The sequence below is a fragment of the Diceros bicornis genome, chromosome 16, assembly GCF_020826845.1.
Source record: "Diceros bicornis minor isolate mBicDic1 chromosome 16, mDicBic1.mat.cur, whole genome shotgun sequence".
In the NCBI taxonomy this organism is placed as follows: domain Eukaryota; kingdom Metazoa; phylum Chordata; class Mammalia; order Perissodactyla; family Rhinocerotidae; genus Diceros; species Diceros bicornis.
The window spans coordinates 107,954-180,042 of NC_080755.1; positions in this window are offsets into that span (position 1 = coordinate 107,954).

Sequence of the window (72,089 nt, forward strand, 5' to 3'; positions counted from 1 at the left end):
GTGCATATTGTAATCTGGACCACCCAGTAAGAATACAAAGGTGGGTCACTTAAATGTTAATAAAGGAATTAAACAGCATGCCAAAAAACGTTTTTACGAGACTGTTTGCAGGAGATGACCTGCACGACCCCAGGAGGAAGATGAGTGCACTTTGGGACCTCCACAGAGCAGAACGCCCTCAGCCGTGCCGAGGAGCAAATGCTGACACACACATGCTGAGAGAGACTCATCAACCTCGTGCTGAGGGAGGCAAGCTGGACAGAAAACAACACACATGGGATGATTTCAGCCAAGATGAACCTATGCTGAATAAACCAGAACAGGGGTTGCATCGGGGCAAGGAAAAAATAGCCTGGGAAGGAACAGGAAGGAGTTTTCTGGGGGTGATGGAAATATCCTATTCTTAAAGGGATGAAAGTTATATGGGCATGTTTATTTGCCAAAACTGTACGGTTGAGATTTGTGCCTTTCAGTGTGCATACATCTTACTCACCACACATGCACAAAGGCTTAAAAGAATAATAAAGTGAGGTGGGAATGGGATGGAGTGTGGATGAAACAAAAATGGCAGATGATTAGTAGTTGTTGAAACTGCGTGACGGGCCTACTGTGCTATTTTGTTTATTTTGTATATTGTTTAAATTGTTCTGTAATAAAACACTTGTATAAGAAGACAAACTTGACATACAGTGTTCGCTGGTAAGATATCAGTTACCTTTGGGGAGGAAATAGGGAGAAAGGGATTGTCGGGGCCTGAGTAAAGCTGGTGCTAGTTCTTGGTCACACAAGTGTGTTCACTTTTTAATAATTCTTTGTGATTTACGTGGATGACTTCTGCATATATTTCTGTACGCATATGTCAATAGTCATTTTAAATCCTGCATATTTGCACAAAGATACTAACTCAATATCTCAGAATAACAGCAGTGTTTTGTTTTAAAGTGGAACACATTCACTCATGACACCATTAGATGGATTTTAATACTCCCAAGTATCTATTAATGCCCTCATCCTTGCATGGTCCCCTGGGTATTTCCATTTTTGCCTCAGTTTTGTAAGTGGCATGGATTTGAGATTTCATGATGTCATCTTTCTACAGCAAGGTCCACCCCCACCACGATGCTCACCAAGGCCTCGAGACCTAGCACAGTGCCGTGTTCACAGCATGCACTCAAGACCTGTGGGACTGGGTTGGAAGGAACAAAATGAGGAGCACACGATGTTCGTAACTTAAGTCTAGGTGTCATATTGTGACTTAGGAAATTGGTATAGTTTTTCGATAGATTTGCTATGCCTTCTAGATTTTCCTATTTAAAACAATGGGAAATAGGGTCTCAGAGTTCTTTCTCAGAGAAAGTCTGACATTTCAGGCACAGATTACTGACAATTATTAATGGCATATGACTTTCCCACCTCATCTTAGTGTTAAGTTTTTAATTCCTTACCTTGGAAATGACCTAACTTTGCTTCTTCCAAATCTTGTAGTAATATTGATGCCCCAGAAAGTCAGGCCACGGATATTCTGCTGTTGTGCATTCTCCCTGGAAAGAAGTGGAGCTGTGCATCCACCAGTCTAAGAAGCGTGTGGTGCTGTAGTATTTGGAGTCAATCAGAAAAGCTAAATGGAAAAACGACTTCAGAGAATTATCACCATAACCCTCCACAGCAACAAATTATTTTGCTTAAGTATTTTGTGATTCTGCGGGTATATTTAAACAGGGATATTAAAACTAGTTCCCAAGGAGCCAGCCCTATAGTAGAGCAGAAATTGCATATTACCTTCCTGCACAAACTTGCCTAACACTGTGGGAAGGACCAATGGGAAGTTTCGGTGTTGTTGCCTATGTTAACGAGGCCAAGAGGTCCACACTCGGATAAGAAAGTCCAGTGAACCAGCCTGTGTGCAGCGTGGAAATAGGGGCATGCATGTGTTCCCCTGAAGTGGCTTAGGGGTCACTTACCAGTGCACCTGAGTTTCCTGTCTGTATAATGCAGGAATTGGGGCTGTCCAATGTGATGTTTTCTCCTTTTTATGACATGGCTCAGGGCAGTCCTTCTAAGACTCCTGACCAAGGTATGGGCCCTTCAGGCAGATTGGGTCCAAAGGGAGGATCTCTGCAGCGACCCTGACCACGGGTTCCAGAGGGAGGATCATGGCAGCGTGGAGAGATAGGGGGGATGGTAGGACAGGTGGCATTGAAAAGGCAAATTCCAGGATCCCAGGCAACCGATATTTCCATTTTAGATATTGAATTTACATTTCAAATACTGGCCAGGGGGCTTCCACCAGGGCTGCAGGCAACCTCAGCAATAGCCAGGCTGGTGAGCCCCACCCCTACCTGAGTACCGGCCTCAAGGGTTGCAGCCCAACCACACTGCGGATACTCTGGGGGGTGGGCAGGGCATGGAGATTGGGCGTGGTATACAGAACAGGTGGGGAAGAGGGTGGGATGGAGAAGCAGAGGGGTGGGGCCCAGGGGCCGAAGGACAAGGCAAGAGTTGGGGCCACGAGCTGTGCATGCTGGGAGCTTTTCTCTCTTAACCGCTCCCAGCTGGCAACCTGTAGGGCTGCAGGACTAGAACGCCCAGGATGCTCTGGGCACAGGGCGGTGCCTGGCCCTGGGGGGAGGAGCAGGGCGGTGTGAGCTTGGCCGAGGGCCAAACCATTGACTCAGGACTCAGGTCCTGCACCTGCTCCATGTGGACTGATTCCCAGAGGGATGTGACGAGACGAAAGGGACCAGGGAGTTAGGAGGGTGTGGCAGCTGCATGGGCAGCCGCGGGCCTGCAGCGTGCAACTGCTTTTGTCCAAAATTGAAGCCCAGACTGGCGCCTCTTCCCCACCGCCTCCCTCCTTTGCTTGATTCCTCCTCCCCCCTGTGTACCTGTGGGTCCTTCCACAGCCTCCTACCTAATCCAGGGCCAGGTGTTTCTCTAAACTGCTTATGGGAACCGGTTAGACATTCCAGAAACTTTCCACTTTGCCTGCTGCCCTCTGCCTTCTCCAGCCAAAGTGCCATCATTTCATCAGCTTTTGGGAGAAATTCACCCTTGTGGTCCCTCTTGGATGCACAACTTTGGAGTTTTGCAAAGTGGTAACATTGGCTGTTGCTTGCCTTTTTCACAGATGTGGAAGTTAAAGCTTCCGTGAGGTTAATCATTGGTTTCCCCAGGATCTGCTAAGGGCAGAGGAGAACAACACAATTCCCAGGCAAGTATCTAGTAGGCCGTTTTCACTAACCTATTCCAGTGCAGAGGCCTCCAAAACAGCATCGTTAGGATGAGAATAGCTTAAGCATTTTGCCCTTCAGATTGATCACCTAATCTCAGCTCAGGCCTGAGTGGCCAGTCTCTCAGGGACATAAGTGATGACTGATCCCTCAGGAAGAGACCGGTGGTCCGGCTTTGGGAGAGGCATGTTCATGGTAGACAACACCTGGGCAGCATTTGAAACCCGTCAGCTTTAACATCTCTGCTTTAGATTCCGGCAAGATTCCAGGATAAACATGCCCAGGGATAGTCAGATGTAATGTATTCTTTAAAAATTGATTACAGCAGTGAAAGGAACAGAGCATAAAATATCCTGATTATTTGCAAAAGATGAAATGCAAGCAAGACATACTTGTTAATTTTTTTCTCCTCATTCTCTTGGCTGTACTATACGCTTGAATGCAGAAACAAAAAACTTGAATTGCCAAGTTATCTTTTCCTGAGATTGGTAAATTAACTTAAAAGTCTTATTAAAACCTGTGGAGGAATGGTTAGCAGCTTTCACGATTTATGTGCTCCCTAAAACTTTGGGTGTTGATCTCCATGAAAAAAAGTCCTTGTTTATATTACACATCCCAATAGGTTACATTTCCAATTCCTGAATGTGGGATATTATCAAAACTACTGAATAAGCTGGTCATGGAAACTGGACCCTGTCACTATGTGAAGCATTTGCCTCGCTGTGAATTAATGACACGAATTCTTTAACATTTTTTTAAAGAATGGATGAGAAACTCTGCAGTATCTCTGAATGTGGCAAGACAGGGAATTCTCGTTGGACCACATCCTCGGGTTCTTCTCTCATGTTCAATAGACCCGGGTGATAGTCTGTGTTGTCAGGTGCAACGCCGCTCCCCAGCCCCCAGTGTTCCATCCTACTCTGGCCTGTGACCTCTTCAGGGGGTTCTGATGACACTCCTCCACAAGGGTTGGAAGGAGACATTGTAACATGAGGATATTCATCATCTTGAAACAAGGATTAATGGAGAGGAAAGTCTCGGGGTCTGTGTGCTCCGATGCAACTGCTGTTGGGGTGTGGCTGCAGTGACCATTATGCTCCCAGCAGTCCCCACAATGGCTGTCTCAGACGTTTGATCTCCTGGTGCAACCACAGAAGCTGTTGACAGAGCTGAACGCTCGTGGTTCAGTGTCTTCCGTCAGATTTTGTGGCTCTGACCCTCCTCTGCTCACCCCCTTCCCATTCCAAACTGCTGCATTGATTGCTTTGTAGTTGTTTCCTAGGAGCCACTGTGTGTAACTGGATTTCACAGTGTCTTTAGGGACCCACCCTCACTACACGAGTCACTGTACAACAACGACTTATCCTGGTGTAGCCCGTGTTCATCGTCTCCAGTGGAGCTGTGAAGAACCCTGCTTTCTCGGAGCTCCTCTCATTCTCATGCTGCTGGGGCTGCTTACGAAGTTGAGCATCCCGTCTTTGGTCTCATTAACATTATTCTTTTCATCGATTATTTTGAAGTTGGATATGACTTTGTTAATAATGTGGACACTGGCTGTCACAGGCACTTTTATGTATCTTCCCCAACAGCTCTGTGAAGTAGACCTGTGATCCACACATTACAGGGGGGACAATGAAGCTCAGAGAGATGGAGTAGCTTCCTTCACTTCACAGTTTCTTGGTACATTTTGTGTCTCCACCTGGAGCTCCGCCTCTCAGGTGTGTGCACTTAGCTGGTGTTCCACTTTATGCCTCTCTGCCAGCCTCCCCAAAGGCACACGCTCCATCCTGAGTCCATTGTCTGCTTGATGGCAGTCACCCTGCACAAACAGGCTCCGGGCAGGGAGTGGACTAGCGGGCATGGTCCTCCGGCTTACCCTGGGCAGGTTCTAGGTTCATGGCGAGAGCTGGAGCAGTGGAAGATACTGACAGTCACTCACCTGGAAGGTTTCTTATGGAGAAATACTCCACTGACTTTTTGCAGGTGTCATGTCTTCTTTGTCTTCATTACTCCTCTGGGCTTTCTGCTACAGTCCATGCTGTGCAGTAACATAGAGAACAGAGACTGGTGAACATCATACTGTTGCCCTGCACCAAATGGTCACATCACTCATTTTTCTAATTATGAAACAAGTACACACTGTAAAAAAAGTCAAATTGCACTGATCTATGTAGAGTAAAGTGAAACATTCCCCTTTCATCCCCTTCCCTGAAAACTCACTCTCCTACTCAGAAGGAACTATTGTTAAGAGGTTGTGACTTATTCTTCTGGAAATTTCCTATGAATTTGTAAATACACAAAGTTTTTTTTTAAACATAAATTACATAACTACATCGTTTTTCAATTTGTTGTTTCCCAAACTTTATATCATAGACCTCTCTCCTTATCAGTGCACATCATTCTAACTTACCTTTTTAAAAGTTTTAGAGGTATTCCAAAGAATAGGCATACCATGATCTGTTTATATCTTCTTTGATAGCAAAGGGATTACATCCAGTTTCACTATTATACATAATGCTGCTATAAGATCCTTGTGTGGAATTTATTACACTACTTTCAACTGCTCAATTTGCTTTGTTTCCTTTTAGTCAGAGACTATGATATATTTGTAACAATTTTATGGTAATTATTTTATAGGGAAATTAATTTTATCACTGAATAACGACATGTATGGGGAAGCTGCACTTCAAGGTCATCCATCTCAGTATTCTGGAGAAAAATCATGAAACTTAGAAGGTATTATGGTTGCTCCATCACATTCTAACAAGTCATGTTAACAATTTAAAGTTGAATCTTTGAATAGCCTCTACTCTTTCTGTTCAAATGAAGGATGACTTTTTCTTGTCTTGAAAACTTCTGACTCCAGGGGCTCTCAGTTGTGCTTCAGAGAGTGTAAGATATTGTTGTTGTATTTATTTCTCTTCAGCTATAGGCTGCGTCTTCTAAAGATCATAGAATTGAACATGGTCCAATCGATATATATGATTTGGTTCAAAAATTCAAAGTAATGAACCCAAGACAGGAATCTATAACTTTGGTTCTTAATAAAGAATTTCCTTTGATATTCTTAAGTCCCTGTCATTACTTGTAAAAACTCACCTATGGGTGAAGAGATGTGGTTCTGCTGGCAATGTCTGGCTTGAACATCCATAGTTGATCCTGCCACATCTGTAGGTAGATTAGACTTGACTTCTTGATGACCTCTGACTTTGGTCTTTGAGCTGGGAAAAATAAGAATTTAAAAAAGTTGCAGTTATTAGCACTCAATGCCAGAAACGACCATTAAAGAGTGAGTTTGGTTTGGTAAACCAAAGGGAGTATAAGCAGAACAAAGTCTTTAATATCTATAAAATTTCAAAAAATTCTAATTTTTAAAAATATAACTCTAGTTTTGCCACACTGCAAACTGTGTATATATGAATGAAGTATCCCTCTGTCCATTTCTTAAGTTGTTTCCATTGATTTGATGGATTTATCCTCGAACCCGGATTCCAAGTGTGAAAGAACATCTTGGTCCTTCAAAGAAAAGAAACCATTGAAATTTAATTTTCTTTTAGCTCGGCATCCCACAGGTTTGAGGAATAAATGATCATGTAATGATACAATGATTTTGAAATCTAATTCTTAATTAGGGGGTGTAAGGGATGATTGAATGGTGGTTCATCCCCATGGTCAGGGGTATTGTACACATGGACGTGTAAACACGATTCAGGAAGCTGCTTCAGCTCCATGAGATCCCTAAGAACCACAGTGCAGGAGGATCTAGGTACACAGCCATCTGCCTCGATCTCCTGGGTTACATGTAGATCCAGGGGTCTTGACAGTGGCTTCAGAGCAGCTAACTTTTATCTATTTCTCCCTTTCCTTAGCTCCAGTTTATCTCAAACAGTCCTGACTACCATATTTTAAAGTAAGACCAATTGTAGTTATCTACATGAGTTTCTTGTTCATTATTGCAGAGTAATAATCAAGGATACCATTATATATCATTTAATTGAACTTATTAAATTTGTTGTACCTTATAATTGATTAGAACACTGCGTTTAGTTCGGCGTTTGATATTCACCAATCGTGTTAATCTGCTTACAACTGCTATGTGCCTCATTCCTCTTAGAAGTGTATCTTTGGCCCATCACAAGATTTTAATGGCTCAAATCAACATAAATTAAGATAATGTACTGTCTTTTGGATGATAGGGAGGCATATGGGTCCATTTTGGAAATATGCCGATCTGTCTTTGCTCCCCATGGGAAGTTTCTGGTCACTAGGTCTCCAGGTGGCTTGCACAAGCCCTAGGTCTGTAATAGCTTGGTGCCTCTCCTTCTACTTGGGGTAGAAATAAAAGAGATCAGAGAGACTTATTAAAGTTTTGGTTGTATGAAGTCTTCTATGAAGACCATCCATGCATATTGTTCTGGATAGCTCTCTGTTCCTAAGACTACTAGTTATTTTAAGGGCTTGTCAGGAACTGTGAAAGGTCTGATATTTTACCTTACCTGCAAGCTAATAAGTTAGCCTACAATGGTTTTACAAATGCTGAAAAAAGACACGAGACCCATGGGTCAGAGACAAAGGACTCAATGACACAACAATAGCAGTGGCCAGAGTATCATCATCTGCACCGGCTCACTAAATCTCACATCCTACAGGGTGATACACAGTGGGCCAGGTGACATGCAGAGGGTTGCAAGATCTCAGAGCCTAAGGAATTCAAATCTTTGATAACGGGCAGGATGTCTGCTAACCTTTGCCCTGGGTGGTTGTTATTTTTATTATACTGGGCAGTAAGCAAGCCTGCCCTTTGCTCCAGAGGAGGCCACTATTTCTATCTTCCAAGGCTGACAGCTCTACACACATCCTTGAAAAGATAACCTGGTCTTACTGACTTTCAAAGATAAGCTTGAATGAGACTTGATCATCATTCAGTTCTTCTGTTTCCTTTATTGAGATTGTGCAAATATGATCTTTTCTCTGTAAAGTTCATTAACTTTATTCATACATAAGGGATGCTGTTGGTTTTATTTATTAAGTTGAAATTGTCTTATTAGAGCAAATGATGAAACTGTTATGGATTGGATCTGAAAGTATGATTTCCAGGAAAAATGTGAAAGAAGATTAGTGCGCACAGAACTTTGCCACAAGGAGCTGATAGCAACTTAAATGATTTTAATTTGAATACTGTTTTATACAACTTTCTTCCATTTACTTCATCCTCTCTGCTTCCTTTAACTCTCATATGGGAATGGGGCACTTTCAGGGATTCACTGAACTCATTTACAATATTCAAATGGTTTTGTCTGTTGTGGTTTTTTTTATTGAGGTAAAGTTGACATACAACATTATATCACTTTCATGGGTACAACGTAATGATTCAATGTTTGAGTATATATTGAAATGATCACCACAATAAGTCCAGTTAACATCCATCTATACATAGTTACAAATATTTTTCTCTTGTGATGAGGACATGGCATATTTCAAGGTGCAGAAAAATCAACGATGGTGTCATACTTTTCTATATACATCTTGATGAATTTGGACATAAGTATACACCCTTGAGACTGTCATCACCATCAAGACCACAAACATATTCATCACTTTCCAAAGTTTTCTCTCACCTCCTTTATTACTATCATTCTGTGGTAAGAACTCTTAGTATCTACTCAAGTAGCAAATGTGACGTATGCAATAGAGTTTTGTTAGCTGAAGGCACTACGCCATATCCTAAATGTCCAGAACTCATTTATCTTGATAACTGAAACTTTGTATCCTTTGATAATCAGCTCCCCATTTCCCCATCCCTCCAGCCCCTGGCAACCACCATTCTAACCTCTGCTTGTATGAGTTTGACAATTTTACATTCCACATATAAGTATTTGCTTTTCTCTGTCTGCCTTATTTCACTTAGCATAATATCTTCTAGGTCCCTCATGTTGTCAAAAATGGCAGGAATTCCTTCTTTTTTCAAGGTTGACAAATATTCCATTTCTTTATCCATTCATCCATCAATGACGTTTAGGTTACTTCCATATCTTCGCTATTGTGAATTAGCTGCAATGAACATTAGAGTACAGGTATCTCTTTGAGACCTTGATTTTAATTCCTGTGGGTATACACCAGAAGTGGGATTGCTGGATCATATGCTAGTTTTCTTTTTTGGAGGAACCTCCATACTGTTTTCCATAATGGCTGTACTAGTTTACATTCCCACAAGGGTTCCTTTTCTCCACATCTTCACCAATATTTGTCATCTTTAGTTTTTTTGATAATCGCCATCTTAACAAGTGTGAAGTGATACATCATTGTGGTTTTGATTTGCATTCCCTGATGATTAACGATGCCAAACACCTTTTCATACACCTATTGGCCACTTGTATGTCTTCATTGGAAAAAGTCTATTGTGGTCTCTTGCCCATATTTTAAATTGATTTGTCTTTTTGTTATTGAGCCAACAGTAAAAAAGGAGAACAAAATTTCCAGGCGTTATGGGTGCTTCCCAGTTGATGCAGACGGTTTTGTGTTTACAGTGGTACCAAAAGGTCATGTTTCATGCTTTTTCTTCAGCTTGTTATAAGACCAGCAGTAGCTGCGGCATGGCAGATAATCGGGATCTTCTGGGTTTGGAGGTTTACAAAATAAATGAGTGGTAAGGAATTTTTTATATTTCCAAGGAAATTATTGTGATCGTAGTCCATGGAATCCAAGATTAGATAGGTGTAGGAGGAAATTAAGGTGAGGATTGGTGATCTGGCATTACTTCTGATCTTGAGGGACAGGTATCTACTGTATGAGTGTTTGAATAAAAATATTAGAGATCAGGAATTTGTGGTGGGTGAATATGTTTTCTGAATTATTTACTTTTGAACATAACTACTAGGATTATGTGAACATCTGGGAGATTGGAGGAAATCGTTAACAGGGGGTGGTTGATAATATCACTATTGATTTAACCTCTATGAACACCATATGGTCAATGGATTAAGCAAATGAGTAGACAGAAAACACAGAAATGGTGAGATTTGGGTTTTAGTAAGGACTGGGGACTGACTGTCTTGAGTGGGAGTGCCAGGACTTGTGCATTAGAGAGTGACAAGGACAAGAAGAGAATAGAATCACACTCAAACAAGGAGAGGATGTTAACAGGATGGAGGGGGAGAAATGATCTGGAGTAGCCTTGAATTTTGACCTTGAGCTTTCTGTTCTTGATGCAAATCTGCCTGATGACATCCCAGGACACAGGTCAGATCTATCCCCAGAGGATAGAGGGGGGGTGGAAGTACAAAACAGCCAGGATAATTGTCCTAAAAAGGCAGGCTTCTTTTATCATTTGACCCACTTTCATGATTGGTTTTTGTAGGGTAAGAGGAAAAGAAGGATAAGAAGGATGACAGTCACGTGTTCGCAGAGGAAGCAGCATAACTGTGAAAACCAGTCCAAACCAAAGCCTGGTTTAAACATCTCCATCCCTTTGAGGATGTCCAGTGACATATTCAAGAGGACGGTGACTAGAATCCCATCACATCCTGGCAATGACGGGTCTCTGGGAGGATTCCTTGGACCAGCCGCACCAAGTCTGCTGGGCCGAGAGACTGCAAGGACTCCAGGCCTGCAACAGTGCAGGACAACTTGTAAGTCCTTTCAATCTGGCCAAAGCATTGCAAAAACTTGCACCTAGTCACACAGGTGAATCCCTGCCAGGTGTGCTCGCAGGTGGTCTGCATTCCAGGTCCCTTGAGCACTCCTGCTGGCCTTTAGATTTGGCAGAGATGATTCAAGGAGCTGATATGGGCATTCCACAGCTCGACTGCCAACAATTTCTGACGACTGAGGAAGGTATCAGGAAGGAGGAAAGGGCAGTGAAGAGCACAGGAGCGATACTGGTGATAGCACTGATGGCGGACAGACTTGCTAGTGAGGCAGAGAAAATGAGGGGCCAAGAAGGCCGTCCTGACAGCAGATGAAATGGAGCAGGCACCTCAGTGAGGTCTCATGGCTGCGTCCCTAATGTTCCTTGCTTTGAGCTCTTGAACTTTTAAAATATACCAATACTTTTCTTTTATTAAACTCTGTTGCGTGACATAGAAAATATAGATAGCGGTTTCTTTCTGAGGTGAGAGGTTGTGTTTCAGGTGAAGAGAGAAAGATCTTCCTTTTTCATGCTGTTTTCTCATTTTCCTTTACTATGTACAATATTTATTTGTACTTTAAAGTCAGCAGCCAGTTATCAACGTCACGGGATGATTCAGCTTTTCCCATCACAGTCACAGTAAAACCTACATAAAGTGGATTATTCTTTTTGTGTAATATTCCAATAGACTCCAAAATATTATTTCAAATCACTTTTGTGTCTATGTTCTCAAATTAGATATTTACTTCTAGGTCTCCATTTTTCTGTTCTCTGTTGCATGCCAATTCAGAGTTGCATCTAAGGAAATACCAGATATCCCACAGTTTTTTAGATCCATATGTGTTGGAAATGTGATTCATGGAAATGGACATGGCAGTTGGGGGATCGTGCTATTATCGAAAGAGAACTTTTCAGCATCAGTAATGCTGAAAGAAACCACTGCTTGTTGGAATTTAATTGTCTATTTGAGGGATCAAGCTTTCACTGTTGGCACTTCTCTTTCTCTTTGGAGGGAAAGTACGGCCTTCCCAGTATTTCCATTACCAAATCACTTTCCTGGGTGGCTGTGCCATGTCAGGAAGGTCTTGAGATGACGGGAACCAGGGTTCATCCTCAACTTCTTGCTGTTCTGACAAGGCTTCCCTGGCAGAGTGCAGCCTGTGTGTCTGGGTGACACTTGCAGCCATCAGAAAGGAGGGGATACCTCACAAGTGCCAAGCGATTCATCTGTCCCTTGTCTTACAGGGTGTTCCCAAGTGATGAGGTTCAAAATGCCACTTGGTAACCATTTGAAATCTCCTAGTCATGGGGTGGGTTCTCTGTGTGAGCTCAGAGCAGTGTCTGTTCACCACCAGATGGGAAGCATTTCAGTATTTTAATTGGTAAGGCTGTGTTCATGCACGTTCATGGACCACCAGTTCAGTGGCATTCCCTGCTGGAGCCCCCACACCCCTGTCATACCTCATCTTTCAAAGCTCCAAACAGTCTTCACACCCAGGAGGTTGTGGTAATGTAACCACAGCACAGGATTGGGGAAAAAAACACAGCCACCCATGGGTGACATAGTTTAAGGGCTCGGGCCCAATTGCCCCATTTGGACGAGTTGGTAACACCAACACTTAGTGTGTAAACTGGAGGATTGTCCAAGATCATGGACTTAAGAATGACACGGGCTCAGATGTCACCTTGGACAGCAAGGGACAGTGTGGGGTCACTCACTGGCCAGGATTATGGTCCCTTATACTGTCAAAGTAGAGATCACCGGGAACCCTCTGGCCAAGCCAGAGAGGAGGCTTGGGACCTTCTAGGGAATTTCTGCCCTAAACGGAATTGCTTAAGGAAGGCAGGGGTGCTGAAAATCCTAGTTCACAGGGAGCAGTCATGCTTATGGAATGAGGCCCAGCAGTAGCCGTAAAAGCTGCATCACAAATATTTCCGCCTGGATACAAAACAAGCAGGAAAAGGAATTCAGAGTCTTGGTCAAGGATCACAGCAGGATTCAAATCCAGGTCAGGGGTGAACAGGGAGCCCCTAGAGGGGCCTCAGGAGCGAGGTCCTTCCTGCCTTTAGTCCATTTGCAAATGAGCTTCCTTGGGCCTTGTCCTCTCCAAGTGCACGTTTTGATCTTTTTACATTGTTTTCCCCACTTAGAGCTGATGCAATTCCAGAGATTGAACTAGAAAACTACAAGTTCCTAAAATTTAGTCAAAAGAAATCTCAACAAGAGAAGCAGAAAATGTTCCCTGTTCCTCAAGAATGTAGAAAGGCAGCCCCTGCCTGTGGCACGACATGGTCCTGGGTAGTGCTGTTTTAAAGACACCCACATTTCAGTGGTTGTTGCTCTGCCTGTGAAAGTACCTTCAACATTTAAATCCCAAGAGAAAGGGCGGGGGGACACGTCTGCTCCTGGAGGAGTTGAATGGTACTGAAATGAACTGGTCTTCGGAATTAGGGGAATTTGGGGGTGTCCCCACTAGCCAGGGTAGGGGCTGGCCCTTCTCCCTTCTCCCACCAACAATAAGCTGATGACCCGGAAGAGTTCGTGATTCAAGGAGAAATGTGAGATTCAGTGTCTCACTTACATGCCTACAGAAAGCTACAGAACCACATCACAACTCCCAGACTGTAAAGGGAACAGAACTTTAATATAATATTCAAATATGGCATTTATTGTTTACAACAAATAACTTCTGTGCCTCCCCAGTGGGTGAATAGTTGCTGGGGTAGAGATGTCAGGGAGCTGAGGTGGGTGTGTCCCCTCTATCTTGGGCATCAGGGGTCGCAGGAATCAGCTTACAATGCTCCCCTTCCCCTCAGGAGGGAGGAGCTGGCCCAGTGCATCCCAGCTGTGTCCCCGCTGCTGAGGATGGGGCTGTGATCGGCCACTGGTATGGGGGTTGGTGTTGGGGCCTGGGGACTGAGTAGAAGAGTCGGGTTATCTTGGTGGCCTGGAAGAATCATGGCCCCCACCCTGTCCCCACTGCACTGGGTGCTCCTGACCCTGTGCTCAGTGCTGTCAGCCACCAGTACCCCATTTGTCCCTGCCACGCGAGCGATCATTTAGTATCACCTATTTCACAGAGGGGGAAATGGAGTCTCAGGAAGCTGAAGAGAGTCACCCCAATCACAGGACTGCTCAGTAGTGGAGTTGGGATCCCATTGCCAGCTGTTCGACTACCCAAGGCCATGCTTAGCTCGAAGCCTAACTGAACCCATAGGAGTCAGTCACCCCGGCCCAGACACTCACTCACCCCTGACCTTGATGATGGCGGGTTCTTCTTGGCCTTGAGTATTCTGCTGGCCAACTAGGTCTGGGGGTTCAGCTGGCAGGACAGGCTGTAGCTCCAGGACAGAGAGGCTCCTGTGAACCTAAGAGAAACCACACCTCAGGTGTCCCCTCACTGCCTGCCCAGCAGCTGGAGTCTGAGTGTCCCAGAGGTCGCCATGCAACAAGGCTTGGGGCTGAGTGGGGGGCCACGGAGACAGGATCTCTGGACTAGCCAACAGGGAGAGTCCACCCCTGCCCTCACCCAACTCCTGCCCAGCCTCACCTATCACTCTCGTTGAGCAGCTCCATGTCCTGGAACCAGGCCCCAAATCGCTCCTTGGGCTCTAGGTTGTAATTCTTTGTGGCCACTTGGAGCAGCAGGATCTCCCTCATGACTGGCTATTCCTGGGACCAGAGGGAAAGAGAGGCTGCAGTTAGGGCCTGGGAGAGGGATGCTGCATGGGCCTTGTCGGGTGTCAGGGGTGGGGCAGGGACCAGTCCTGGGAACTGTCCTTCCCTCCAGTTCCTACCAGGTTTTACCTGTTCTCAGAATGGGAATAAGCAGCCCCTCCTCCAGGATTTTTTCCTTGATGCCATCCTCCCCTCAACCCACCTGCCAACTGGATGGGTCTCCCACTTCTCTGTTATCAAACTCGTCCACTCAATGTAAGATACAGGGGGTGGAGCCAGGGACTGTTCTGCCCAGAGGGTCTCTGAATTCCTCCTCCTTCCCCTCTCCTGAAGGGGGTGCGGCAGCTGTTCACTTCAGTCCTCTTCTCAGGTTGATCTCATTCTCCTGGAAGGCAGACAGCCAGAGTCCATCAGACAGAGCCCCCTAGCCTGACTAGCCCCCTATGCCCACACCTTCTCATGTTGCACTACTGCCAGGTCCCCAGAGGGGGCCGGGCATGCAGAGAAAACTGGACTTGGACCTAGGCCTGGCTCTGGGCTACAGAGGAGGACATGGGGGAGAGGCTGAGGGACCTGGCAGCATAACCCTCTCTGATGACAGACTTGGAGGCTGAGGCCTCAGGCAGAGGGGACTGCTCAGCCACTTATGTGCTGCCTTGACTTGGAGGGGCCCGAATCCTCTCTCCCTCCACGGGCAGCATGGGAGGGAGAGGCTGAGTCCAGCTCAGATAAAATCTCACGCAGCTGTGCCGTCAGGCAGCTCTGAGCTTCCCCAGCCTGGGGAACCGGAATGGGTGTCTCAGGTGGAACCTCTGTTCACTCATCCCTAAGATGTGCCTGATGCCCCAGCTCCCGGACGCGGCTGTGAGGCTCTCAGGAGAGATGTGCCAAGTGCTGAGAGCTCAGAGCACAGTTCAGGGGCTCCCACATCCCAATGCTCAGGATCCTGGGCCTCAATGCCTGGTCCTCAGGTGCACCCACCTCGAGATTATCACCCATCAGCAGGTGCAGCATCAGCAGGTGACCAAGGAAAGTGCCAATATAGGGGATGACACTCTGTGACATCAGAGTGTGGGTGGGATGAAGCTTTGCTCTCAAGCCAGCCCCCTGCAAACCCTCCCCTGAAAAGTCCTCACTCTCAGCCTCCTGGCCCACACCAGAGTTCGCACTGGGAGCAGCCTAGGACCCTTAGCAGCCTCCCCTCATTTCCTCCTCCCTTCACACCCCAAGAACACCACACTCCTCCTCCTCACCTCCCAGGGCAGGCTTCTGGAAAATCACAGGGTATGCGGTCCCTGGTCCTCCCCACAACAACCATCCTGCACCAGATCTCCCAGGCCCTCCTCCTGGTCACTTCTACTGGGGGATTCAGGCACTGTGGCAGCAAGGGGAAGGGCCATCCTCTCTTGATTTGAGGCCTCCAGCTGGGAGGGCAGAGCCCCTCCCCCACAGGCACACTCACCTGCTGCTGCTGCTGTTTCTCCTGCACTCTATGGGGGCTGATCTGCCGGGGGGGGGGCAAACGTGGAGGGTCCCTCCTGCCAGGATCGAGGAGAGTGTCAACGGGCCATACTACCCTCACCCCATTTCTCTCTAGCACCACTGGCCTCCAAACCTGGACATCTGACTCGAGTCAACTGGTACCAATGCCAATACATCATCCAAGGTGTTGTGATTCTAGAACAAGCCCAGCTCCAACACTCACTCTGTGTGTGAGCCTGGGCTTTCTGTCTGGCCTCCCTGAGCCTGTTTTCTCATATGGAAGGTGTGAGAACTCCAGCTACCTCACAAGTACTCCTGAGGATTCAGTGTCACATGACTGTCATCATTGTGCTCGCCCTCACCCCTCCAGGTGGAGCAGGCAGAAAGCTCCCACAGTCCTTTCCACCCTCTTAACTCATCACCACCCTGTGAGGCCTGCACCACACAATCACCATCCCTCCCTTCCCCGATGAGGAGACAGAGGCCCAAACAGGGACAGTGAGTTGCTCAGGGGCCCAAAGAGGAGAGGCCGCTTGCCCCTCCCAGCCAGATGCCCTGTTCCCACATCCTCACCTAACCCGCAGCCCCACCACTGACAACAGTCCTGTCCTTTGAGCTCTCAAAGCTTGGTCCTGGGCCGAGCAGTGGAGAGGACGGTGTGTCTTGGGAGTCTGGTTGCATGGCTCCTGCCTGCCCCAGTCTCGTGGAGTGTCTGGCCTCCTGGCTGGGCCAGAGGCCATGCCAAAGCCTTCTCCTCCCCAAGGAACCCCTCAGGACATTCCCCTGCCCTGAACTCTTTCTTTATCCACTCAGGAACTGAACTCTCAATGTGCCACCTCTGATCCACAGGGAAGGTGGTGACAGGACGCTTTGCTTCCTCATTTACATGAAGCTCCTAACGTCCTTTCAGCAGGATCCACTAAGAATCCATGAGCTGCCTAGACGCTTCTCATAAGCCCCTGGGGGCATATGTCATTGCCAACCAGGCACTCAGATGAGACTCTTGTGGTTGACTCGAGTGACTGCTCTAGGGGTCGGGGGGGGGGTCCCTGAAAGCACACACATCTGTCTCTGGTCCAGCCGTTCAGGCCCAAGGATGAGCAGCCTGTTTGTCCACCTGGACCATGGGAATCCTCTGCCATGCATGTCCCTGGGACAGGCAGGGTGTCCTCCCCTTGGAGACATGGTGAAGACAGAAGGAGCAGCAGGGGCCTGGCTTCCTCAGGACAGGTTTAGGCTGAGGGCTAAACCCACCGCAACAGCTTGGAAGAAACTACATCCAGCAGGATGGACGTGCATGGAAGCCAGAGACCTGCTGATGGCACCAGCTCAGCAACTCTTCCTGGAACAGCCCAACCAACACCACTGTGTCCCATGGCCAGGGCCTCCTGCCCAAAAATGGCACCCTGCTGCCCATTAGCTGAACAGATCCTTCTGCTTGTTAACCTGGACAAGATAGACTGGAATGTTTCAGAGAAAGTTCAAGTGAGAAACTATCAAAACCACAGCCTGCCCAGTACCCCTGCCCCTCTCCCCCCTCCTCTCTTTCCAGACCCGCAGCCTCCACTCTATCTTGGTCATCAGTTCTCTGCTCAAGGACTCATCTTGGCTATAGAGCTCCTTAAGTTTTTCAGAGCTTTACCCGAGGGGAGGGGAAAGAGGGAAGGATAAATTTAGGGATAATGTGAGGAGTCTGAGTGCAAATCCCTTTTCTTTGACAACCCAAGAGATTCAACCTGCCTGGAGGAGTGTTCTCACTGGGCTCCTCTGAGCGCTAAGGTCTCATGGGACTGGGAGGGGACTCTCCTGTTGGTCACTGGGGTCTCCACTCCCCAGCTCTACAGAGCAGCTCTGTTTTGACCACTATGAGTTTCAACTGACCATAGAGTTCTGTTGCTATAAACACTTGAAAATCTCCAATGTGGCTCAACCCAATAGCTGACATTTAGGGAAACCGAGTCCTGAAGCAGAACTGGTTCACAGGGACACCAGGAGACTTAGAGACCAACTACCCACTCCCAGGCCCTGTCCCCAGCATTTGCTGCCTCCCAGGAGTTCCTGGCTGACTGAGGCGCCAATGGCAGACATACAGGAGATCCCCCATCCATCCTGGTCCTCCTATGCAGAGAGGCCTATCCACAGGGAAATTTACCCCCGTGTGTTCTTCAGGTGGCTTGTGGAGGTTTTCTGCAGAGCAGAGATGAAAGTGCGGGGTGAGGAGAAGTTCTTTCAGATCTCGCACTCCTGGGGAAGGGAAGAGAATGAGGTGTGAGGTTGGGCACTGGAGCCCCGCTTGCTCTAGCTTCAGTCTCCTTCTATTTACATCTCCCCTCCTGGATGAGACAGATGCTCAGGGAGCCCCAGAAAGACATTTAGGACCCAGAAAGTAACACTCACAAGGAGGAGGAGTTTAGCTCAACCCAGGGAAGGAGCCAGGTAGGAAGTGAGCATCCTCCCACTGGGACCTGGAGTCAAGGTCAGCGGGGCCCCTGGCAGGAAAGGCCTAGGGACTTGCAGGAGCTTAGACCACACACTTCAATCCTGGGAGCTGATAAAGGTAGAGAGACAGTTCCCAAGTCTCCAGAGAGGGGCTCTACTGGGCCTCCCACGGCACGCCTGGGCCACCTGGACCCAGTGGTCTACCACCCTCGCCCTGTCCTGGGCTGTCATGCTCGCATCCCCGAGGCAGGTGGTGATGACGAGGCTGGCCACCCTTCTGAACTGGTCGATGGTGACCTGGATGGTGGGTGTCTAGTGCTCACTGCCAGGCTTATTCTTTTTGTGCCAGGTGGATCCCAGGCACTGAGAGGGCACCACCTTCCAGAAGAGCTCCTGGGGGACAGGGGGAGTGTCATCCAGCCCTGCCACAGGCCACCTCTGTATCCACAGCCACTAAAGTCCCACACAGTTGTCACAGTTTAGAGCTAGAGCTCAGGAAGCTCAGGATGTGGCCTGAGCCTTGTGAGAGTCCCTAGGTTTTCTTCTCTGTCCACCGAGGGTACCCAACACCGGATGACCCAGGACCCAATCCCGGCAGGGAAGGGAGAGGGGCATTTGCACCCAGCCCGTCCTGGATAACTCCAAGCTCCAGACGGTGGCTCAACTCTGCTCATGCCAAGGGGGCATCTGCCACCACCCTGATCTCCGCTCTGGTCCCACTCTCCATTCTGATGCACATTCCTCCGTGGCAGCTACAACCACTGGCCTTGTCTGTCTCCCTTGTAGTGAAGCACACTTCAGGTGTCAAGTCCTGAGGCTGTTGAGCCTCCTGAGGAGATGGCTGGGCCACCGTAGACCTGGCTGCACACAGTGAATTCCCCTCCACCACTGATGGGCCAAGCCCTGCCAAGCTTTCCATCTCTTCTACCTCATGGAGCCGGCATAGCCACTCTGTGCAGCAGGTCCTGTTAGTGTCCACCTCTACGGTCTGCAGGTGGACAGCAAAGGCTTGGGGGTTCCAGAAGTTGCCCAGGTCATATGGTTAGTAAGGGGTGGAGCTGGGATTTGGGCCCAGATCATGGGAGTTTGGATCAGGTCTGGGGCAACAATGGCAGAGGGACGGCCTGCTCCACCCCGCCCTGAGATCCCAGCTGTTCACCACATCTATCACGGTCAACTGCTCCACCACCAGCTTAGGAGAGAAGGCCGTGAGGTTGGGCTTCTTCTCACGCTCCTTAACAGCCACAGGTGGAGATGGACTTCCCACTAAAAATGATGGTGCAGGTGACTCCAGCTCAGCAGCTCTCACTCCTCCTGGAGCCGATGTCGGCCCTTGCTCCAGCTCCAACACTGCTGATGGAGGGGACACTGGCCTCAGCACTAGTGGCGGTGTTGTGAACGGAGCTGGAGCCAGCTCTACCTCCACCACTGCCCACTGCTCTGCTTCTGCCACTGGCTGGAGCTCTGCAGCTGGCGCTACAGTGGGATAAAGAGAAAGATTCACCCACATAGCTGACTTTCCATGTGTCCTTCTAAACACAGGAAAGATCCCACTTCCCTTCCAGGAATATCCAGCCTGCAGTCCCCCTTACCCTCTGCCTCTGCCTCAGTGGCCTCCAGAAGCTCACACTGGGCAAGGGTAAGAGGGTCATGGCAGCTCAGCTCCGAAACAGGCAAGGTTACCTGCGTGTACATCTCCTTTAGCTTGAAAAAGGGACAGCCCCAGTCTGGTCACTCCCTAGTTCTGGTCCAACCTGATCATTTCAAGGTCCTGAGTGTGGAGACCCTCTGTTCCTGTTCTCATCTCAGAGCAGCACTGGATGGTGTTTGTGGCCTCAGGCACCTTCCCCTTGCCTAGTGAGTTGGTGAAATTGAAACCATTGGGCAGCTCCTCGATGCCCTTCTTACTGGAGTTCTGCAAAGACTGCTCTGGAGCTGGGCCTGAAGGAATCAGGGGCTGCCTGCACACTGCCACTGGGGTCATCCCCCAAGAGAAAGTCTGCTCCTCAGTTCAGGCACAGAGGGACATCCCTGCAAAGAACTGTGGTCAGGCAGGAAAAGAGATGAAACCTCTATGGCTCAGTAACATAAGAGTAGAGGAGATCACATTCTCATGCTGCCAGCCATGACCTGGGCTATGAACATGACAGGCCCACCATGCTTCCGACACCTAACAAGCAGCTCCTGCCCAGGAATGGCCTGCCCCTCATACCCTGCCTTCTCCCCTCCACAGAAACACATACAGACACACACACACACAAGATGAGGGACCAGGGGTGTGGGGCTGATCAGGTGGGATCACAGTTGTGTCCTGGCCTGCACTAGCCTATCCTGGGCTGCCCCGTGTTACCCTTCACTGCCTTCTGCCAGACGCCCAGAGGCGTCGGGGATGAGGGCTGAGCCAACGTCGGCAACGACCAAAAAGTTTCTCTTTCTGGGTTTTTTTGTGCCTAGATCCTCCAAAAGTTGGGATACAACAACAAAATATTTTTTCCTGTTGACTGTCTCCAGTCAAGTGAGCTGGATGGGGGGCTGTGGGTGCCTGGTTACCAGAGTTCTAAGATCTTTTGAGGTCTATGACCAAGGAAGTGAGGTCTTTTTTCAAGACTCCTTTACCTAGGCCCCTTCCCTCAATCAGACTTGTCCAGAGCTGCCCCCTGTGCCCTGGCTGCTAACCCTCCTCCCCCATGTCATCTCCTGAGCTGTACACAAGGAGCCTACACAGCCCTAGCCACAGCTCCCTGGAAACCTAAGTCGGGTCCTAGCTTTGAGGAGACAGAGATGAATGCAGACCTCCTTTTTCTTACCAGTTCTTCATCCCGAGAAAGTCCCTGTACCTCTCAGGTCCTCCCCAGTCTCTAAACCTGCACCATGGGGATCAGGCTAGAATCTACTTCCTAGGGATGTCAGGCTGTGTATATGACATAATATCTATTACCTCTGTGAGCTGGTGTCACATGTACCTAAGGCACAAACTTAAAGATGGAAGAATAACAAGAAGGGGTGACAGGTAGCACAGAACACCACTCAAAACAGGCCTGGGTTCTAGCAATGTGATATTGGAACAGTCGCTTCCAACTTGGCCTCATTTTCAGGTCAGCATCATGAGGGGGTTGAACCTAATGGAAATTTACATACTGCCATCCTGCGGCATAAAACCATTCAATTGTTTCCTGTTTAATGGAGAATGAGACCCAAGTGTCTCGTCTTGGCCTATGAGGTGAGCAGCCTTCACAGTGGTACCCAGTAAGCCCCACCCATGGTACAGCCATCCCCGTGGAACCACTAAGTAGTTAGTAACTGGCTTCTTAACATAATAACAGCCAAAGTGATGGGATGTCTTGTCTAAGTTTTAACTAAAAAAGTCTCTCACTTCCTCTTACTCCCTCTTTCATGTTCCATCTCTCTCTCTCACTCTGCCGAATCCCTGTAACTGAGGAATCAAATACCAGTGTTTTCGGGCTGCCCAACATGGACGCCTAGATAGGAGAGAAGCACGAGATTGCCCAGGCCAACAGACAGAAAGAAACTCAGGCTCTCAGTCCAAACTGAACCCTAAAAGCTGAGAGTGAACTTGGGGGCCAGTCCTCCCCCAGTTGAGCCTCAGTTGCAGGCCACACAGGGTGGTGATGAGGTAAGAGGGAGGAAAGGAATGTGGGAGCTTTCTGCCTGCTCCACCTGGAAGGATGAGGGCGAGAACAATGTCATGTGACACTGAGTCCTCAGGAGAACCTGTGAGGTAGCTGGAGTTCTCACACCTTCCAGATGAGGAAACAGGCTCGAGGAGGCCTGGCCCAAAGCCCAAGCTCACACCCAGAGTGAGAGTTGGAGCTGGGCTTGTTCTAGAATTACAACATCTTGGAGGATGGAGTGCTATTGGTACCAGTTGCCTGGAGTCAGATGTCCAAGGTCAGAGGATAGTGGTGCTGGAGAGAAATGTGGTGAGGGGACTATGGCCTTACTGACACTCTCCTCGACCCTGACAGGAGGGGCCCGCCACGTTTACCCCCCCGCAGATCAGCCCCCATAGAGTGCAGGAGAAACAGCAGCAGCAGCAGGTGAGTGTGCCTGTGGGGGAGGGGCTCTGCCCTCCTAGCTGGAGGCCTCAAATCAAGAGAGGATGGCCCTTCCTCTTGCTGCCACAGTGCCTGAATCCCCCAGTAGAAGTGACTAGGAGGAGGGCCTGGGAGATCTGGTGCAGGATGAGTTGTTGTGGGGAGGGCTAGGGACCGCATACCCTGTGATTTTCCAGAATCCTGCCCTGGGAGGTGAGGAGGAGGAGTGTGGTGTTCTTGGGGTGTGAAGGGAGGAGGAATTGAGGGGAGGCTGCTAAGGGTCCTAGGCTGCTCCCCGTGGGAACCCTGGGGTGGGCCAGGAGGCTGAGGGTGAGGACTTTTCAGGGGAGGGTCTGCAGGGGCCTGACTTGAGAGCAAGGGCTCATCCCATCCACACTCTGATGTCACAGAGTGTCATCCCCTATATTGGCACTTTCCTTGGTCACCTGCTGATGCTGCACCTGCTGATGGGTGATAATCTCGAGGTGGGTGCACCTGAGGACCAGGCAGGGAGGATCCTGAGCCTTGGACTGCGGGAGCCCCCGAACTGAGCTCTGAGATCTCAGCACTTGGCACATCTCTCCTGAGAGCCTCACAGCCGCCTCTGGGAGCTAGGGCATCAGGCACATCTTAGGGATGAGTGAACAGAGGTTCCACCTGAGACACCCATTCCGGTTCCCCAGGCTGGGGAAGCTCAGAGCTGCCTGACGGCACAGCTGCGTGAGATTTTATCTGAGCTGGACTCAGCCTCTCCCTCCCATGCTGCCCGTGGAGGGAGAGAGGATTCGGGCCCCTCCAAGTTAAGGCAGCACATAAGTGGCTGAGCAGTCCCCTCTGCCTGAGGCCTCAGCCTCCAAGTCTGTCATCAGAGAGGGTTATGCTGCCAGGTCCCTTAGCCTCTCCCCCATGTCCTCCTTCTCTGGAGCTCAGAGCCAGGCCTAGTTCCAAGTCCAGTTTTCTCTGCATGCCCAGCCCCCTCTGGGAACCTAGCAGTAGTGCAACTTGAGAAGGGGTGGGCCTAGGGGGTCTAGTCAGACTAGAGGGCTCTGTCTGATGGACTCTGGCTGTCTGCCTTCCAGGAGAACGAGATCAACCTGAGAAGAGGACTGAAGTGAACAGCTGCCGCACCCCCTTCAGGAGAGGGGAAGGAGGAGGAATTCAGAGACCCTCTTGGAGAACAGTCCCTGGCTCCAACACCTGTGTCTTACATTGAGTAGAAGAGTTTGATAACAGAGAAGTGGGAGACCCATCCTATTGGCGGTGGGTTGAGGGGAGGATGGCATCAAGGAAAATTTCCTGGAGAAGGGGCTGATTATTCCCATTCTGAGAACAGGTAGAGCCTGGATGGAACTGGAGGGAAGGACAGTTCCCAGGACTGGTTCCCTGCCCCACTCCTCACCCCCAATAAGGTCCATGCAGCATCCCCCACTCAGGCCCTATCTGCAGCCTCTCTTTCCCTCTGGTCTCAGGAATAGCCAGTCATGAGGGAGATCCTGCTCCTCCAGGTGGCCACAAAGAATTACAACCAAGAGCCTGAGGAGCGATTTGGGGCCTGGTTCCAGGACATGGAGCTGCTCAACGAGAGTGATAGGTGAGGCCGGGCAGGAGTTGGGTGAGGGCAGGGGTGGACTCTCCCTGTTGACCAGTCCACAGTGCCTGTCTCCGTGGCCCCCCACTCAGCCCCAAGCCTTATTGCATGGCGACCTCTGGGACTCCTAGACTCCAGCTGCTGGGCAGGCAGTGGGGGGACACCTGAGGTGCGGCTCCTCTTAGACTCACAGGTGCCTCTCTGTCCTGGAGCTACAGCCTGTCCTGCCAGCTGGACACCCAGACCTAGTTGGCCAGCAGAATACTCAAGGACAAGAAGAACCCGCCATCATCAAGGTCAGGGGTGAGTGATTGTCTGGCCTGTGGTGACTGACTCCTATTGGTTCAGTAAAACTTCGGGCTAAACGTGCCCTTAGGGAGTGGGACAACTGGCACTGGGATCCCAGCTCCACTACTGAGCAGTCCTGTGACTGGGGTGACTCTCTTCAGCTTCCTGAGACTCCATTTCCTCCTCTGTGAAATAGGTGATACTAAATGATCTCTTGCGTGTCAGGGACAAATGGGGTACTGGTGGCTGACAGCACTGAGCACAGAGCCTGGAGCACTCAGTGCAGTGGGGACAGGGTGGGGGCCACGATTCTGAGGGAGACCCCCCAGGATAACCCGACTCTTCTACTCAGTCCCTAGGCCCCAACACCAACCCCCGTACCAGTGGCCGATCACAGCCCCATCCTCAGCAACGGGGACACAGCTGGGAGGCTCGGGATGCACTGGGCCAGTTCCTCCCTCCTGACGGGAAGGGGAGCATTGTAAGCTGATCTCTGAGGTCCCCTGAAACCCAAGAGAGAGGGGACGACCCCACCCCAGCTCCCCGATGTCTCTACCCCAGGACAAATTCACACATTGTGGAGGGGCAGTAGTTATTTGTTGTAAACAATAAATGCCATATTTGAATATTATATTAAAGTCCTGTTCCCTTTACAGTCTGGGAGTTGTGGTGTGGTTCTGTCGCTTTCTGTAGGCATGTAAGTGAGACACTGAATCTCACATTTCTCCTTGAATCACGAACTCTTCCGGGTCATCAGCTTATTGTATGTGGGAGAAGGGAGAAGGGCCAGCCCTTCGCTGGCTAGTGGGAAAACCCCCAAGTCCCCCTAATTCCGAAGACCAGTTCATTTCAGTATCATTCAGCTCCTCCAGGAGCAGACATGGCCCCCCGCCCGTTCTCTTGGGATTTTAAGGTTGAAGGTACTTTCACAGGCAGAGCAACAACCACTGAAATGTGGGTGTCTTTAAAACAGCACTATCAGGACCATGTCGTGCCACAGGCAGGGGCTGCCTTTCTACATTCTTGAGGAACAGGGAACGTTTTCTGCTTCTCTTGTTGAGATTTCTTTTGACTAAGTTTTAGGAACTTGTAGTTTTCTAGTTCAATCTCTGGAATTGCATCAGCTCTAAGTGGGGAAAACAATGTAAAAAGATCAAAACGTGCACTTGGAGAGGACAAGGCCCAAGGAAGCTCATTAGCAAATGGACTAAAAGCAGGCAAGATCTAGCTCCTGAGGCCCCTCTAGGGGCTCCCTGTTCACTCCTGACCTGGATTTGAATCCTGCTGTGATCCTTGTCCAAGACTCTGAATTCCTTTTCCTGCTTGTTTTGTATCCAGGTGGAAAGATTTGTGATGCAGCTTTTAAGGCTACTGCTGGGCCTCGTTCCATAAACATGACTGCTCCCTGTCAACTAGGATTCTCAGCACCCCTGCCTTCCTTATGCAATTCCCTTTAGGGCAGACATTCCCCAGAAGGCCCCAAGCCTCCTGCCTCGTTTGTCCTGATGGATCCCCGGTGAGCTCCACTTTGCCAGTATAAGCGACTATAATCCTAGCCAGTGAGTGATCTCACACTGTCCCTTGCTGTCCAAGGTGACTTCTGAGCCCGTGTCATTCTGAGGTCCATGAACTTGGACAATCCTCCAGTTTACACACTAAGTGTTGGTGTTACCAACTCGTCCAAATGGGGCAATTGGGCCCAAGCCCTTAAACTGTGTCGCCCTTCGGTGGTTGTGTTCTTGTCCCCAGTCCTGTGCTGTGGTTACATTACCACCACCTGCTGGCGTGTGAACACTGTTTGAAGCTTTGAAAGATGAAGCATGATAGGGGTGTGGGGGGCTCCAGCAGGGAATGCCACTGAACTGATGGTCTATGGACATGCATCAACACAGACTTACCAATTAAAATACTAAAATGCTTCCTATCTGGTGGTGAACAGACACTGCTCTGAGCTCGCACAGAGAGCCCACCCCATGACTAGGAGCTTTCAAAGGGATACCAAGTGGCATTTTGAACCTCATCACTTGGGAACACCCTGTAAGACAAGGACCAGATGAATCGCTTCGCACTTGTGAATTGTCCCCTTCTTTCTGATGGCTGCAAGTTTCACCCAGACACACAGGCTGCACTCTGCCAGGGAAGCCTTCTCAGGACAACCAGAAGCTGAAGATGAATCTTAGTTCCCGGCATCCCAAGCCCTTCCTGACACGGTACAGCCACCCGGGAATGTGATTTGGTAATGGAAAGACTGGGAAGGCTGTATTTTCCCTCCAAAGAGAAGGAGAAGTACCAACAGTGAAAGCTTGATCCCTCAAATAGACAATTAAATTCCAACAAGCAGTGGTTTCTTTCAGCATTACTGATGCTGAAAAGATTTCTTTTGTTAATAGCACGATCCCCCAACTGCCATGTCCATTTCCATGAATCACATTTCCAACACATATGGATCTAAAAAACTGAGGGAAATCTGGTATTTCCTTAGATGCAACTCTGAATTGGCATGCAACAGAGAACAGAAAAATGGAGACCTAGAAGTGAATATCTAATTTGAGAACATAGACATAAAAGTGCGTTTGAAATAATATTTTGGAATCTATTGGAATATTATACAAAAAGAAGAATCCACTTTTAGTAGGTTTTACTGTGACTGTGAGGGGTAAAACTGAATCACCCCGTGACGTTGATAATTCTCTGCTGACATTAAAGTACAAATAAATAACATACATAGTAAAGGAAAATGAGAGAACAGCATGAAAAAGGAAGATCTTTCTCTCCTCACCTGAAACTCAACCTCTCACCTCAGAAAGAAACTGTTGTCTATATTTTCTATGTCTCGAAGCAGAGTTTAATAAAAGAAAAGTATCGATATATTTTAAAGTTTCAAGAGCTCAAAGCAAGGAAACATTAGGGATGCTGCCAAGAGACCTCACTGAGGTGCCTGCTCCATTTCATCTGCTGTCAGGACGGCCTTCTTAGACCCTCACTTTCTCTGCCTCGCTAGCAAGTCTGTCCGCCATCAGTGCTATCACCAGTCTCGCTCCTGTGCTCTTCACTGCCCTTTCCTCCTTCCTGATACCTCCACAGTGGAGCTGTGGAATGCACAGATCAGTTCCTGGAATCATCTCTGCCAAATCTGAATTCCAGCAGGAGTGGGCATGGGACCTGGAATGCAGACAATCTGCGAGCACACCTGGCAGGGATTCACCTGTGTGACTAGGTACAAGTTTTTGCAACGTTTTGGCAAGATTGAAAGGACTTACCAGTTGTCCTGCGCTGCTCCAGGCCTGGAGTCCTTGCGGTCTCTCGGGCCAGCAGATCTGGTGGGGCTGGTCCAAGTTGTCCCCTCAGAGACCAGTCATTGCCAGGATGGGATGGGATTCTAGTAACAGGCCTCTTGAATATGTCACTGGACATCCTCAAAAGAATGGAAATGCTTAAATCTGGCTTTGGTTTGGACTGGTTCCCACAGTTACGCTGCTTCTTCTGTGAAGACGTGACTTATCAGTCCTCTTTTCCTCTTACCCTATAAAAACAAATCATGAAACTGGGTCAAATGATAAAGGAGGCCTGCCTTTTTAGGACAATTATCCTGGCTGTTTTGTACTTCCACCCTCCCTCTATCCTCTGGGGATAGATCTGACCTGTTTCCTGGGATGTCATCAGGCAGATTTGCATCAAGAACAGAAAGCTCAAGGTCAAACTCAAGGCTCCTTCAGATCATTTCCCTCCTCCATCCGGTTAACACGCCCTTCTTTTTTGAGTGTAATTCTATTCTCTTCTTTTCCTTGTCACTATCAACCGCACAAGTCCTGGCACTCCCTCTCAGGACAGTCGGTCCCCAGTCCTTTACTAAATCCCAAATCTTACCATTTCTGTGTTTTCTGTCTACTCATTTGCTTAATCCATTGACCACTTGGTGTTCATAGAGATTAAATCAATAGTGACGTTATCAACCACCCCCTGTTAGCAACTTACTCCCATATCCCAGATGTTCACATAATCCAAATGGTTATGTTCAAAAGTAAATAATTCAGAAAACATATTCACTCACCACAAATTCCTGATCTTTAATATTTTTATTCAAACAGTCATACAGTAGATAGCTGTCCCTCAAGATGAGTAGTAATGCCAGATCAACGATTCTCACCTTAATTTTCTCCTACACCTATCAATCCTAGATTCCATGGACTATGATCACAATAATTTCCTTGGAAAAATAAACAATTCCTTACCACTCATTTATTTTGCAAACCTTCAAACCCAGAAGATCCCGATTATCTGCCATGCCACAGCTACTGCTGGTCTTATGACAAGCTGAAGAAAAAGCACGAAACATGATCTTTTTGTACCACTGTAAACACAAAGCCATCTGCATCAACAGGAAAGCACCCATAATGCCTGGAAATTTTGTTCTCTTTTTTTGTTTGGCTCAAAAACAAAAAGACAAATCAATTTAAAAAATGGTCAAGGCACCAGAGTAAAATTTTTCCAGTGAAGACATACAGGTGACCAACAGGTGTATGAAACGGTGTTCAGCATCACAAATCAGGGAATGCAAATCAAAACCACAATGAGCTATCATTTCACACCTGTTATGATGGCGATTATCAAAATAACTAAAGATGACAAATGTTGGTGAGGATGTGGAGAAAAGGAAACCTCGTCGGAATGTAAACTAATACAGCCATTATGGAAAACAGTATGGAATTTCCTCCAAAAATGAAAACTAGCCTATGATCCAGCAATCCCACTTCTGGTATACAGCCACAGGAATTGAAATCAGGGTCTCAAAGAGATACCTGCCCTCTAATGTTCATTGCAGCAAATTCGCAATAGCCAAGATGTGGAAGTAACCTAAACGTCACTGATGGATGAATGGATAAAGAAATAGAATATTCGTCAACATTGAAAAAAGAAGAAATTGCTGCTATTTTTGACAACATGAATGCACCTAGAAGACATTGTGCTAAGTGAAATAAGGCAGACAGAGAAAGGCAAATATTTCCTTATTTGTGGAATCTAGAATAGTCAAACTCACACAAGCAGAGGTTAGAATGGTGGTTGCCAGGGGCTGGGGAGATGGAGAAATGAGGAGCTAATGTTCAAAGATACAAGGATTCAGTTATCAAGATAAATAAGTTCTGGAAATCTAGGATAAGGCATAGTGCCTACAGCTAACAAGACTGTATTGCATGCGCTACATGCATACATATTAGCTACATTTGCTAATAGAGTAGATATTAAGAGTTCTTACCAGAGAATAATAGTAATAAAGGAGGTGAGAGAAAACTTTGGGAGATGATGGATATGTTTGTGGCCTTGATGGTGGTGACAGTCTCAAGGGTGTATGCTTATGTCCAAATTCATCAAGCTGTATATGGAAAAGTATGACAAAATCGTTGATTCTTCTGCACCTTGAAATATGCCATGTCCTCATCACAAGAGAAAAAATTTGTAACTCTATATGGGGACAGATGTTAACTGGACTTATTGTGGTCATCATTTCAACATATATACAAACATTGAATCATTATGTCATACCGCTGAAACTAATTTAATGTTGTATGTCAACTTTATCTCAATTAAAAAAACACAACAGACAAAACCATTTGAATACTGTATATGAATTCAGTGAATCCCTGAAACTGCCCCATTCCCATATGGGAATTACAGGAAGCAGAGAGGATGAAGTAAATGGAAGAAAGTTGTATAAAACAGTATTCAAATTAAAATCATTTAAGTTGCTATCAGCTCCTTGTGGCAAAGTTCTGCGAGCACCGATCTACTCTCACATTTTTCCTGGAAAAACATACTTTCACATCCAACCCATAATAGTTTCATCATTTTCTCTAATAAGAAAATTTCAACTTAATAAATAAAAAGAAAAGCATCTCTTATGTATGAATAAAGTTAGTGAACTTTATAGAGAAAAGAGCATATTTGCACAATCCCAATGAAGTAAACAGAAGAACTGAATGATGATCAAGTCTCATTCAAGCTTATCTTTGAAAGCCAGTAAAACCAGGCTATCTTTTCAAGGATGTGTGTAGAGCTGTCAGCCTTGGAAGATAGAAATAGTGGCCTTCTCTGGAGCAAAGGGCAGGCTTTCTTACTGTCCAGTATAATAAAAATAACACCCCCCAGGGCAAAGGTTAGCAGACATCCTGCCCGTTATCAAAGATTTGAATTCCTTAGGCTCTGAGATCTTGCAAGCCTCTGCATGTCACCTGGCCCACTGTGTATCACCCTGTAGGAAGTGAGATTTAGTGAACTGGTGCAAATGCTGATACTCTGGCCACTGCTATTGTTGTGTCATTAAGTCCTTTGTCTCTGAGGCATGGGACTCCTGACTTTTGCCAGCATCTGTAAGACCATTGTAGGCTAACTAATTGGTTTGCAGGTAAGGTAAAACATCAAACCTTTCACAGTTCCCGAGAAGCCCTTAAAATAACTAGTAGTCTTAGGAACAGAGAGCTATCCAGAACAATATGCATGGATGGTCTTCATAGAAGACTTCATACAACCAAAACTTTAATAAGTCTCTCTAATCTCTTTTATTTCTACCCCAAGTAGAAGGAGAGGCACCAAGCTATTACAGACCTAGGGCTTGTGCAAGCCACCTGGAGACCTAGTGACCAGAAACTTCCCATGGGGAGCAAAGACAGATGGGCATATTTCCAAAATGGACCCATGTGCCTCCCGGTCATCAAAAAGACAGTGCATTATCTTAATTTATGATGATTTGAGTCATTAAAATCTTGTGATGGGCCAAAGATACACTTCTAAGAGGAGTGAGGCACATGGCAGTTGTAAGCAGATTAACACACTTGGTGAATATCAAACTCTGAACTAACTTTAGTGTTCTAATCAATTAAAAGGTACAACAAATTTAATTAGGTAGATTAAATGATATTTAATGGTATCCCTGATTATTACTCTGCAATAATGAACAAGAAGCTCATGTAAATAACTATAATTGGTCTTACTTTAAAACATGATAGTCAGGACTGTTTGAGATAAGCTGGAGAGAAGGAAGGGGAGAAATAGACAAAAGTTAGCTGCTCTGAAGCCACTGTCAAGACCTCTGGATCTACATGTAACCCAGGAGATCGAGGCAGACGGCTATGCCCCTATATCCTCCTGCACTGTGTTTCTCTGGGATGTCACAGGGCTGAAGCAGCCTCCTAAATCTTGTTTACATATCCATGTGTACAATACCCCTGACCGTGGGGATGAACCACCATTCAATCATCCCTTACACCCCTCTAATTAACAATTAGCTTTCAGAATCATTGTATCATTACATGATAATTTATTCCTCAAACCTGTAGGATGCCGAGCTAAAAGAAAATCAAATATCAATGGCTTCTTTTCTTTGCAAGACCAAGATGTTCTTTCACACTTGGAATCTTGATTAGAGGATAAATCCATCAAATCAATGGAAACAACTTAAGAAATGGACAGAGGGATATTTCATTCGTATATATACATTTTGCATTGTTGCAAAAATAAAGTTACATTTAAAAAAATTAGAACTTTTTGAAATTTCATAGATATTAAAGACTTTGTTCTGCATGTACTCCCTTTGGTTTACCAAATCAAACTCACTCTTTAATGTGCATTTCTAGCATTCAGTGCTAGTAACAACAGTTTTTTTTAATTCTTATTTTTCCCAGGTCAAGGAAGAAGGGCAGAGGTCGTAGAGAGGTCAAGTCTAATCTACCTAGGGATGTGGCAGGCTTAACTATGGATGTTCAAGCCAGACATTGCCAGCAGAACCACATCTCTTCATCCATAGGTGAGTTTTTACTAGTAATCACAGAGACTAGAGGATATCAAAGGAAATTCTTCATTAAGATCCAAAGTTATAGATTCTTATCTTGGGTTCATTACTTTGAATTTTTGACCCAAATCGTATATATCGATTGGACCATGTTCAATTCTATGATCTTTAGATGATGCAGCCTACAGCTGAAGAGAAACAGATACAACACCAACATCTTATCCTCTCTGAAGCCCAACTGAGAGCCCCTGGAGTCAGAAGTTTTCAAGACAAGAAAAAGTCATCCTTCTTCTGAACAAAGACTGTAGAGGCTATACAAACATTCAATTTTATTTATTTTGTTTTATTTTTGTTTTGTGAGGAAGATCTGCCCTGAGCTAACATATGACAATCCTCTTTTTGCTGAGGAAGACTAGCCGTGGGCTAACATCCATGCCCATCTTCCTCCACTTTATATGGGATGCCGCCACAGCATGGCTTGACAAGCAGTGCGTCGGTGAGTGCCCGGGATCCGAACCTGCGAACCTCGGGCCGCCGCGAACCCCGGGCCGCCGCAGCGGAGCCCGCGCAATTAACCGCTTGCGCCACCGGGCCAGCCCAAACATTCAACGTTAAATTGTTAATCTGACTTGTTAGAATGTGATGCAGCAAGCATAATACCTTCTAAGTTTCATGATTTTTCTCCAGAATACTGAGATGGTTGACCTTGAAGTCAAGTTTCCCCATAAATGTCTTTATTCAGAGATAAAATTAATTTCCCTATAAAATAATTCCCATAAAATTGTTACAAATATATCATAGTCTCTGATTAAAAGGGAACAAAGCAAATTGAGCAGTTGAGTAGCAGTGTAATAAATTCCATACAAGGATCTTACTGCAGCATTATGTATAATAGTGAAACTGGAAATAACCCCATCTCTATCAAAGAAGAAATAAACAGATCGTGGTATTCCTGTTCTTTGGAGTAGCTCCAAAACTTCTAAACAGCTAAGTTAGAGTGACGTACACTGATAAGGAGAGACATCTATGATATATGGTTTGGGAAACAGCAAGTTGAAAAACGATGTAGTTATGTAATTTATGTTAAAAAAACTTTATGTGTATTTATAAATTCATAGGAAATGTCCAGAAGAATAAGCTGCAACCTCTTAACAATAGTTCCTTCTGAGTAGGGGAGTGAGTTTGCAGGGAAGGTGATGCAAGGGGAAGGTTTCACTTTACTCTACATAGATCTGTATAATTTGACTTTTTTTACAAAGTATGTAATTCTTTCATAATTAGAAAAATGAGTGATGTGACCGTTTGGTGCAGGGCAACAGCATGATGTTCACCAGTCTCTGTTCTCTATGTTACTGCACAGCATGGGCTGTAGGAGAAAGCCCAGAGGAGCAAGGAAGACAAAGAAGACACGACACCTGCAGAAAGTCAGTGGAGTATTTCTCCATAAGAAACCTTCCAGGCGAGTGACGGTCAGTATCTTCCACTGCTCCAGCTGTCGCAATAAACATAGAATCTGCCCAGGGTAGTCCGGACAACCACGCCCTGCTAGTCCACTCCCCACCCAGGGCCTGTTTGTGCAGGGTGACTGCCAACAATCAGACAATGGACTCAGGATGGGCCGTGTGCCTTTGGGGCGGCTGGCAGAGAGGGACAAAGTGGAACACCTGCTAAGTGCACACACCTGAGAGGCGGAGCTCCAGATGGAGACTCAAAATGCACCAAGACACTGTGTGAAGGAAGCTACTCGACCTCTCTGAGTCTCAGTGTCCCCCCTGTAAAATGGGGATCACAGGTCTACTTCACAGAGCTGTTGGGGAAGATACATAGAAGTGCCTGTGACAGCCAGTGTCACATTATTAACAAAGTCGTATCCTACTTCAGAATAATCGATGAAAAGAATAATGTGATGAGACCAAAGACGAGATGCCCAGCTTCGTAAGCAGCCCCAGCAGCATGAGAATGAAAGGAGCTCCGAGTAAGCAGGGTTCTTCACAGCTCCACTTTAGAGGACGAACATGGGCTACACCAGGATATGTGGCTGTTGTACAGTGACTCGTGTAGTGAGGGTGGGTCCCTAAAGACACTGTGAAATCCAGTTACACACAGTGGCTCCTAGGAAACAACTACAAAGCAATCAATGCAGCAGTTAGGAATGGGAAGGGGGTGAGCAGAGGAGGGTCAGGGCCACAAAATCTGATGGAAGACACTTCACCACGACGAGCGCCCAGCTCTGTCAACAGCTTCTGTGGTTGCACCAGGAGATCAAATGTCTGAGGCAGCCATTGTGGGGACTGCTGGGAGCACAGTGGGGACTGAAGCCACACCCCAACAGCAGTGCTTCAGAGCACACAGACCCAGAGACTTTCCTCTCCATTAATCCTTGTTTCAAGATGAGGAATATCCTCATGTTACAATGTCTCCTTCCAACACTTGTGGACGAGTGTCATCAGAACCCCCTGAAGAGGTCACAGGCCAGAGTAGGATGGAACACTGGGGGCTGGGGGAGCGGCGTTGCACCTGACAACACGGACTATCACCCGGGCCTGTTGAACAGGAGAGAAGAACCCGAGGATGTGGTCTAATGATAATTCCCCATCTTGCCACATTCAGAGACACTGCAGAGTTTCTCATCCTTTCTTTACAAAAACGTTAAAGAATTCATGTGTCATTAATTCATAAAGAGGCAAATTCTTGACAAAGTGACAGGGTCTAGTTTCCATGATCAGGTGTTCCAGTTGTTTTGATAATATTCCACATTCAGTAATCAGAAATGTAACCTATTGGGATGTGTAATATAAACAAGGACTTGTTTTCATTTAGCTCAATGCCCAGACTTTTAAGGATGACATAAATCAGGAAAACTGCTAATCATTCCTCCATAGGTTTCAATAAGACTTTTAAGTTAATTTACCAATCTCAGGAAAAGAGAATACGGCAATTCAAGTTTTTTGTTTCTGCATTCAAGCGTACAGTACAGCCAAGAGAATGAGCAGAAAAAAATTAACAAGAAAGTCTTGCTTGCATTTTATCTTTTGCAAATGAGCAGGATATCTAATGTTCTGTTCTTTTCACTGCAGTAATCAATTTTTAAAGAATACGGTACATCTGACTGTCCCAAGGCATGTTTATCCGGGAACCTTAACTGAATCCAAAGCAGAGATGTTAAAGCTGACGGGTTTCAAATGTTGCCCAGGTGCTGTCTACCATGAACATCCCTCACCCAAAGCTGGACCACCAATCTCTTCCTGAGGGATCAGAGTCGCCAGCCCTGTCCCTGAGAGACTGGCCACTCAGGACTGAGCTGAGATTAGGTGATCAATCTAAAGAGCAAAATACTTAAGCTATTCTCATCTTAACGGTGCTGTTTAGGAGGCCTCTGCACTGGAATGGGTTGGTGAAAATGGCCTACTAGATTCTTGCCTGGGAATTGATTTGTTCTCCTCTGCTCTTAGCGGATCCTGGGGAAAACAGTGATTAACCTCACAGATGCCTCAACTTCCACATCTGCAAAAAAGGCAAGCAACAGCCAATGTTACCACCCTACAAAGCTCTTAAGTTGTGCTTTCAAGAGGGGCCACAAGGACGAATGTCTCCCAAAAGCTGATGAAATGATGGCACTTTGGCTGGAGAAGGCAGAGGGCAGCAGGCAAACTGGAAAGTTTCTGGGATGTCAAACCAGCTCCCATAAGCAGTTTAGAGAAGCACCTGGCCCTGGACTAGGTAGGAGGCTGTGGAAAGACCCACAGGCACACAGGGGGGAGGAGGAATCAAGCAAAGGAGGGAGGCGGTGGGGAAGAGGCACGAGTCCAGCTTCAATTTTGGACAAAAGCAGTTGCACGCTGCAGGCCCGCGGCTGCCCATGCAGCTGCCACACCCTAACTCCCTGGTCCCTCTCGTCCCGTCACATCCCTCTGGTACTCAGTCCAGTTGGAGCCGGTGCAGGACCAGAGTCCTGAGTCAATGGCTGTTTGGCCCTCAGGCAAGCCTTCACCGCCCTGCTCCTCCTCCCAGGGCTAGGCACAGCCCCGTGCCCAGAGCATCTTGGGAGTTGTAGTTCTGCAGTCCTTCAAGCTCCCAGCCAGGAATGGTTAAGAGACAAAAGCACTCAGCATGCACAGCTAGGGGACCCAACTCCCACCTGTCCCTCCACCCCTGGCCCACGCCCCTATGCTTCTACACCCCACCTTCTACCCCGCCTCTTCTCTATACAATGCCAACTGTACATGCCTTGCCCACCCCCCAGAGTATTTGCTGTGTGGTTGGGCTGCATCCTTTGAGGCCAGTACTCAGGTAGGAGTGGGGATCACCAGCCTGGCTATTGCTGAGAATGCTTGCAGCCCTGGTGGAAGCTTCCTGGCCAGTATTTGAAATGTAAATTCAATATCTAAAATGGAAATACCGGGTGCATGGGATCCTGGAATTTGCCTTTTCAAGGCCATCTGTCCTACCATCCCCTGCATCCATCCAGCCTGCCATGATCCTCCCTCTGGACCCCGTGATCAGGGTCGCTGCAGAGATCCTCCCCTTGGAACCCACCCACCTTAAGGGTCCATACCCATCATAAAAACTCAAAGCCATACCACTTGCCAAATTGAAGCAAAAATGGAACGACCCGGGGGGCCACTCAAGGGTGAGGGCATTACTAGATACTTGGGAGTATTAAAATCCATCTGATGATGTCATGAGTGAACGTGTTCCACTTTAAAACAAAACACTGCTGTTATCCTGAGATATTGAGTTAGGATCTTTTTGCAAATATGCCGGATTTAAAATGTTTATTGATGTATAACATGCGTGTAGAAATATATGCAGAAGTCATCCATGTAAACCTCAAAGAATTATTACAAAGTGAACACACTTGTGTGACCAAGAACTAACACCAGCTTCACTCAGGTCCCAACAATCCCTTTCTCCCTCCTTCCTCCCCAAAGGTAGCTGACATCTTACCAGCGAACACTATATATTGAGTTTGTCTTCTTATACAAGGGTTTTATTACAGAACAATTTAAACAATATACAAAATAAACAAAACAGCATAGTAGGCTTGTCACCCAGCTTCAACAACTACTAATCATCTGCCATTTTTGTTTCTTCCACACTCCATCCCATTCCCACATCACTTTATTATTCTTTTAGTCCTTTGTGTGTGGGGGGGTGTAAGAAATACGCACACTGAAAGGCACAAATCTCAACCTTACATTTTTGGCAAATAAACATGCCCATATAACCTTCACCCCTTTAAGACTAGGATATTTCCATCACCCCCAGAAAACCCCTTCCTGTTCCTTCCTAGGCAATTTTTTCCTTCCCCCGAGGCAACCACTGTTCTGGTTTTTTCAGCATAGGTTCATCTTGGCTGAAAGCATCCCACGTGTATTGTTTTCTGTCCAGCTTGCTTCCCTCAGCATGAGGTTGATGAGTCTCTCCCAACATGTGTGTGTCAGCGTTTGCTCCTCGGCACAGCTGAGGGCGTTCTGCTCTGAGGATGCCCCGCAGTGGGCTCTTCTTCCTCCTGGGGACGTGCAGGTCATCTCCTGCAAACATTTTTGTACAAACCATTTTTGTATGCTGTTTAATTCCTTTATTAGCATTTAAGTGACACACCTTTGCATTTTTGGTGGTTGGTCCAGATTACAATATGCATCTTTAACGTATCACAGCCTACCTAGACTTAATAGTGCACCAGTTTAATCAATGTAAAATATGGAAGACTTGCTATAGAACAGTTCCATTTACCTCTGTCTGTCCTTTGTGCTATTGTTGTCATAAATTTTACATCATCCCATGTTATAAATCCCACAATACAGTGTTATAATTTTTGCTTTCAATAGTCATAGGTCTTTTAAAGTAATTAACAGAAAAACGTTATGTAGTTTGAGGCAGATGATTTGAGGCTCTGCAAATTTTTTTTTTTTTTAAGTTTCACCCACAGTTTTTGCATTCATCAGTCAGCCTAACCCACAATAATTATTACTGTGGTGTTCTAGTGGCGATTTTCTATTTCATGCTATCCAGCCACATGTATTATTTGGAATTCTGTGAGGAAGATTCCCTCCCTCCTTCTCCCGTCCTTCTTCCTTTCTTTCTCTTATTCTTTTTTATTCCTGTTTCTTTCTTCCTTTCTTATTTAATCTATTTTATGTCAGTATACACTCATGGATATTTATTTTATTCTCTGTGTAATAATCCAATGCTACCATTATTTATTATGTTGCTCACAGTTTTCCAGCTTGAGCCATTGAGAAGTCTTTCAGATTGATTCCTTTTGACACATCTCATCATTTGCTGTGTTTTATTTAAAGCACTTTTCTACTTTCTGGCACTACAAGATGGTCCAGGCTCATATTGTATTTCCCATCTCCAGCCCTAGAATTAGCCATTTCTCCAAGGAAACCTGGTTCTTTTTATTGGAGAATGATATTTAGAAACCAAGATCTGGGAGCTAAGTGTGCTCATTGATACTAGGGTGTCACTGCTTCTGGACCCTCTCAACAGAGCCTGGAAATGTATGTATGAATATAAACTCAGGTATACACATCTATCTATCAATCTACCAACATATCAATCTATCCATCTATCTGGATAGATATATTAGAAGAGACACGGTTTCATACTGATACTTCCAACTCCTATCCAACACCACAGAGTTTATTCTAGCATTCTCCTTTTGTTTATTTTTAACTTCTTTCACCAACAGTGAGAAACTTAACTCCAGTTAGCTACAATATATTTACTAATGTGTCAACCAGTTTCAGAATTGCTAATCCATACCCTTATGAAAAACAAATTTACCACCTAGAGTACAGTGTTTGTGTACTTTAGTTTTACAGTATCCCATCAAAACACTGTCTTCCAAAGTAACTTAGGTCAGGACCTTTCATCCCCACCCATTATGTGTGGCTATGTCACATGCTTGTAATACAGTGAGATTCATTTGTCACTGCATTTCATCTGAGTTCCCCAGCATCCTGATTTTTAAAATTTGCAGAGTAAAATTCACTCTTTGTAGTGTACAGTTCTGTGGGTTTTGACAACTTTATGGTCATGTATCCACCTCCACAGTAGCATACAGAGCTGTTTTTCTCACCCCCCAAAATTCTCTCATACAGTCCTTGTGTAGTCAACCCCTTCCCCCATTCCATCCCTTGGCAACCACTGATCATTTTTCATGTCTGTAATGCTGACTATTCTAGAAAGTCATACAAATGAAATCATATACTGTACAGCCTTTTGAATTGCGCTTCCTTCACTTAGAGAAATGCAGCCAAGATTCATCCACGTTGTTGTGTGAATCAAGAGTTTATCCTTTTTATTGCCAAGTAGTATTCTAATGTCCCAATTCACCACAGTTTCTTTCTCTATTCACCTGATGAAGGACATTTAATTTATTTCCAGCTTGTGGCAATTACGAATAACATGGTTATGAAGATTCATCTAAAGATTTTTGTTTAAACATTAGTTTCAATTTGCTTGAGTAAATCCCTAGGAGTGGGATATCTGAGTCATATAATAAGTGTATGTTTAACTTTATAAGAACCTGCTAAACCGTTATCCGAATGCAACTATCATGTTGCATTCCCAGTTCTAGTTGCTCCTTGTCCTTACCAGCACTTGATATTTGCAATTTTATTTTTTATTTCAGCCACCTAATAGGTGTGCAGAATACTATTGTGGCTTCTGCCTCCTTTTTGAAAGTGAGATCTGCTAAATATAGAATCCTGTGTTGACTTTTGGGTTTTCTTTCTACACTTGAAAGATGTAATTTTGTTGTTGATTTGTCTCTTTTGTTTTTGATAATATATCATCCATAATTGACATTATTTCTCCCTGTATGTATTGTCTTCCCCTTTATATATGTATTTTCCTGACTGCTTTCAAGATTTTCTTTTTATCTTTGGATTTTAGCAGCTTGACTATCATGTGCCCAGGTGTGGTTTTATTTTGTATTTTATTTTCTGGGTTTGCTGACTTCCCTGGATCTAAAATTTTAGATTTTCTACCAAATTTTGGAAGTTGTATGCTATTACTTATTGATTTGCCTTTCTGCCTCATTTAATTTTTTCTGTCTCTCCCCTCATTGCTGGGGACTCAATCATCTCACAGGTAAGGCTCTCTTCATTTTTCTTCAAAATTTTTACATTCTTTGGTTCAGACTGGATAATTTCTATTGCTCTATCTTCATGTTTCTTCTACTGTTCCTTTCTATTTTTAATTTAATTAATTAATTTATTTATTTTTCGCCTCAAAGCCCCAATAGATAGTTCCATGTCATAGCTGCACATCCTTCTAGTTCCTGTATGTGGGATGCAGCCTCAGCATGGCAAGAGAAGCGGTGCGTCAGTGTGCGTCCGGGATCCGAACCCCGGGCCACCAGCAGTGGAGCACGCATACTTGACCGCTAAGCCTCGGGGCCGGCCCTCTTTTACTGTTTCTAATGTACATGTAAACTCAAAAGCATTTTTTTTAATTTAATCTTCCTATTTGGTACTTTTTTGTAATTTCCATTTCTCTGCTGAGTTTCCAGATATGTTCATTCATTATGAGAATATTTTTCATGCCACCTTGATCATCTTTATAATAGCTGCTTTCTTATCCTTGTCAGATAATTGCAACACCTTGGGGAGAGTTTCTACTGCCTGCTTTTGGTCATATATGGATTACATTGTCCCATCTCTTCAAATCTCATGACTTTTTAAACTGTGTACTGGAAACCATGAATGATAGTTATAGAGACTCTGGATACTATTGTATTCCTTTGAAGAGTGTTGTTATTTTTCTAGCAGGGAGTTAACTTGGCTGGACTGAAACTCCAATCTTCTCTCCTTTACAGTGGGCATAGCTGAAATCCTCATTCACTTCTCTCATCTTCCAACTGCTGTTTTTACACTAGGCCTTCTGGGGCCTACCTTGCATGGGTGTTGTTCAAAGATCTGCCAATTTGGTGTGTGTGTGGGGGAGACTTACATACATATTTTGAGATTTTCCTCTTTGTGTCTCCCTCCCTTCCAGAATTTCTCCCTTAACTTTCCAGCTACTTTGTTAGCCTCAAAATACATCCTCTAACATTACAAGTAAGACTGTAGTTTTTCCCGTCTGTGCCATGTACAGATTTTAGAATGCTTTGAGACAAAAGACTCAAGCTTGCAAATATCTCCTGGTGCAATTCCCATCATTTAAGGGAAGACTCCCTCTCAGTTCTGCTTGCTTTTGGAAGATATTTATACATACACACATATACACATTTATTATATGTGTATTACATATAAATACATGATTCTATATATAGACATATAATATTTTGTGCAGATTTTATCATTGTTATCTGTGACAGTGTTAGTTCAACAAGCCACTCCACCATTACTGGAAGCCAGACCTCGGTTTTGTTTCTTGTTTGGATTTTATATAAATGGAATTAAAAAATATATAGCCTTTTGAATATTATTTCTTTTATGCAGCATTTTGGTTGTGATATTCATCCATGCTATTGCATGTAGCTAGTGTTTGTTCATTTGTTGAAAATAATTAATTTTTTTAAATGGTCATAAAATATGCATAACCTAAAATTGACCATTTTAACCATTTTTAAGTGTACAGTTCAGTGACATGCAGTACATTCACATTATTGTGTAGCCATAACCTCCAACCATCCACAGAACCATTTTCACCTTGCACTGAAACTCTGTGCTCATTAAGCAAGAACTCCCTGTTGTCCCTCCCTCTTGCTCTTGGGAAACACCATTCTCCTTTCTATTCCTATGAATTTGAGTACTCTAAGTACCGTATATGAGTGGAATCATACAGTATTTTTCCTTTTGTGGCTGGCTTTATTTCACTTAGCATAAAGTCCTCAAGGTTCGTCCTTGTCATAGCATGTGTCAGAATTTCTTCCTTTCTAAGGGTGAATGGTATTCCACAGTCTGTATACACCACTTTTTTTTGTCACTTCATCTGTTGATGGACACCAGGTTTGCTTCCAGCTTCGGGCTATTTTGAATAATCCTGTTAAGAACACAAGTGTACATTTATGTCTTTATACCTCTGCATTCAATCATTTTGGGTGTATGCCCATAAATGGTGTTCTGAGATTCATTTTTTCACACGTGGGGGGGTTCCCCACACCTCCAACAAGCAATTCTTGGAATACCAGCTAGTCGTCAGATAATTCAACTCAATTTGATGCTGTCAACCCAGAGATACATCAGATTCCACAGGTTGAGGGCCTTCTCTTTGGGTCACTAATGTGATTTCTTAAATGAGATATGTTTTGTTCTTTGTGAAATAACTACACCTAAATGAATTTTTCTTAAGGTCCTTATTTTAAGTATGGCCAAAACTATGGCAAGGATTGAAAGTTTTACGTTTAGAGCAACACTGTTTTCTTGATTTGTTTGGCCTGTAGTCTGATAGAGCAATGTTACTTCTTATTTGCTAAGCTGTATAGAATTTAGATTATGACTGCTAAGTTTCCCCTTTAGCATTTTCAGCTGTCCCAGTAAGACATATGGAAACGATACAGATTCTAGAACGCTTGACTCTACTCTCTGCCAGTGAACTTATACCATAGGCAGAAGTATTAACATCCAATATGAACCAGCTATTGAATTCAGGGGTTCTGTGGAGAATGCTTCAAACAGTCAATAAACTATGGATGGTTCTTAATACTGTGATGCCTAGAAGGTAATTTCAGTGTATTGTTACACGTAATAGATAAGTGTATAGCAGTGATTATATACAATAACCTAAACTTAATGGTTAAAAAAAATTGTTGAGTGTTTAACAATATAAATCCCCTCTGAAGACTACTAATTAAAGAGTCATTATAACTTCCAGAAAAAGCATAAATTTGATCTTAAGAAACAGAGAGAAACTATCAAGTATTTCCAACTTGAGAAACTTCTTTAAAAGTGAGTTCTCCTCTATAGACATCTGTCATTTTTGGCTAATTGTGATTTAGATCACTGTTGTGTCTTGCATCATTGTGGTGGCTCCAAATTTTGCTGCACATTAAAATCACCTGGACAGCTGTTAAAAACTCTTGATCCCCAATTGTAACCCATGTCAATTAAATCAGAATGTCTGCGGCTGGGAGTCAGGCGTTAGTATTTTTTTTTTAAGATTCCCCAGTTGATTTCATTATGCAACAATGTTTAGAGAACACTTGATTAATTATTTCTTCTTTAGTCAAATGGGTCTCTGCTGGTCCATAGATTGTATCAGAAACACCTGGTCAGCTCTGAAAAACAGGATACTGGGCTGGCCTTCCCTGAGATATCAGATGCTTAATGTTCAATCAAGTAAGTTCGATGTGAAAAATAAAAGCATACACTTAAAAAATACTGTAAGAATTTTCATATTTTTAAACAAGGCAGTTTTGTAGTCTTCTAAGATTAAATACAGCGGTCCTGTGTTCTTTTGTTTTGTTTTATTTTAAACTGAGGCTTTGGAATATTTTATGTGAGTAGGAAACCTCTAGGAGTTCAAAATGTTGAAATAAATGGTTTCTAACTAAATGCAGCACACATTCTTGGATCAGTTTTCAAAGGCTGGTCAAAACCTGCTGTGTTTAAATAACAACATGCTGTTTTTCATCACATTCGTTGATGATGTAAACAAAATGTGTAACTATATTAGTAAATGTTAATATTCATGTATTTTAAGTTAAGGTTACAAAATTTGTCACAATGTGTTTTTTTTATTCAAGTGAAAACAGATGTGTGCAGCTATTTTGAATATTGGTTTATAAACATTCATATTCTTTATCAAATGAACTTGTAGTTTTTTGTGTTTTCTTTCACTACTGTTCACCTGAAAGGAAGAGTTCAAGGGACTGGAATCCAGGACTGTCTAGCTCCAGAGCCTACGTGTATCCATTTCTGTTAACGCCACACACGTCAAATGGCCATGCAAGGCTAGAGTCGGTTGAGAGCCTTAGGAATTGAGTGGAGGAAAATCGAAAATCGTAGTAGTTTCCCTGGAGCAGTTACTTAAAGGATTTGATATTTAAAAAAATTGTAAAAGCAGAATAAAAATTTGAAGATATTTTTAAGTATTGATAAATTGTCCTTCATTCCACTGTTTTAACAGTAAGTTACATTTTTTATACTTTCCCTCCATCTTTGCTTATGCATATATATTTTCACATAATGGAATTCATAATACCCTGTAGGGAGTCTGCTTTCTTTCATTTAACTTTATATGAAATTTTTTTTGCAAGTTGTTTACTTTTGATAATTATTTTATTGGTTTCCTAATGATCAAACTGATGTATCATAACCGTATAGGGTGCTATTACTAGACCGGGAGGTTGATGACTTTTTTCAGGATTACAATAGACAATGTTATCAATTTAGATATTTTTACTTTTTCTTTCTTTTGGATTACTCTTTTAGGATAAATTTTTGAGCCTGAGATTACTAAATTAAAAGGTAGAATTTATTTTTAGCACTGTACATTTTGCAATTGGGGAAGATGCAGTAAAACTGAAAGGGAAGCAAACAAATCCACTCTCCTCCCGCTGCTCCGCCTGCATAAAACCTCTCCCCAAACTAGTTGCTCAAACTTGAGAAACTGTCTCACGTTTTACTTTTTTGAGACACTAGTATTGGAGCCAAGCTTAGGCTATTCACAAATTGACAAAATCATACTTTGGAGAGATCACGATTAACTCCCTATCTTTGAGGAAACTGAAGTGTACTTCGTGGCAAAGAATAACAACCCGGTTTTAGGAGGGACAGAAGGCGGATGAGCCTTGAAGGAGCAGAAGTGACCGGGGCGGGAGCGCTCTAGGGCGTTGATCTGGTTGAACTCGCTATCCGGGGAAGCCTGGAACATCCTGAGGTTCTGCGGCCACTCGTCAACCAGCCTTCTCGCCTGGCCGGGCTCAGGCGTTTGGAAGTTCCCGCCTCCGTCTGTGCGACACCCGGGCCACCGTGAAGTTCGGAAACGTGAGCTGAGCGGCACTGACGGGCGCTCTGGGAAGAACTCAGCAAGGCTTTCCTTTCGGTTGGTCTACAGACCTGAAGAATGAGACTGCGAGTTTCCAAGGAAACGGATGCACGGGTTAAGTCGACAGTTTCAAAATCTCAAAACGGAGATGAATTTGCTTTAAACCCTGCGCTATGCTCCCATCCTTCGCTCTTCAAGCGTTCGCCTCCGGGCCACGAAACACTTTGCGTTGGTTTTTATTGCGGAGGCCTCCCTCGGGGCCAGGGCTCTCGCCCCTTAACCTCACGCCGGGATTGGTTGCTTGGTTTCTGCTCTGGCGGGTGATTGGTTGCTGGGAGTCGAGGGGGCGGGAGGCGGGTCTTCGTCCTGGAGAGCGCTGTCGCGCGGCCTGGAGAGAGCGGAGGAGGGAGCGGGTGAGGCGCCGGAGTCCGCGCTCGGCCAGGGAGTGGCAGCCCGGTGAGGAGGCGAGAGGTTTGGGGCCTCTCCTCTCTGCCAGGCTCCGCAGTGTGTACTCGCAGATACCATTTCCTTTTCTCCCGGGACTCGGAGCCCAGGCAGCGCTGCCTCGGTTTTCCTCAGAACAGGCCAGCCTGTCTCTCCTGGGGTGGTGTGCAGCCTGCCCGAAGAGAGCCTTCTGCTCTCGCCTGGCCGCATGCGGGCCATCGGGGTGACCACGTCCCTGGGCCTCCGGGTTCTGAACGTGCGGAGGCCGGAGGGAGCCTGTCCTAACCCCCGGGGAGAGGCCCTGGGCCCCCTCTGCCCCCCGCTGACTCGTGGCGGCGGGGACGACGGCGGGAGGCGGATCGGGGGATCCTCTGGGGGATTGCGGCAACTGTGGGCGGGATGGATTTCTAGGCTGTATCTGAGGAACTAGCTGGCGTTGCGTTATTGGCTGGGGTGAAGGGGTTAGAGTCCACCAAATCTCTACTCAAGAGTTGCACAGATAGAATCACAGAATAGTAGAACTGGGAAATACCTCAGAATAGTGGTTCTTAGCTTGTTTTGGAACACATAGGCTAGGGGTCAGGGTATAATTGGCTTCATAAGCTGTTGAATTACTCTTTTAACCATCCCTCCATCCCCAGGTCGAATTTGCCATTTTTTTTCACTATTGCAAGGAAGTCCTCAGTTGATAACAGTGCATATCAGTCTCCCCTCTGTTTTCAGTTATTTTATTAGGATATAGTTCTGGGAATGAGAAATCCACGGACTTTCTCTTCAGAGAAACGCAGTCATGTACCAAGACTTCTGCATGCAATAGCAAGAGAGAACAGTCTCTGACTTCCGTCTCTGGATCCTAGATTAAGCATAGGTGGTTTAGAAGAGGTGGAGATTAAAGTAGATCACCTCCTCTGTGTCAAATACTGGAGTTTAGGCAAGTTCTATCCATTACCTTACTTAATTCTTAACTCAATGCCTGGCTAATTTTCATCAAAACTCTATCAGGTAGATAATCTTATCTCCATTGCACAGATGAAGAAACAGACTGAGGTTCAGTGATTCACACAGTGGGACTCACACTTAGGCTTGCTTTACTCCAAAGCCCATCTTCTTTTCATTATACCCTTCTGACCTTTAAATCAGAATTATCAAGCACCTACTGTGTGCCAAGGCATTTTGTCCCTTACAACAGTTTTTCAATTAGGGATTATTACAGATGAGGATCTTAGTCTAGAGAAGTGAAGACATGATCAAGGAAACACATCTGAGTTGTGGGAACCTGATCTAGAACTCGTACTTCTACCTCCTGGTCCACAGCTTTGGCAGAGTAGGGATACAAATCCGGATTTGTCAGATTCCGAGACATGTTCTCAACCACTGTGATGGTTAAGACTAGGAAATTCTTTTACTTGCATTTGTTTTGTTGATACATTTAGGAATCCCCTTTTTATTTCTAGACTTCTGTCCTAGTCTAGTTGGGTATCTGGTTTTCTTTGAATGGCATTGTTTGAGTCTTGGTTTTCATTTCTGCTGCAGTTAGGAATCTAAGTAAACAGGAAAGCATGACTCTTCAATATGGTCTGAATGTACAGTTGGTGGGGTGAAGATGAACTTTCCTTGTAAAGCTTGTCCATCATAGCTTGCTATAATGAATTCTGCAAGTATTTTTCAGCAGTTAAGTCTTCATTAAGATAAAGATGCTGATAATTCATAACGTATACTGAATCTGTGACTACATTCATTTTCTCAGATAGTAAATGGATTGAAAATATTTGCTGGGTTCATGGAAGAACATGTAACTTTTCGAAAAATAATCCTGATTGCTATAAACTGTATATGGTTTGTAGGCAAAGGAGAATATTCTGAAAACTATTCTCAGCTCATTTGGCACTTCTATTTACAGAATTACTACCTTCTACAAAGTATTTACTGTCTTTTACACAGAATACTATATTTCTCACCATATTTTTTGAGATGTTTCAATCATTTAGAAAATTAATAGACCAATGAGTAAGCCAACTTTCCAGAGTTGTTCAATCTTAATATTTTTCCATATTTACTTTATACCTTGTTTGCAAATAACATTACTAGTATGCTGAATTTATTCTTTTTCTTTCCTAGACGTGTTGTTATACTTTTGTTACATACGTATGTATCCGTAAACAATATAGAGCATTACTTTACCTGTTTTTAAACTTTGTACAATGATATGATACTGTACCTATATTTGTTCAGAAGTGTTTTTAGTTGCTTAACATTATTTTTAAGAAGTAGCCTTATTGATTGTTAATCTATTTTAATTGCTGTGTAGTATTCCATTGTATGAACATATCAGAAATTTTTTATCCACTTTCCTTTTGACAGACATTTAAGTTGTTTACATTCTTTTGCAATTCTAAACAGTGCTGCTATGAACTTTCTTATGCATGTTTCCTTATGTTCCTGTGGGACAGGTTTTGGATATATACATGGGACTGGACTTCCTGGTGTTGGGTAACTTCAACTTTGCTAGTAATTGTTAATTTCTGTCCAAAGTGGTTGTAGCGATTTATACTCCCCCTAACAGTATCCTCCATAAAGTTTTCATCCAAGATATTAGTGTACTCTCGTTTTACAGAAATGACGGTGCTTGCATCATTAAGGCACAAATTGCTTTGTTCATTTCTTTTATGCCTATATGCTTTTAAGTCCAACATAATTTTAGGGAGAAAGATAAAGGCATAAGGTCTAGATTGAACTAAATACTAATTCTCCCTTCTGCTATTGCTATGTTCCCTCAAGTACAACCTTACTTCTTGTTGTGTTTGTACTTGTGATGGAGACAGACCCTAATGAAGTAAATTGTTTACTGAGTTTTTTTATTGTTTTTGTGTCAATAGATTGTCCGAGGATTAAAAAGTAAGCAGCATTGTTTGTTGGAGAGCCCTACAGAAAGTGGGAAAAGCTTAGTCTTACTTTGTGCTGCTTTAGCGTGGCAACAGTCTCTTCTTCGTGGTGAGTATTTGGTTGATATATTCAGCTTGATTATTGGGACTTGAAAAAAATATAATAAAGTACTTTTTATCCAGAATGATTCATTTAAAGAAATAGCAGTAACTAAGAATATACTTTTGGTCTTTCTTTTAATCCTCTCTGCTTGATATTTTAATAAGTCTCAATATAAACGAATACTCAAGTGGTTGTGCCTTTATTACATTATTAATCTTTCACTATTATCTTTTTGTAAGTTATGCAAATTGATGATAATTTCTCTATAAATGTCTCTGACATCATAAGTCTTTCTCTCCTGTCCTAATTTGATGCTACAGATAGGGTGACCAACTTGTCTAGATTTGCCAGGTACTTTCTCAGGTTTAGCACTGAAAATCTTACAGCCTGGGAAACCTCTCAATCCTGGGCAAATTCGAGTGGTTGCTCATCGAATTTGCTCACTGTAGCTGCAGAGGATGATTAAAGTTTTTTGAATTAGAAATATTATAAATAGAGTTTCTTTCACTTTTAGGGAAGCCAGCGGATGAAAGCTTAAGCAAAAAAGCTGAAGTACCATTGTCACGTCGTTGTACGTGACATTCAAAGAATTTTACAAACGTTGGCGAGGACAGAAGAACTTCACGTCATTTCAACAGTCCAAGTACACCACCTTCTGAAAGAAATGGCACTTCATCAACTTGTCAAGGTAGGTTATATTTTTGCCTGGGTCTGTTGGTATGTGTAATAGGAACCTTCATTACTGTTGTTATGAGACCTAATTTGATAAATTTGATGAGCATAATTGATTAGGTACCTCCATCTAATTTCTCTGGAATTAATTTTAGATAACACAAGAGTGGTCAGAAATCCTTGGACTACTTTATTCTTGGCTTGGCTTTTAATTGATTTGGACATTTTGCAAGCTTAAATCATTTTTTGAAGCAGGCAAGGCAAAATAAATGATATTCAGAAATTGATGTTATTTGTAGGCAGGATTGTTAATTATAGGTTAGAATTTTAGAAAACATTGATTTGTATTGTAAGACAAAATCTAGTTAGCCTCATTCATTCTTGATAAGTCTGCATGAACTTCTGAAGCCAGTATCCTGCATGAGGATGAGATATGTTTTAGGTATGATCCTTGACTAGTTCTAATTAGGTTTATTTAAGAGAAATATATTAAGAATAACATAAGACTATTCATTTTTAAAAAATATTTCTCTGGCTTTGACTACATGGAAAAGATTGATCGTTATTTGCCTAAGCCAGAAACCTAGGAGACATCGTGTACACGTTGCTCTACCTTATTTCTCCGTGCAAATCTCTATCTCCATTGACAACTCCCTGGTCCAAACTACCATCTCTTGTTTAGAGCATGCAATAACTTCTTTTCCTGCTTTCACTCATGCCATTCTTTAACTAATCACTGGCAGGGAGAAAAGAGGTGGCCATGACTGACTTAAGTCTCAAAAGTATCCACTTCCTAAAATCAAAAATGGAGTCATCTTTCTCTAAAGCACATGACTATGTGTGGAGGAGGGTGGCTGCTGGAACCTAAGTGTGATTGTGTTAGGAGTGAGGAAGAGGAGATGGAATAGTTACTGGAGAGGTGACCAATAGTGTTGTCTACACTCTTTTGACCCTTAGCCCTTTTGACTTTCTTTCCATTCCTTCAAAGGGTCAGGCTTTCTTCTGCCTCAGAGCCTTTGCTTGTGTTAGTGTCTCTTCGGAGGAAAGTTACATCTTCAACTTGTTATCTAGCTCTTCCATTAGGTGTTGCTTAAATGTCGCTTCTTTGAGGGAGCCATACTGACCTTTCCGTTAGATCAGATTTGGTTTCCCTGTTATTTTGTGTCATCTCACTGTGTTTGTCTCCTTGACAGCACTTGTCTGTGAAGTTTTTATTATCCATGTGTCTGTGTGCATCTTTTATTAATCTCTGCTTCCCCTAGCAGATTGTGTTCTCCATGAGGTCAGGAACCATGTCAGTTTGCTCACCATTGTAACCCTGGAACCTAGCAGAGTGCTTGGCATATAGTAGGTGCTAGAAAAATATTTGTTGTGTGAATGAATGGAGTTGATTTTGAGCTAATTATAGGAAGTCTGGTTCACAATATTTATATACAACCTGTATTATTTTTAGAAAAGCTTTATTGAAATATACTTGAGAAAACAAACTGCATTTATTTAAATGGTATGCTTTGATAAGTTATGACCTCCACCATAAGGTGTACCTCTATGAAACTTTCAGTCAGTGTCAAGATAGTGAACATATCCATTACCTTCAAAAGTTTTCTCATGCACCTTTGTTATCCCTCCTTCCCACCCCTCTGTGACTTACTCTCCCCAAAGAACCACTGATTTGTTTTCTATCACTAGAGATTAGTTTGCATTTTCGAGAGTTTATATAAATGGAATCAGACAATTTGTACACTGATTTTGTCTAGCTTCTGTCACTTAACATAATTCTTTTGAAATTCACCCATGTTGTGTGTATCAACAGTTTGTTCCTTTGTGTTGCTGAGTAATGTTCTGTTCTGTGGATATACTACAAATTGTTTATCCAGTCACGTGTTGATGTATATGTGAGTTGTTTCTAGTTTTGGGCTATTGCAAATAAAGCTGCTATGAACATTTGTATGTAAGTCTTTGTTATGGACATGTGCTTTCCTTTTTATGGGCAAATACCTAAGAGTGGAGTGAGTGGATCACTTATGTTTAACTCTTTAAGAAATTTCCAAACTGTTTCCCAAAAGGTTTATTCATTATACCATTTTACATTCCCACCAGCAGTGTCCAAGAGTTCCCATTTCTCTACATCTTTGCTTACACTTGGTATGGTCAGTCTTGTCAGCCATTCTGATAAGCATGTAGTGTTGTATCTCATTGTGGTTTTAATCAGCATTTCCCTGATAACTTATGATGTTGAGCGTCTTTTCGTGTGCTTATTAGCCATCTGTATATCTTCTCTGATAAAATGTCTGTTCGAATATTTTGCCTGTTTTTTTTTCTTATTGTTAAGTTTTGAGAGTTCTTTATGTATTTTGAATACAAGTGTTTTTCTATCTAAATACCTAAAATATAGTTTTAGGTTTCACCGTTAGGTCTAAAATACATTTCGAGTTATTTTTGGTATATGGTGTGAGGTGTGGATCCAAGTTCATTTATTTTGCCTATGGATAGCTAATTGTTCAGCACCATTTATTAAAACGGCTACACTTTATCCACTGCATTGCCTTTGTGCTTTGGTAAAAAATCAGTTGTCAATATATACACATCTTGCATTTTAACATCATTGTGAGTTAGGGCTAGAATAGGGTTTAGAATAGTCTCTTGAAGCATCAGATGCGGTAAATCAGGGTTGTATTCTTTATATTTTTAAGCAAATTCTTTAATAAGATATAAGCTAAATACAGAAAAGCATACAAATCCTAAGTGTATAGCTTGATGAATTTTCACAAAATAAACACACTCGTGTATCTACCACCTAGATAAAAATAGGACATTCCCAACACCCTACAGCCCCTTCTCATGCTCTTTTCTAGTCACTGTCCTTTCTCTGCGCAGGTATTTGCTCTCCTCCTTTCTGTCACCATTGATGAGTTTTGCCTCTTTATAGAAATGGAGTGATATCTGTACTCTTGAGTCTGCATACTTTTGATTAACATTGTATTTTGGGGATTCATTTGTGTTGTTGCATATAGTAGTAGTTCTTGTTGTGGTATATTATTTCCTTCTATGAACACATCACAGTTTATTAATCCGTTCTGCAGTTATTAGACATTTGGATGGTTTCTCCTTTGGACTTTTAATGCTTTTATGAACATTCTTGTTCATTATTTTGCAAATAGGTAAGTATTTTCTGTTGGATATATCCCTAGGAATGACATTGCTGGTCATAGTGTATGGATATGTTCAGCTATAGTAGAGACTGCCAACATTTTCCAAAGTGGGTGAACCAGTTTATGCAACCCCTTCACTACATCCAGTAGTATATGGGAATTACGTTGTTCAGCATTCTTGTTAACACTTGATATGTCCAGTCTTCTAAAATTTTAGCCATTCTGGTGCATGGATGGTGTTCTCGTGAGTTTGAATTGGTATTTCTCTGGTGACTAATGAGGTTGAGAATCTTTATATATGTTTATTGGTCATTTGAATATTCCTTTTAGTGAATTGTCTATACAGATTACCCATATTTCTATTGGGTTGTTTCTTACTGATTTCTGTGAGTTTTTTTTTTTTAATATCTTCTGGCTATGTCTTGTTTCTTTATAACTTTGTATTTTAAAGACTTAACCCCTCCAATAAGCTTCCTGCAAATGTCCCTGCTATAGAAAACAGGAAAATAAGCTTTTTGGTCTATGCAAATAATATGATTTTTTTTTAGTGAATTAGGGTAAATCTCATTTGGCATATGGCAGTTCAGTTTTTCTAAATCTAAATTATTGTTTTTGGTAGATGTTTCCTGGCCTTTAATGGGCCTATGTAAATTTGCCCCTTGATTTATTTGGGACAGGGTTTCTCAAAAGTGGCACTATTAAAATTTTAATGGGATAATTCTTTGTTGTGGCAGCTGTCCTGTGCACTGTGGGATGCTTAGCAGCATCTCCCAGGCCTCAACCCACTAGAGGCCAGTAGTACCTACCCCCCACTTTGTGACAACCAAAAATGTTTCCAGACGTTGCTGAATGTCCCTGGGGTGGGAGGTGGGGGTGTTAAAATTGCCCTGGTCGAGAACCACAGATCTAGATTTGTTTTGTGGGTATTTTACCAGTTTGCCAGGCAATTACAGAGCTCAAAATTACGTGTGTTTTCTAAAATACATATGGAAATACAAAGGACTAAGAACAGCCAAGATATTTTTTAAGCAGCAGGTCAAGGTGAGAAGATTTGATCTATGAGATATCCTGATTTATTATATATAAAGCTATAGTAACTAAAGCACTTTGGTATTAGCACAGTGTTAGACCAGTGGAAAACAGTAGAGAACCCAAATCCAGGTCCACGTGTATCCAGAAACTTGATTTCTTTTTATAGAAGTGCTCTTACAGAGCAGAGGGCAAAGGAGGGGCGTTTCTTTAAGTGGTCCTGGGACTATTAGATATCAGTATGGAAAAAATTCAAATTGGAACCCTACTTTACTCCATACACAAAAATCCATTCCAGGTAGATTAAAGACCTAGGCATAAAAGGCAAAACTATTAAGATGTTAGAATATAGTGGTTTTCAAACGATGTTCTTAAGAGTCTTAGAAAAAACATGGCTTGTAGTGGGAAGGAGACAGTGCATCAGGGAAGCTCTAGGTCTTGAGTGCTCTTTTGGAAATTTTAAATGCTATTTCTTAAAAAACTGTAGTCCTCCTCAGAAAAGGCTTGAAAACCCGTGCTGTGTGGCATAGATAGCCTTCTGTGTTTGTGCAGACTCAAACTTGCTTTTTTTTTTGAAAATAGTATTGGACTTGCTTATAGGGCTTTCTCCCCTAGTAGTCTGTAAATCCTTCAAGGCCAGGGACTAGTTTTTTTTTCATTGTTTTTCCATGGGGTCTGGAATTGTATGGACTCAATAAAATAAATGCTTGTTAAATGAATTCAAGCACTGGGAGTGGAGGGAATGTATAGAGAAGAGCAGAGAGGAAGGAAGGTACTTTGAAGAACACTCTCATTTACAGAAAGCGAGAAACCACTGTATTGGAATAGTTAAGAACAGTGTTACAGACATTAAGGAAAAAGCAAATGCATTTATTCTGTTGCAAGAATACAGAGTGTTACGTTTGGCTGTATACCTAGAGGTTATGCTTATGGATTTTAGAATCAGACAGCAGGAGTCAGTCATATCTAGGCTCTGCCTCTTACTAGCTAAACAATATTGGGCATGAACTTGACTTCTTTCAAACCTAGTATTCGCACTTATAAAATGGGAGTAATATTATTCGGTGATTTAAGAGGTCATTAATGACCTTGAGATAGAGCTTTCCGGATTGTGGGATTAAAAGCTAGATTATAGGAGCTTGATTCTACTATATTGTTAAGCCTAAAGAACATTGAGAAGCTCAGTAGGAAACAAACATTGAGACGCTGTAAAGAACGATTTTTATAGAAATGAAATACATTTTCTTGAGAGAATCTTACAGTTATATTTTTTAAGCCACATTATTGGGAGTGGTCTACAAAAGCATAAAGCTACAATTGGACTTTCCTGTTGAAAGTATATTTCTCAAAATGTTTGCTATATCTTTGTTAAGGTAAACTGAGTGGTAAAGTGCTTTTAAACATGTTGAGCATTTCATGTTTTAAAGTATGTTATGAAATTTTTAGAAATAAATCATACATCTTGATTCCAATTTTTTTCTAGAAAAATTTCCTGGAGAAACCCCTGATGGCCTAGCGGTTAAAGTTTGGCACACTCCGCTTCGGCGTCCCAGGTTCAGTTCCCAGGCACGAGCCACACCACTCGTCTCTCATTGACTATGCTGTGGCAGTGACTCATGTAGAAGAACTAGAAGGACTCACACGTAGAATATAGAACTATGTACTGGGGCTTTGGGAAGGGAGAAAGAAGAGAGGCAGATTGGCAACAGATGTTAACTCAGGACAAATCTTTCCAAGCAGGGAAAAAAAAAAGAAAAAGAAAAATTGCCTAAGTGTAAGTTATTTATACCCATTTTTTATGACTTCTTATATAAGACTCTCCCGAAAAAAACTATACTGGCTGCAAAGCTATCTGCCATTAAACAGGTATCCATATGGAGAGATGAAAATGGTGATTTTTCAAGTAGAGAAGAATTCAACCCTTATAAACTACACGGCAGGTAAACAGAATTTGTTGGCAGTGAAATATTCCCGTTATTTCTAGTAGAACAAGGTAGCCAAGCATCAATCAAGATTTCAGTGGTGCTTGTAGAGAGTAGTTGGGTCATGTCACAGACGTAAATTGTAAATTATTGTAACTTCATTTTATATAGTTACTCATTACAAAGGAGTTTATTATTATACTAGATTATTGAGGCTAACATCATTAAAATGAAACTGCATGGTGCTTTCTTATATAAGAGGAATTTGACAGTAAACTATTTACTTAAGGCATATACTGATAGTATAGCTACTTTGTACTTTTAATTCTTCTGTTGTTTTGATCTAATAATGGCATTTTGGGGGGTCAAAATACCTTTTTTTAGAAACCTTGATACAACCATATGCTGTCTTCAAAATCTTACTTCAAATAAAGCAATAGAGGCAAGTTGGAAGTAAAAGCATGGAATACATAAACAAAATAATAAGGGAATTATGGTGCCAGTTATCAATGGATTGCCCCTGTGTAACAACATCAGAGTGTTGCCCTCTATTGTCTGTTCTGCAATAATGGAGCTGCACCCAGTAGACATTTCTCTTTTGCACCTGGCAGGGGTTAAGCTTTGTCAGAGAAAGTTTAGGACAAAGGGCCTTCCTTCCTAATTCCAAGGTGCTTCCATTCTTTCCTTTTTCTTTCTCCTGCAGTACAACCAGCAGTGGCACAATTCAGGGGTGTCTACAGGGACTCACCCACAGTGGGTGATCCACAGTGGATTCAGTGGATCCCCTTGGATGGCTTAATAAGGAGAATGAGTGGCACCCCTGCAAGTGGAATCCCAGTGAATCCAGTAGACATCCCAACCTAAGCCTACCTGCCCCCGGGATGGGACAGGGCTTTCCTGTTTGCCAGTCTCAGCCTGCTGTTCCCTACCTGCTGAGCTCTGCCCTGATCAGGGACCGGTACTGGCCTTGGGAAACATGACAATCTTCTCCACCATCCCTGTGTTGCAATCATTCCTTCTCCAACAAGACCTGAAGGCAGCCTTGGTGAAGGGGTCCTCTCCCATATTTGTTTCTTTCTTAACTACTCTACTGTAATTCTGGGCTATTCTATATAGTTCCTTTTAAAGGTTTATGGTTAATTGTTCATTATATAAACTGTCCCTGCTCAATCTATTGGTTGGTTTCCCTGTCCTGAGTGAACACTCTTATCATTATATATTATTTTATAGGATGTTAGTGCTAAGGGGAAAAATAAAAGGGGGACAAGTTGGATAGGGAGTGTCAGGACAAGAGGATAGTTTATATTTTAAATGACATGGTCAATACAGCCTCACCAAGATGACATTTGAACACAGAATTATAGATAGTGAAGAAGATGAGGCATGAAATCATCATGTGGAAGAGGATTCCAAATGGAAGGAACATAGAGTGCAAGTCTACAGGTGGGAGAGTGCCTGGCATGTACCAGGAGCATAATGGAGTGCAGAGGTACAGGGGATGACTGGCCAAAGATGATGTCAGAGAGAGTGTGGGACCAACTGTATGGTGCTTGAGGTCCAGCATAAGGACTTGAACTTTCCCCCTGAGAGAAATGGAGAGCCCCTGGAGAGATTTCACAATGTCAGGGTGTGACATCTGGTTTTAAAGGGTCACTCCAATTGGTGCATTGGGGATAGATTGTGGGTCAAATATAGAGGCAGAGAACCCAGTTAGAAGGATACAGCGATAATCCAGGCCAGAACAATGGTGCAATGTTGTCCGCCCAGCCATCAGGGAGTAACAGGGTGTGGACTTACATACCCACTGCAAGCAAAGAAAAAACTAGTCAAAATACGTGATATGATTATTTCGCTAATGATCAGTCTACAAATGCAGTGGGTGAAAGTCCACAAGGCCAGAGAAAAGCAACCTTCATGTAAAGAAAAATTCTGAGGAACTGTGAGTCACACCACCTGCAACAACCACAGATTCTAGAATTATTTGAGATGCCAAGACAATGAGGAGGGAATAATCGTTTCAACAAGTAGTGCTGGGACAGGTGGATATCCACATGTGAAAGAATAAAGGTGAACCCCTACCTCACACCATATACAAAAATGTTACATCTTCTTACCATCAAAGATGTAAATGTAAGACCTAAAACTATAAAATTCTTGGAAGAAAACATGGCCCTGGATTAGGCAATGTTTTTGTAATTATGGCACCCAACACAAAAGCAACCAAAGGGAAAACAGATCAATTCAACTTCATCAAATTAAAACTTGAGTGCGTTGAAAGACAGGATCAAGAAAGTGAAAAGACGACTCACAGAAGGGGAGAATATGTTTACAGATCTTTACATATCTGATAAGGGTCTACTATTGAGAATATATAATACGTTCTCGCCTCTCGACAATAAAATACAAATAGCACAATGAAAAATGGGCAATGCATGTGGATAGGCATTTCTCCACAAGAAATATATGCCTGCCTGGTGCTGTGCTGTGCTGTCCCTGCCTGAGGCTGCAGTTCCTGTGCTGGCCATCAGGTGGCAGCCTCCTGTGTCAGTGGTGCCCACTGAGCTTTGCTGGAGCAATTGGAGAAAGGAGGAGTCATGCAGAAGTCATGCTGACCCTCTGCCTGCCTCAGGACCCACTTGCACTTCCTATTACTAGTGTTCCTCTTCATCATCTGAGTGGAGCAAAAGCAGGAAGGAGGGATCCAAGATGCCCCTATTTGTTCATTCAGCAGCCACGTGCCAAGCCCTCACCCTGGTCCAGGAGCTCTGGTGGACCCAAGGGTGGTGCTGAAATCTACCCAGCTGTCCCTGCCCACCAGGAGCTCAGTCTGGAGGCAGATGGACAAAAGCACAAAATCAGAGACACGTGAAAGAGAAGAGCATGAACTGGAATGAAAATAAAGAGTGTCCTGCAGGGAGAGCTGAGGTCTCACTGGGTAGGAGTGTCTGAAAGGCCTGACTGAGGTGACATTAGCTGTGACCAGAATGACAGGAGGACCCAGCGCTGCACTCACCTGTGATCAGCATGCCAAGGAGAAGGCACTGCTGGTGTGGAGACACCCAGGCAGAAGTGAGTTTGGCCAGAGGAGGTTAGAGAGGTGGGCACTGTGGCTGCAGAGAGCCTGGAGGGGAGAGGAGGGAGAAGGGCAGGCCAGACCCGAGAACTGGGAGATGGTGTGGGGTGTCTCCTCCTCTCTGACAACACGGCTCCCCACCCTGCATCTTTAAACCGCAAATATTCGCTCTCTTTCCATCTCTGTGGACCAGAAATCCTGCACAACTGAGCTGGAGCCTCTGCTCGTTGTGACTTCCAGGTTGGGGATGTGGCCTCCACTGAGGCTGGACCATGATGAGATGTGATGTCAAGCTAACGCCTGTGGGCTCGATCAGGTGCAGCTTCACTGAGAGCCCGGCTCCTTTCTGTCTGTTGGCCAGGGCACTCCCTTTGTTTCTTCTGTGTGGGCCTCTGCATAGGGGAGCTCAGGACATCCATGTATTTCCCCAGGTCCAGGGGTCAGACAGACTGAGAGAGGGGAGCAAAGGGAGAGGGTCGAGGGAACACAAGAGAGTGAGTGAGACAGAATGACAGCCTCGGTGGTGGAATCTGGGAAGGGTCGTCCTGTCACTTGTGCTGAGTCTGCTGGTCAGAAGCCAATACCTAACCTGTCATTGGTCCACAGGGACGTATAGAACAGGCAGGGAGATCATCCCTGCAGGGGCACGCTGACCTTGACTCGATTGTCCTGGTTGTGAAAGGCTCCCTTCCTACCTGGGCTCATCCTACGTTGAGCTCAGATCTTCCTCCTTGGGAGTGTTGCTCGTCGGGGCCCGGGTGTGCTCTCCCGGGTACCCTGGGCTCCTGTTCCCTCCAGGAGGGAGATGTACACTGAGGGGGCTGAGGCCAGAGCAAGCAGGGACCACTTTACCCTCCCAGCTCATTTGCTTCCTTCTCCAGGTGGGCCAACTCCTCAGGAGCCTCTCCTCACTGCTCACCATCTTCTCTGCTCTGAGAGCACCTCGTTTCAGCCTCTGAAGGAGACCTGGGGAGAAGTTTCCAGGTGGGAAGGCCTCTCTCCATGGGAGCCCCAGAGTGGACAGGGAACTTCGACAGGGCTGAGCATTGTCCCCTCAGTCAACTTGGACTTCCTGGGAGGCAGCAACACCTGGGGGCAGGGCCTAGGCTGGTGGCAGGTCTCTAAGCTTCCCCACAATGCCCATCTTCCTGGTCTCTCCTGATTGGGCACAGGCCTGCACAAGCACACAACCTTTCAGACCCCCTGGGGTCATGTGCAGCCCATCAAGGCCGCTGTGTCTGTCTCATTGTGTGGTTGTCCGTCTCACCTTCCTGGCTGATTCGCTGCTCTGTTCTAGATCCAACCTCAGGCGGCTGCAAAGTTGACCTTCCACGTCAGCTTGCCACTGAGATGGCTACTGTTTCCAGAAATGCTTAGGGGCCGGGCTTTGTCCACCCATGGCGACATCAAGTGGGCAACCTCTGACAGTGAAGCCACCCCCCTTCAGGCTTGCGCAGCTCACAGGGCCGTCACACTGAGGGGGTGGGGACAGGACCTGCCCCGGGCAAAAACACCACGACTCTCACTGTTCTTCCCTCAGCTTCAAATGCTCCTCAGTTGGTTGTATGTCTTTGGTCTCTTCCCAGAGGTTGTTTTCTGACAGCGCTTCCGGTGTGATCATGGCTTCCGGAAAGAGGATTGGCTGAATTCCTCACTCCACCATTCGGTGTGTCCTGCCACCCCACCCCGATCACTTTCTGAAGGCGCATCCTTTCAGCAATCTGAGGACCCAAGATTGTGAGTCTGTGTCCTGGAGGGATTTTGAGAAGAGCTGGTGGGATGGCAGTATTGCAAAGCATAAAGTCTTGCTTCCAGAAAGCTGTTTGGGATCCTCAGCATCTTGCTGTTTTGGAGTCAAAGCCCTGAGATCTTCAAAAAGCCAGCAATGTTAGAACATGGGCAGGACAAACAAAAGTCTCTGGGCTCCAACAGCAACTAAAATATTCTGAATTTCTAGTAACCTGAGATGAGTGGAAAGGAATTGGGAGTGTGGAGTGGAGGGGCGGTTTGGGCCAACTACACATCTGGGAGGAGAAATGCCATGCAGAGCAGCCTTTCTGGGGGCATAAGTGTGGGACATGTGTGCAGATCCCCCCTGCAGACATTGCTGCTGCTGCCCTTCAGTTCCCTCAGCCCACTTGAGTCCCTGCAGTCCCTGGGAGCCAGTCCCCAGCAGGTCCACAGTGTCCCCCTGGAGCGCCTGCATCCACTCTCTGCCTGAGGGCTCTCTCCTGCACCGGGAGCTTCCTCTCCTGCAAGCCTGTGCCAGCCTGTAGCACAGAAGCCTTCATGACCCGGGGTAAACCCTCCACCCACGGGGACAGAGCCAGTCCGGGTGGGATCTCGTCTCCCAACAGGACTAGGATGGATGCTCACCTCAGTGTTCCCTCGTCAGGCCCCGCACTGGCTCACCTCCTTCATGCTCCCTTCCCCTTGGCCTCCCTCGGGCCTCCTCCATCACCTGCAAACAAACCACTTGCCCTACATCCTTGTCTGCTTTGGGCCCAAACCCTGCCGAGGTTCCACGCTGGCTGCGACTTGGAGCAGGTCGTCCAGCCTTCAGGACTTGAGCTTCCTCATCTGTAAGATGGGGACAAAAGGCCTGCCTCCCGGAGTCGTCAGAGGAGACACAGCGTGGGAAGATGCAAACCGCTGCAAAGAAGGATGCCAGATGATCACCCAGTGAAAACACCAACCTTGCCAAAGAAACAGGAGCTCTTGAGGCTGAGGGAGAAATGCGGGCAGCCTGTCCAAAAAACGTGGAGAGTCACTGACGAGTGTGGGCGTGCAGGGTAGGCCCCCAAACAGTGGAAGGGCCATTCGACAAGGAGGGTGACAGGACAGAGGCTTCCAAGGAGAAAGATTTAAGTGTTGGAGGATCACAGAGGCCTTAGAAAAATCGTGAGGCCTTGGAACAGGTTTACTGAAATACTATTATTGGCCAGAAAAATGTGTTACAAATACCCAGTCCACTCTGGATTACTTCTCATTGGTTGTAGGAATGAGTGCACACTTGTGATTAGAACCCACATTTTGTTAAATATAAGATATCTTTATTTTTCTTAACTTTTAATTTTTTTTTTTGTCGATGAAGTGCCAAGCATGGGTTTTCTCCGTTCTTCTCTTTGCATGGGTGGCCTCTACTTTAAGAAGTGGATTCCTGGTGCTCATCACCCCTGCTAACCCGAGGGACAGCCCTCTTTCAGGTCACACAGTGGATGTGAGCTCCAGGTGGGCAGGGACCACGTCGGGTCATACTCACTGGTGAAGTTACAGTGCTCAGCCCATGGCAGGGACCAGATCGTATTGGCTGAATGAGTGAGTGAAATAATGAACGAATGCATGAATGAGTACATGAGTGCAGGAGTGAGTGAGTGAAGGAATGAGTGAAGGAATGACTGGGTGAATGAAGAAAAAAGTGAATAAACCACAGAAGCTGGATCCACACAAGAGGAGGCTTTATCTGTGTCGGGCTCACAGGGTGTCACAGCACAAGCCCTGCACCGTGGCATGCAGCATGTCCAGCTGTCCTTCCAGCGTTGAGCCTCCGTCACCTGCAACACAGTGTGGTCCTGGATCTTCTTCAGCTCCTCCTCAAAAATTGCTGAATGTTCCCGGGAGCAGGGCAGCAGGAAGGGAACCTGAGGAGAGACTTCCCAGACCCTGCGCCCTGGAGGACCACTGTGACAGCCTGGCAGGGGGCTCTTAACACGCTCCAGGCACCAGGCTAGAGATGCTCAAGCCATTCCTCAGGGAAGTCTCCGAACAGCCCATCAGGAGGCCAAGTTATTTCCTCATTGTACAGATAAGGAAACTGAGGCTGAGAGCCTTACCTGCATCACCAGCTAGAAAGAGGCTGAGCAGGGACTAGTACCCCTGTTTCTCTGACTTTGGATCATTCCAAATCACTGTCCTGCACTGCGGCCTCCTCGGGCTCAGGGGTCCTGGCCTTCCTGGGGCCTGCACCCTTCTGGCCTCCAGCCATCACTGAACTAAAGGGACAGGGACACTCCGTCTGCCTGGGGCTGGGTATGGTGGCCGGGGAATGGCCAGCCGTGGGCGCTGTGGGCTCTCCCAGTACCAAGGACCAGCCTATCCCCCCGCAGAGTAAGGTCTCTGTGGGCATCAGGACCAAAACTTGTCAGAACTTTAGGGAAAAGAGGTCCCTCCCTCAGCATGGGGGAGCCCTTCTCAGGCAGGCCCCATGGGGTCTAAGAGGCACTGGGTTCAAATCCCAGCTCTGCCACTCTGCAGGGCACAGAGGGAGCAAGTTTCTTTGAGCCTCAGTTTCCTCATCAGTGAAATGAAGACAATAATTGCTCCTCCCCCAAAGAGTTGTGGGGAGGATTCATGGAGATAGCTCAAGAGGAGAACAGAGGCCCCGGTAAGTGCTCATCACCGTGAGCTGTTCCTGCTGATGTCACCCCACTGAGAGCCCCCTGGGGCCCTTCTCTTCTGCCCACTCTGATCTCCCACCAGGCATGCCCTACTCGCTCTGACTCCGCTGTTCCTCTGGAATGCCTTTCTCCACCCCATCTCATCCCACGGCAGTCAGCCAGCCAGGTGGGGATCCAGGACCCAGCCCCATCTCTCCTCCCGTGATTCCTCTTCAGTAGAGATAGTAGCTGTTGAGATCTCAGAAGTTGGAGGGCACTCCAGGTGCAGCCTCAGCGAACTTGTCTGACACCACCGTGAAAGGTCGGCTGCCACCCCACTTCACAGGTGAGGAAACCAAGGCTCCAATGGCAGTGCCTCTCCGAGGTCACCAGGGCTCTCTCGCTCATCCCCACTGAGCAGGGTCCCTCCATCGCAGAGGCTGAATGTGCTGGATATGTGGGCTGGGGCTGGCACAGTGCCTGAGGCAGCCATCACTCCTGGAAGACCCCGAGGTGTGCTTTGGGCACAATGACCTTCTCCAAAGCCTCCAGCCCCGTGCTCTGACCTTCTGGCACCTTCTATGACACCTCCACTGTGTCTTGTCAAAGTCACTTCTGCTCACACAAGCTCCAGTGGGTCCTGCTGTTGCAACTGAGAACTCCCCGTGGAGGGAGCATGTTCAAGGAGGTCCCTGTGACTCACTGCACTGCCCTATATGTGCTTTCCCTACTGAGGATGGGGCTCTCTGCTTGGAGGGAGAGGGAGCAGGCAGGAGTGAGCAGGCAGGAGTGTCCAGACCCTCATCATCATCTGTCCTGGATGGCAGGCCAGGCTGCTCAGCTCAGGTGAGTTAGGGAGTAGGAGGGGCATGGGCAAGGCCAAAGCGGAATCAGGTGTGCTAGGTGCGGGGCCAGGGGTGAGGGGAGTGGTAGGGACAGAAGCAACAGGAGCGGGGCCTTCCAGCTGGGCAGGTCACCCCAGGTACCTTCATCCCCTGCATCCTAGCTGCTCCTCCTTCTCCCTCCCTCCCTCAGGTCTCTGCTTCAGGGTCTCTGGACTCCCTGTTCCCAAACAAGATCACAGCGTAGAAGGAGACCTTGGGTGTCAGAGACTGTGCCCAACACCTTAACATCATGTTTACATTATGAGCCAGAATCTCCACCTCTAGGGATCGGTCCTAAAGAAGTAGAGATTTATGGATGCAGGTGTTCCTTTCAGCATGCTGACGGGAGTGAAAAATCAGAAATGATCCGTGTTGCCCAGCAGAGGCTCTTAGGAAATTCTGAGGCCGACGCAGAGGAGGAAGAGGATTCACTGGCCAGGGTCCAGCCCTGGGGAAATCATGTTCCAGAAGAGCACACTCCCTGAAGTCCTTCCCACAAGATAGCCGCAAGTGCACACACACACACACTTGCACATAGACATACCTATGTGCATACAGATGCACACAGCTGAATGGGCACATGCACACACGTGCACACACACGTGCATACAAAGGCAAAGGACTGAAACGGTGAACACTGCCTGTTAAGGGCACTCCTCAGTTTCCACTTAATTCTTAATTCCCTTAGAATTCCTTCTTTTATTCTAATAAACGTTCACTGTCTTTGTAATAAAAACTTTTACAAAGAAAAACTAAATAATGTACTTCAGTCCAAAGATGAGTGATAAATGGATAACATTAACCATGTGATTTTAATCTTGTTAGAATTATAAGAGGAATAGAGGCACATTTTATCAAGTTGAAACATCACGCAGGCCCCTAAAGGAGAAGAGAAGTGAGTGGCAATTCCCATCCCCAGAGGTGAACCCCATGGACTATTTGGTGCATATCTCTCTGGCTCTGTCTCTCTCTTTCTGTCTGTCTGTCTCTGTCTCTCGCTCACACACAGATTCATTTTCATAGATGCGTGTCTCCCAGCTGATATCACATATACGTGGTCTTACAGATGGGACAAATGGATCCCATCGCCTCGCCATGGACAGTAGCACTCCTTCCAATTGCTTGCTATTGCAACCAGTGCTGTGATGAATAGTCTGGAAAATACATCTTTGAAAAGTTGGGCAGGAATTTCTGTGGGATGAAGTCCAGGGATCAGCACCGCCGCCACAGGAGTGCCCCTGGGGACTGCGATGTGTCCTGCAGGCTGGTCTCCAGAGAGGAGTGTCCTTTAACACTTGTCACTAGGGGTCTACTGGGGCCTCTGCTTCCTCACATTGTCACCAGGGCTTGTCATCACCACACTGGAACCCTGCCCGTCTGATGGGGCCCTGTGCCCTCTCCACAGTGTGCGCGACACTGGAATCCTGCCCGTCTGATGGGGCCCAGTGCCCTCTCCATGTGCGCGTCTCCTCCTTGGGGAGCTCGAGCTTCTCTGACACATGCTGCCCCTGTGTATCACGTCTCGTTGGCGTTCATTGTGTTTGCTCTTTATCTCTTTTTAAAACTCTGACTTTCGAGCATTTTTTTGGACCACAAGGATGCATAACCTTTCCCTGGTCCTGTGTTATGAGGAATACTTTCTGGTTTGTGTTTTGTCTTTCCAGCTTTCTACCCTTTCTTGTTTTAGTTTTGGCAGCAGGAAGCGCAACGTGTTTCGTGTGTGGCTTCTGGCTCTGGTGTCCCACTTAGAACAGCAGTCTGTACCCCAAGATTATGCACATATGTACCAAAAGGTCTTTCTTTGATACATCAAGTCTAGACTCCATCTGGGATTTTCCTATCAAATTAGAGAAATTCTATTTCAAATAAAAACAGAAAAGGAAAACCTATCAGGCCGTGTGAAAATAAATGGGCAGACAGACATGGCCACCTACGGCATGATTTCACTTATAGGAAACATGCAGAACAGATTAAAAAAAAAAAAAACAGTGACAGAAAACAGATTAGGGGTTGCCAGGGCCTGAGGGAGAAAGTGGGAGTGAGTGCTTTTAGAACAGGGTGTTCTTCTGGAGAATGAAATATTCTAAACCCATACAGCGGTGATGGATGCACAGCATTGTGAATGTACTTAATGCTCATGAAGTGTACAATTTAAAATGTAAAACAGTAAAGTGTTAAACGACGAAAGTGAAATTTATTTTAAATAATCAAGATATAAACAATAAAAAAAATCAATGAAAGGAAACATGAAATAGAGAAACAATTAGGAGGGTGGCAAGGAAATTTGTGGTAAGGGAGTAGGTGGAACAGGTGGGACTGGAGGTTCTAATTAGGGAGGTTCCCAGGCCAGCTCTCCCAGGCTGCAGAGATTGGCCTCAGCTGCCTCCTGTTCTCCTGCAGGAGCCTGTGCAGGGGATGGCTCTCCCTGCACGGAGGCTGGGGCCTCAGCTGCCTCTCATTCTCCTGCAGGAACCTGTGCAGGGCATGGCTCTCCCTGTACAGAGGCCGGGGCCTCAGCTGCCTCCTCGTCTCCTGCAGGAGCCTGTGCAAGGCATGACTCTAACTGCACGGAGGCTGGGCCATCAGCTGACTCCTCTTCTCCTGCAGGATCCTGTGCAGGGGATGGCTCTCCCTGCACAGGGGCTGGGGCCTCAGCTACCATAATGTCTCCTGCAGGCGCCTAGGCAGGGGATGGCTCTCCCTGCACGGAGGTTTGGGCCTCAGGTGCCTCCCAGTGTCCTGCAGAAGACTGTGCAGGGGATGGCCCTCCCAGCACAGAGGCTGGAGCCTCAGCTGCCTCCTGGTCTCCTGCAGGAGACTGTGCAGGGGATGGCTCTCCCTGCACGGAGGTTGGGGCCTCAGCTGCCTCCTTTTTTTCCTGCAGGAGCCTGTACATGGGATGGCTCTCACTGCTTGGATGCTGAGCCCTCAGTTGCCTCTTGGAGTCCTGCAGGAGGCTGTGCAGGAGATGTCTGCCCCAGCACGGAGGCAGGGATCTCAGCTGCCTCCTCGTCTCCTTCAGGAGGCTGTGCAGGGGATGGCTCTCCCTGCACAGAGGTTTGGGCCTCTTCTGCCTCCTGGTATCCTACAGGAGCCTGTGCAGGGGATGGTGCTCCCTGCACGGAGGCTGGGGCCTCAGCTGCCTCCTGGTCTGCTGCAGGACATGGTGGATATGATTGTTCTCCCGGGATTTAAGCTGGGTCCTCTGGTGGTTCTGTGGGTTTTATCACTGTCACTACAGACCCTCTCCCAGTAGCTGCTGATCCAGTCCTGTGGGACTCCGGCGCCTCCATCTGGGAGATGGATGGAATATCCCCTTCCACCAGCTCCACGCTGATCTCCTGTCTGGAGCTCTGCAAAGACAGTGACTGGCTCTGTCCCAGAGGCATCAGAGCCCTGCGCAGCTGTCCTTGCTGCTGCTTCTGCCCTCTGGACCTAATTCTCCCAGATCAGGCAAACACCTGTGTCTGCACAGTATTCCACCCCTGAGGAAAGACCTACACCTCAGGGGCTTGGAATAAACCTCAGGCAGAAGGGCGCCACCCCCACACTCCACGTCCCACCCAGATGGCCTTGACCTGGGCTTTGAACCTGACCGACCCCCCCAGGCTTCTAACACCTCACCGACTGCTCCTGGTCACGGTGGTCCACCCACATGAACCCGCCCTTCCAGGCACACATGGGGAGGGGATGTAGGGCTGCTCAGATGGAACCACAGTGGTAGCCTGGTTTGGAATGGCCTTCCCTGGGCCTCCCGGTGTTACCTTTCCGTCCCTCCGGGTAAACGGCAAGAGCTGTCGGCCGTGAGAGGGGCACCAGCATCTGCATGGGTGTTTGGGGGCTTTCCTGGGGCTCCGGCCCCTGGTCATTGGGAAGCAGCAACTAAACATGTTGCTCCTTCTAGACAAGTGCTAGACAAGTGATCTCACTTGGGGGCTGTGTTTAGGATGTGGGTGCCTAGTTACCAGGGTTCCAAGTTCTGTTGGGCTCTGTGAGTTCACTTCCTGGGATCCCCTTACCTAAGCTTCCTCCTCACACAAGACCTTCCTAAGGGCCCCCCGGGCTGCTGACTGCTCACTCTCCATCTCCATACCCTGTCCAGACACAGTCACACCAACACAATCCACCCCACAGCCTCTGGGGAGGTCTGGACGCAACCGGGGCCCCAGCTTTGAGGACACAGAGTTGAATTCAGTCCCGCTCCTACTTCTTGCCAGTGATGTCACCCTGGACAACCCTGCGCCGTTCAGGGCCTCCCTTCTCAGGGTCTCTCCTGTGTTCATGTCCCTCTCTGTGTAGTGGGGGTCATTCTAGCATCTACTTCCTAGGGATGTCATCAGGTGTATAGACCTAGAGATCCCTTCAGAGTCTGTGAATCCCGTGGGCTGCTCCCACACGTAGCTCCTGCACAGACTTGACAGTGCAAGGATTACAGAAAGGGCTGGCTGTGGCAGAGAATACAATGCAAAGAGGCTTGGGTCTGCTGGGCGTCTGGGAGAGGCACTTCCCCTCTTGCCTGTTTCCCAGTGTCCCTAGGGAGGGTTGAAATGAAATGACGTTCAGACATCATCTCCTTCTGGCTCGCAACCCTCCAGGGCCTCCTGTTATGTTTAGACTCAGGTCCAAGTACCTGAGTGGCTGTCATCTCAGCCTATGTGGTGGGCAGCCCACACAGTGGCCCCAGCGTTCCCACTTCCTAGGCACACATCCTATGTAATCCCCGCCCCTCAATGAGAATGGACTTTGCGGCTGGCTTCTAACCAACAGAATAGGGCCGAGTGATGGGATGTCACTTCCACGGTAGGCTTAATGAAAAGTCTGTGACTTCTGCCTGGTTCTGTCTCTCCTGTGTTCATTCTATCTCTCTGTTTCTGTCTCTCTCTCTGTCTCTGTCTCCCTGTCTCTGTGTCTCTGGCTGTCTGTATATCTCTTGGTCTCTCCCTGTCTCTCCGTCTCTCTTTGTCTCTCCTCTCTGTATCCCTGTCTCTGTCTGAGTCTCCTCTCTTTGTCTCTCCTACCCATCTTTCTATCTCTGTGTGCCTCTGTCTCTCTTTCTCTCTCACTTTCTGTCCCTCTGATCCACTATTCAGGAGAAGACAGATCAGATATTATGAGCTTGCTTCCCTATGGCACCCCCTAATGCAAAGAACTGGCAGAGGGTCCCGGCCCACAGACAGAAAAGGCCTGAAACCCCCCATCCAAACTGAATCCTACCACTGCCCCGATACTTGTGAATGATCTCCGAGATGGCTCCTGCCTCTATCGAGCTTCAGTTGAGAACACAGCCCCAGCCTCCTGCTAGACCTTGACAGGGAGCCTCCCAGCTGACCTGAGCCTGGACCCTGGTAGAGACACTGTCAGATGCTCAATGATAGGACTCGTAAGTGCTAAGTGAGGCTAAAGCTGTCACCCAGCATAGACAGCTAGTACCTCCTTCCAAGCCTGGGTCTGGCCCTACCATCGTCTCTCCCTCACTTCTCTCCTCCTCAGCTCACTCTAGCCACACTGGCTCTTTTCTCACCTCCTCTCTCGTCAAATTCTCTTCTGCCTCCAAGTCTCTGTGCCTTTGAGCTTCCCCCCAGCACGATGTTTGCAGACAGATGCAGGGCTGGTTCCTCTTGTCCTTCTGCTCAGGGCACAAATGTCCCCAGGGGGGCCCTTTACACTCACCTAGGGGCTCCAGGCCCTCCCTCCCTCCAGCACCCTGCTTCATTGCCCTGTATCACCTGCTCTTCTTTTTCGCATGGATTTGATCATGATTTTGTCCCTTCCACCTCCAGGCTGTGAGCTCCTGGAGGACAGGGACCATGTGGGTGCTTTCAGCACTGCCCTCAGGACTAACATGGGCCCTGCTCAGGGTGAGTGCTGGGGCCACAGTAGCTGAAAGAATCATGAGAGGATCTCAGAGTCCCCTCCCGCCTCTGATCAGCTCCCATTGTGGACGTGGATGTCAGTAATCAAAGGTGCCTGTTGCTTTAGACAGGGGAACACCCAGAACGAGCCCTGGGCATCCCTTCCCTACTCCACTTGCTCCATTGAGCACGAGTGGACACAGGACACCCCTGGTGGTCAGCCCCAGCCTTGCAGCCCCACGCAGGAAAGCAGAACGCAAAACACACACCTTTCTTTGTTTGGGGTCCTCAAGGCAGTGGTTCCACCAGGCACGAGGGTGCAAAGCAGCAGGACCTGCAGGCTCCAGGAGTGACGTGAGGGACCTCAGAAGCCTCTCTTGCTCCCCGCTTTCACTCCACTGGCCCTGGTGTGTCCAGTTGACTCACAAGGCCTCCTCACCCCAGCCAGGGCAATGACTCCACCTCACTTCCAAAGGAGGACCCCGAGGCTCCGACAAGGATAGCCTTGTTTCTGGTCCCCAGACAAGTAGACCAGTGCTCTACCATGTTCTGCACTGCCCGGGTCCCCAGTCCCCAAGCTCTCAGGCTGCCCTCTGCAAAGCAAGACCTCGAGGGAATGGAATGCATTTTACAAGGACTCAGAGAACAGTGGGTCATGGATGGAGAAAGAAGGTCAATAGACTCGTCTACAAGCCTGTGGGACCCTGAGAGTCACCCCATCTATGCACCCCAATTACAGAGGCCGAAGATCAGGCCTTCTCTCCTGTAGCCCCTCCCCCCTAGGGGGTCACATCCTAGTTCCCGGTGCCCAGAGTGGTGGACACAGGACGCCAGACCTGGTTCTCTGCAGGCTGCTCTAGGGATGGCCCCAACCCCTGCATCTCCCTGTGCACCTTGGGGACCCCCTGCCCACCAGTCTGGCATCTCTCCCCTTCATGCTATGGGCCTGGGCATGTGGCTAGGGGACCGGATGCCCCTGCCCTATGGCAGAGCTGCCTCCAACCTCTTTCTTCCTTCCTCTTGTCACCTCCCCAGTGTGCACTTCCCTTCTGACACAGGACTGGGCAGTCAAAGTGTGTGTGTATGCTTGTGTGTGTGAATGTGTCCACGTGGGGATGCATAGAGGAAAGGGCCCTACATGGGGGGGTGTTGGCAGGGGTGCCGCAGGATCTTAGGGGCTCTCATTCCCAAAGCAAACCCCTTGGAAGTGTTGAGGCTGGCCTAAGAGCTTGGAATGCTCTCTTCTCCTCTGGACTCTGCCCACCTCGTGGGCCCAGGGCCTGTCCCTACTTCTCCTGGCCTCAGTTTCCCAACTCTCCTGTGAGTGTTGGACACGGAACAACATCAGCCCCGATGAGCATGGACATGGCCCGGGATCTCAGTCCGCATGTGTGTGGCAGGGTTACCCTCACGGTCTCACAGGCCTCTCTCCTGTGGGGCAACCAGGCCTCCTGTCCATGGTCAGGCACACAGAGGGGCCATGCGTACAGCACTTCTGGGTGACAAGGCCCGCAGCACACATGTGTAACACAACAGTCCCCTGAGATGGCTGCTTTCGTCTGTCCCCTCCCCAGCCAACTGCTCGGTGACCCTCACATCCACTACGTCCTGGGAACACGCCACACAAGCCAGGTGGGCCAACAGTGCGCAGTTGGGTAGGTTGGACACCTGGGGAGGTGAGGGTCACTGAATATACACCGACCTCACTGTCCTGGTCCAAAGACTGCATCCCAGGGTCCAGCTCCATGCCTGGCTGGTCCTGTGGACATGAAGACTGTGGTGGACACAGACCTTGGGCAGGGAGAAGGCCAGTCTGCCCTTTTCCCTCCTCCTCTACACCCCCTACCGGCCACATGATGTCCAGCCAGTTCCTGCCTGCGGCCCTGGTGGGTTTAGGAGGAGCTGAAGGAAACCCAGCTGGGCAACTATTGGAGGGAGTTACTGTTATTAGGGAGCCCTCTGCGTCCTGAGTGATTGCACCCCATTTTACAGATGACCAGTGGTCCCAGCATTCAAGGTCACTCTACTCTAAGTGACCAATCCAGACGTGAACAGGGGACTAGAATTCCTTGCTTTTCACCAGCTTTGAGCCCAGCTTTGACCATCGAGTCCTTGTCGTGCGTTGGGGCTCCCCCAGCCAGGCGACCTCCTGAGTCCAAGCACTTTAGGCACCTTCTTCTCCCTGCTTGAATCCCAACACACCCTCCTGAGGTCAGAGTCACTGACCCCAATTTTCATGGAGTAAACTGAGTCTCCGAGAAGACACCACATGAACTTGCCTGTCACAGGGCTGTGAGGTGACCCAGCTGTGTGTTGGATCCCAGGTCAATCTGACCCTAAAGGCTCTGCTAGCACAGGAGCCTGAGGAGGTGGCCTGTGAGACCAGCATGGAGGTGAGTGCATCCTGGATAGGGGCGTGAGGGAGGGGCACGATAGGCTAGGAGCTCTGAAGGGGGCAGGTGCTTGGCAGGGTCCTTGGGGAGGAAGGCTCTAGGGAGGGTGGGGTGCGGTGCGGGGGTGCACTTGGGGACGATGTCTGGACCAGATCACACAGGGCCGTGACTCAGGCAAGGAGTCGGGTCTC